Genomic DNA, 72,089 nt, shown 5'->3' on the forward strand with positions numbered 1-72,089 from the left:
CTAACTGCCATAACCCCAAATCATACCCATCTAAAATCCGCTGAACAGCCGGATGTAATGGGAAGCGCAGTCCAGCTTTGATGGCCGCCACATAGCAGCCAAAGCAGCCGTCATCATAGCTGGTACCAGCCGGCCAGACGACAGTGTCTTCTGGATCCGGCACGAACAGTAAAAATTCCGGGCCCATTCTGTGGTTAGCAATAAAGCTCTCCACTTTGTCTTGCATGGTTGCGATCCGGCCCCGGGGTACCATGCAGTAGTAGGGGGCGTTTTCCTCTCTGTAAGAGGCGGACGGCTCCGCCCAATTGTCCCCCTTCTCAACTGCATGAGAAAGTCTCGCCTCTTGTAGGCGGCTGTTTCTTTCTTCTGAGCCTGGAGAACTGTGGCCAGAAGAGCTGGACTCGGACTCGTCCTCTGACGAGTCCGAAGAGGACGACTCCTCCCCTCTCCCAGAGGGGCCCGCCTCCTCTCCCTTAGAAGGAGCAGGAGGAAAATTAGACATATCAACGGTAAGATGGGAAGGGACCACCTTGGCCCCTCTCTCAGAACTGTCGGCTTGGCAGCCGCCTCGTTTCAATTCTACATCTGGCGCCTGGTCAGATGTTTCACTAATGAGCACCCTTTGGGAGGAGCCGTCTGAGTTTGATATCATAGCAGTCTTTTTTGTTCTGGCCATCACGTTCTGCATAGACACAGATACAGTCGGACTTTGTATAAAGGGCAAAGATGGGTCCAGAAAAGGGCAGGCGGCACTCCTAGTCCTAGATTCAGCCGTCCCCGGTGACCGGCTGATCACTAACTTAGGTCGTGTCGTGTGCTTCCGTGGTGCCATTTCAAAAAATAAAAAGAAAATTAAGAGTAAGAGAACTGAGTTACCTGAACGAGTGACGGTTGATGAAGTTCTGGAAATCCGGTGCAGTCGGCTTGTCAGAACAGGCGGTAGGCAGAAAAGGTCCGAAATGTCAGAGCAAGTTCAGGGGTCCGAATGTTCTCGCAAAGTTCTCAAATGTGAAAATGACCGAAGTCAGCACTTCCTTATATAGGCAAAGTGAGAAGGCGAAGGGTCGCTTCCAAATTCAAAATTTGGGCGGGAAAATCTCTCGGCCGTTTGCAAGGTGACACCTGTAGCAGGCCGTCGCCTGTCACCGTGCGACACCTGTCACAGGCGACACGTGACCAGTCACGTGCCACCTGTGAGGGGCAAATGATTAGGGGATTTTTATCCACCAATCACCGTCTGACAAGTGGACCAACCAGGTTCCGCCACGTGTCCTTCACGTAGGCAATAGGAGCCTGCCACGTGTCAATCACAGATACGTCCTCTACGGACCAATCGAGGCACGCCACGTGTCCACCCATGCCAAATGGGAAAACCGGCCAACAAGGCCCAATCCTGTCTAGAGGCCCGGTCAGCCCTAGGTTTACCCTAAACCTAGAGAGTGGCACGCTTCTCAAGACTATAAATACTTAATTAATCCTCATTAATTCAAGAAATCAAGAGAACATCAAGCAATTGAGAGCAATTGATCAAGCAATTAATCTCACCTGAAGAACAGAACAGAAACATTACGGAACACTAATAACCGGCTAATCTCGCTAACAAAGCAGATTACCAACATTAAACACTCTCACCTAGAGAGATCTTATTACTTTAATTTCCGTATTAATTACTCCTTAATCAGGTACTAACTTGACCGTTGGAGGCGGAGCTCTCAGGAGTCTCCGTTATTTTGCAGGTACAGGCGTCCGGTTCCAGTCTCGGAATTGTAACTCTCCCGCAGGACATCAGAAAACCCCGAAACAATTATTATTATTATTATTTATTAATCGAACAAAAATACGTCAACTAATACATTTTCACATTAATATAAAAAATTAGTAAAATACAAATGAATTAAAAGACATAAATTAAAAATATGAAATACACGGATGAAAATAAGCAACGAAAATAACACACATAATTTAAAATTATTAAAATGCTAATTTTCAACCGAGCTCCTTGACCTTGCCTATAAATGCTCAACAAAGTCGTTCTTTAATGCCTCATGAACTTGTCTATCGCAAATCTCCCCTCTTGAAGCTATCAATCTACTAAAGTTATCAGGATCATACTGCCCAGGAGTTACGGTAAATGTTGTTGCATATTTGGTTGAGGATGGCATATTTTCAGGTTGTTCTTGGGTGAATTCAAGTGGATCTTTATAGTTGAAATATGTATCACGCTCGTCTTCAACTATCATGTTGTGGATGATGATGCAAGTCATCATGATTTTCCACATCAACTCTACACTCCATGCCAAAGCAGGCTTCCTAATTATTGCAAATCGAGCTCGTAACACACCAACTGCACGCTCAACATCCTTCCTAGCACTCTCTTAACGTGTAGTGAACAACTTATCCTTTAAGGTTTGTGGGGCTTCAATAGCGTCTATGAATGTCCACCATTTTGGATGAATCTCATCTATGAGATAATATCCTTTGTTGTAATTATTTTCGTTAACAGTGAACAGAACTTGTGGAGCATGATTATTTATAATATAAGCAAACACCGGATAACGTTGAAGTACATTAATGTCGTTAAAAGATCCAGGCGTCCCAAAGAAGGCGTGCCAAATCCATAAATCCTTGGAAGCAATCGCTTCTAAAATAACAGTCGTCGTTTTAGATCTTCTTTAATACATTCATTTCCATCCAGCTGGACAATTTATCCAGACCCAATGCATGCAATCAATGTGGCCCAACATGCCAGGGAAACCTTTATCCTCCCCTTCTCTAAGTAGGCGTTGGATATCTTCCAATGTTGGCTTGCAAAGGTACTCAGTTGCAAATTGAGCAATTACTCCGTCGACAAATTGTGCAAGACATTCTCTAGCAGTGCTTTCACCGAGCTTCAGATACTCATCTACTTGATCAGCAGAACAACCATAAGCTAACATACGTATGGCTATTGTGCATTTCTGAAGGGTGAAACACCAAGACGCATGGTAACATCGCATCTGGGTGTTGTTGGAAGTAACGGTTAGTTGCACTTAATGTGTTGACAATGCTAAGAAAAAGGGGTCTTCGCATACGAAACCTCCTTCGAAATGTGGTTTCATCGTATACTGATTAGTCACTAAAGTAATCTCAAACTAAATTGTCATGAGCTGCTTCACGATTTCTCGGCACAGTTATTCTTCACTTTCTTTGACGTTTTTTGTTCATTTTGCTGTATTGAATTGTTTACAGCTACAAGTACTGCATTTTGCATTACTAAATGCAGTACTTGAAAACGATGACTCTCGTTGATAAAATTCATGACCATTTGATCATAGATTTCATCAGTTGAACTTGAAGACGGAGAAGAAGAACTTGAAGAGTTTAAATCGAAATTCATATTATGTTTATTACCAAACAATATTTGAAATAGAAGGTTTTGGATTTTTTTTAATGCTAAAGGGAATATAAGGTTGATATTAATAGATGTAATGTTATTGGGAGCAATCTGATAAATTATCTAGACAAAAAAACGATAAGGTTAGTCAGAAGATAAGATTTCAGATAATGATATGTGGTCATAAAACAAATGATGTTAGAAGATAATATTTTGGTTAGATGAAATGTCATGGGAGCAATCTGATCCAGACCAAAAAACGATAAGGTTAGTCAAAAGATAAGATTTAAGATAATGATATGTGGTCATAAAACAAAGGATGTCAGAAGGTAAGATTTTGGTTAATTAGATGAAATGTCATAGGAGCAATCTGATAAATTATCTAGACAAAAAAACAATAAGGTTAGTCAGAAGATAAGATTTCAGATAATGATATATGGTCATAAAACAAAGGATGTCAGAAGATAATATTTTGGTTAGATGAAATGTCATGAGTAGCAAGCTTATACATTATCACAATAATATAAAGTAACATTAACAAATTGAACTCAATTTAGTAAACATAAAGTTCATATTAATACATAGAAATTACGTTCATATTAAAAAGGAACATTGACAATAATTCTTCAAAGTTACAATAATAATAAAACATACAACTCATAATTGTAATAACAAATCATGATTACTCGGTACAATCAGGTAAATTAAATCAAATCGAAAATCACTACTGAATTGATGAATTCATCTCTAAGTTTCTTATACATATCTAATTCAACTTCATCAAGAACGGCCTTCTGCATTAACCTTTCTAACATTCTAAACTTCACGGCCTCATCTTTTTGCCTTTTCTTTTCTTCAACTTGTGCTTTTTTAAGTTCATCTCTTTCCTTCAACTGATCCAGAAGTCGCCCACCCAAATCATTCAACTTATCACAAACTTCGTTAAAATTTGTGTTTAACGCTTCAAGATTTATACTTGAAGATGAAGTAGTATATGTTTTACCTTTCATCTTTACTTGTTTTATGCTAGTAGGTCTTTTACCTCTTCCTCTAACCTCGGATGGTGAATCAGGTTGTGATCTTTTACCGCTTCCCCCACTTTCGGTTGACGTTTGTTGGCCACCGGGTAACATATTCGATTGATCTTTGGCCAAATATGGATCCCATTTCGGATATTTTTTCAATTCCTCTAAACAGTGCAATAAACAAAACATCTTGTTGTTAGTTGTGTAATAATCTTTGTGAGCAAATTTCTCCAAATTTTGCTCGGACTCACCACTACCCTTGGTTCGATAATGATACCCATATGCATCTACCCATTTACTACAATGTAAATTGATATGATTCCATTGATTTTGCATAGATGTAATGTTTCTTACCTTTATCTCATCGGGGTTTTCTATTATAGAACGTTCGTAACGGTCATAGATGTCAACTCATAACCCACTTCTCTTTGTCTTGGTTCCTCTCACTACGTCACCCCCTACGTTATGTAGGCCGATACAAGTGCTTTGTCTTCCGCTATGCTCCATGATTGGTTTTTCCTTTGCCCGGTGGTGTTAACATTTTGTTCGGAAACAATTTCGACATCAACATCGTTAATGTCTTCTAGGTGTTGTGCCCCCACTAATTGTTCCACATGTTCATCACCACTCTCCTCTATTGGAGTTGCATTGCTACTACCAAAACCTCCCAGTGATTGATCAATGTTCCGAGTGAAATGTTCAGAAATGGGAAAACCCGGCATATTACCTAGAGATTATTGAGATGACGAGCTACTTTGTGGAAAAGGGAAAGAAGGTTGACATTGTGGAATGTTATTGAAATTTATTGGTCTTGATTGACTATTAAACCGTTGCAAAGCAGCTTGAAAATGAGGATTTCTTAATAAATTTGGGTCAAAAGGAGGATTATTTTGATTATATTGAAAGTTTGGATTATTTGGATTTGAATTATTGCGATCCATATTGAAGGGTATTTGAAATTGGAAGTGAAATTTGTGAAAAAAAAATTTTAGAGTGATATTAGATGTTTTCGACAATAGATGAGATTAAAGGGGAAAAATGCAAAAAATGAAAGTGTGTGAAAATATGGAAAAATTATACTCATTTTATACAGAAAAAAAATTTTGATGACCGTTGGTGTTTTTGGTTTTCTAAAATAAGTTATCGTTAACAAATTATAGTCATTTTAAATATTTAAGTCATAAAAATATGTGACCTCTAAAGTTGTGACAAGTGTCACAACTTAACTTGTGCTTGCTTTGACAATTTACCGTTCTTTTGGTCGTTGCTTTGGCATTTTGCTCCCAACGTTCGCTTTTCTTTTTTTTTTCTTTTGTTTTCTTCTTTATATTTTGGCACGTGGGTCGAGGCTTGGTTTCCTTTCCACATAAAGGAAATGTTGGTTTCCTAATGAAGATAGGAACCTTTTAGCAAACTCAATATTCATGAGGAAGCTAAAAAGTACATAAAATGAGAGCTAAAAGGATAGATATCCTCTTAAATGCTGGTGCTCTTAGTATAATTATCACTTACCCAGTACTAAATATATAAATAATAATAAAGAGTCAGCTTTTTTTATGAATATTTTATAAATAATAATAACTATAGCTAATGAGCTACTCCTTTCGTCCCGAAAATTTTTCCCCATTGCTAATAATACGGTCAAATTATTAAAATTTTGACCATGAATTATCATTAACCTATAAGTAGAAGTGAGAAAAATTTTCGGGTACCTGATCAAATTGAAATTGAAACCAGTTAGGAACCAATAGTTCTCTATCACCCATTATTGTTTAGTACTTTTTGTTACTTTCTTTTCTCATTTTGTTAGATGCAACACTACAAGTTAAAAACAAATATGTTAAATAAATGTGGACATCACCTAAGGTACCAACTTTTTTATTTTTTAAAGTATCAAGTTAGTTCTTAAATGTATGAACATGCATGTTTAATGCATACAAGAAATTATATATTAGAGTATCAGTGTATATCCACAATTAATTTTACTTGACATGGATTAAGTGATTATTAAAAGAAAAGATCCTTCTAATGCGCCTAATGTTAAGTAAAATAATTGTATTCAAGATGATAAGAATGCTTATAAAGTCTATTACTTCCTCCTCCTTTTTTATTTAAGTTGACACTGGTTAATTTTTACGCTATTCGCACACTATACATTTTGACTCTCTTTTGTGATTAATAGAAATGATTAAACATAGTCACGTGGGCTCTTATTTGAATTATCTCCATGTATATTTTATTAATATCTTCTTTAATTTTTTTACAATTTTGATAATTAGAGATAGAAAATTTTGTCAAATACTACCATTTAAATGACCAATTTTGATAACAACTATCATTTTATTTTTATTTTTTTTAAAAGAAAGTACCACAAAAACCCAAATACTTGAGTAGCACTACCACTCTAAGTTTTCCGACAAGAATCTCTGATTGATGATGTCCACTTTATAAATTTTCCTCCAAAAAACCTATACAAAATAACAAAATTTCTCCTACAAATATTAATCCTAAATTGAGTAATACAATTCAATTGCACAAAATCCCCCAATTTTGTTAAACCCTAAATTCAATCTTTGAATCATGAATCCAAATTTAAGATTAAATTGAGAAATTAAATAAACCATAATGCAAAATTAAAGACAATTTACCTATAATTGTGTTCGACAACTGAATTTCCTTGTTGTCCCTAACTCAATCGATCGAAATTTTATAAAGTGGGCCTCACCCGTCGGGGATTCTTGCCGGAAAAATAATGGTAGTTCTACTCAAAGTGTTTGTGTTTTTGTGGTATTTTGTAAAAAAAAAATGATGGTTGTTCTCAAAAGTGATCATTCAAATAATAGTTATTGGCAAAATTCCTTAGAGATATCAATCTTTATAAAATGCATTGGCAAGCATGATACTCCGTAATAAAAATGTGTCAACTAAAAAAACAGAAGAAGTATCATTTAATGTATTCATGGCTTCCACATCAAATATTAATAAATTAAACTTGTTTTCTTGTAAAAATCATTCAACTTCCCAACACTTGACAATAAGCTCATTACGTATAACTTAATCATTCAATTGATAACTTTTCTTAATAATAAATATATTTACATTCAATTTTTCCACACTTTCATGTGACAAGTGCTCTTAAATTGTCTATCACTCCTTCTAAAATGGAAAGAAATGAGAAATTCATGCCAATGATGTAGGATCCATGAACCATGAATGTTGTAATATTTTAACCCATAATGCTTATTTCATGCTTCTTTCCACCAACCTTCATACCTATAAGTTAGACCTTCTTTTAGCTATATTAACGTGATACATGTATATAACTAGACCATCCTTTACTATACATCATATAAAATTTCACTATGGAGTCCACTATAGTAGTAACTGACCAAGATTTAATAAAAGATAAAGTAATAACATTGATTTCTCCAAAACATCCATTCCCTCAAGAAACCATGTTCTTGTCAAATATTGATCAAGCTGTAAGCTTTCCTGTAGAAACCTTGTTCTTCTTTCAAGTTCCAAAAGACAAAAAATTGTCAACAAATGACATTCCTGAAAGAATTAAGAAGGCAACTTGTGAACTACTTGTCCCATATTATTATATGGCCGGTAGGCTTAGTTTTGATTGTGAGACCAAAAGATTAGAGCTTCTTTGTAATAATGCTGGAATTTCTTTTGTTAGTGCAAAATCAAGACTTACTTTAGCAGATCTTGGAAATCTTTCTCTTCCCAATCCTTCTTTCGGCCATTTTATTCTTCGTCAAGGATTGTATAAGAACTTATGTGAGTTATCACTCTTGACCATTCAGGTAATCTTTTACATCACCTTTGTTTGTTAATATGTAATTAAACACTTATTTTCTTTTTTTATTTAATCTTATATAGATATATAGGCATTGGTAATTATAAAAAATGCAACACCAAAGTAATAATTTGAATTTTTTATGTGCACGTAAAAGAAAATGTTTGTACATAGTAAGATTGAAAAGTAGTTACATACATTGATATAGATTGAGTATCATAACCTAAATAATGTCATGCAATCTAGTACAATACCAAAAACAAAAAAAACAAAAAAAAATCATTTTAAGTAAGTTTTTAACGATTTTACATAGATGTATATCTTGGGATGATTGTATAATTAATTTTCTCCTTTGTTTTAGGTTACAAGATTTCAATGTGGAGGATTTTCAGTTGGATTTTTAACAAATCATGCAATACTTGATGGAAAAGCTGCTAGTCATATGTTTCTAAATCTTGCTTCAATATGTAAAGATGGAAATTTGAAAGTTCCACTTATCCACCATGATAGAACACATATAAAAGCTAGAGATCCTCTTATAATCAACTTTCCTCATCAAGAGTATATAAAGTTACCAAAAATTTCTTCAATGGCAACAGCCTTTACTACCTCTTATGAATCATCACCATCTCCGTTGATCTTTGCAAAGAAGTATAGTCAAAAGCTTTTCAAATTTGATAATGAAATTATTAGTCGCCTTAAAGCAAAGACAATGGTGAATTGCTCAAGTTTCGAAGCCATTGTGGCACATATTTGGAAGGAAAGAACAAAAGTAGTATTCGAAGACCCTAATGAGCTCTCAACTGTATTTTTTGCAGTAGACATAAGGTCCAAAATCTCACCACCTCTGCCAGATGGTTTTGTTGGAAATGCCATCATCACCGCCTTTGCCACCTCAAGGGTTGCTGATATAGTTAAAAACTCCATTTCATTTGGTGTTAAATTAATAAAGGAAGGCAAAGAAAGGGTTAATGAAGAGTATGTTAGATCTGTGATTGACTGGTTAGAAATTTATAAAGGCATACCAGCAACAATTAATGGGAACTTTTATGTATCAGCTTGGTGGAAGCTTCCATTTGGTGACCTTGACTTTGGATTTGGGATGCCAACACATGTAAGCCCAATTGTTAGTGGAAATGATGAATTTGTGTTGTTACTTTCCGAAAGAAATGAAGGCCAACATGGAGAAGGGGGAGGAGTTAATGCGTGGATAAGTCTCGAGCCTCAAAAGATGAATCAATTTGAGGCTAATATCTACAACATATGATCTTGGTCAAAACATGATTGATTCATAGGTTATGTCTGCATTTTATTTAATTTGTATGTAATATGTACTTGTTTATCGCATTTTTAATGAATTTAAGTCATTGCTCATAGTACGGTATAAGTACAAATTATAGTAATCTAATGAAATAAACCAACATCTATGTGTCACTTGTTAATATCATTTTTGTTTCTATAAATTAATATAACTATTTAAAATATTCTAAATAATTTTTAATTTTTTAAATTTATACTTGTCTTCAAATGGAAGCTTTCTTTTTAAATTGCATGTAAAAAGTTATTTAGTTTATACTAATCTTTAAAACACAAGCTTTCTTTTTAAATCACTTAATAAAATTAATAGATAATTCTTAATTAGGAAATTTATCAAACAAGAAAGTTTCTAATTTTAGATTCATTTTAAAAAGAAAAACTTGCATAATTAAAGCTTACTAATTATGAAAGTGCTGTAACACACATGCATTTTAATGTATTTTATAAATTAGTTAAGAATTTACATAATTTATTTAAAAGGGTGTGATATTTTAATCGTTAAATATAAATAGAGAAAGTTTGGTTTTGGAAATAGTATAAATAGAAGAAGGATAGGAAAGCAATTTATTTCATTAATGACGTTTTTTTAAATAATCATGCCCTTGTTCATATAATAGTCTATATACTCATTGGTAATGACCTTACCATTCTTTGCTCTTAGTCAAGGCTTTAAATATAATATTGCTAGAAATTGGCCCTATGTACTAGTTTAACGTTTCAATTAATGAAAATTAATTACCCGTTAAAGAAAAGTATTAATAAGGGTTTCAAATTAATTTTTTTAACTATTTAATGAGGTTTTAAGATTGTAAAAGTTGCCAAAAATTATACAAGTGTAGTAATATGGTTTTGTTGTCTTTAATTGTAGGTGACTTTATCCTAAGTGAGTTCTATACATTGTGGCTTTTTTGCAATCATATTCGAGGTATACCTAGGGTAAGTATTAGAGAATTTTTCATATATAGGTTTTAAGATAGATTAAATTAGATTACTACAATGTTGCTTTCAAGAAATTAAGTTATTTCAGGAGTTATTGGTGAATGCATATACAATGATGATTGAGTTTGAAAGATTATCCTAGAGCTAACCAAAAGAATTTAGGTTTGAGATTTACATAAGTATTCATTAGGTGTGGCACCTAGTTTTTTTAGTGGACAAAGATTAGTCTATAAAAGGTTCCACTTAAGTGACTAATAAGACTTATAATTAAAGACTTAGAGTCGCCACCTTATTTTTATCCGAATAAGGACGGATTTTAAAACAGTAAAAAAAAATAATCAACTGTTAACTCCATAAAAAGAAATAAGGCATAGGGTTCGGGGTTTAAGTTAAGAGAATCGAACGTTTGGAACTCTTCTTCCCTTCCGTTCTAAGGAACGGGCTCTTACTATTGCGTTGTTAAGAATCAAGTTTTAAGGCATGTAAACCACAAAAAAAATATTAATATAAGGTAGGTTGGAGCACCAATGTTGCACTACGTACCGATCATAGTGAGATTTTGAATTCACTCACGGATCAAAACCTTCGTAGTTCGGACGGATGCCATGTTTTAAATAACCAATTCCATTGGGTTTTTAATTTGGGTTGTTGACATAAATATCATTTTTGTAAGTGAGATTTTAGTGATCTTTGACGGATTCAGGCATAAAAGTAAAATGAACCACCTTGGTTGAGGAAAATCACCCCGATTAGTGATCACCAAAAATGTCTTTTGAATAAGACAATTCAACAAATGCATCATGATTGGCGACTTTTAAGTGGATCAAGGTATTTTTTGGAGTGAAAATGTAAGGGTTCACTATATAATCTCACTTTGGGTTTAAAATCACTCAAGGGTAATTTTGTAAGGTTTTAAGGGTTATGTGTTTAGACTTAATGGAATTGACCAAGTAAAACACGACACCTGTCAAGGCCTTACTTCCAAATAAAAGGGAATAATAAACTATTTAATCATATATGATTGTCAATTAATCCATCGGGTAATTATGATGGGATACAAGCTTATTTTTATGGATGATGGATAATTGTTACAACCTTATACAACTAAATAATTAATCTTAACCTCATGTTTGAAAATGAGGCCATAACCTTATATTAACTATCATTAATTATTAGAAATAAACAAGCAAGGTTATGATTCATTCTTGTGTCACAAGAGGGTTTGAACTAAAAAGGTTCACGAAATTATAAAAGAAAATAATGTTTGTTAAAACTTTATTTCTGAAGTCATCTTAAAATGAAATAAAAGATTCTTAAAATAACACTTAGAATTAAGCCTGGTTAAAACTCTTATTTCCAAAGTCATTTTTAAGATAAGATTAAAGACATTTTAATTAAAACTCCATAAGTTAAGAATTATATATATAATATAGTGTAATATAGGTTTCATACCACCATTAATACAATTTTTAAAAAAGCAATTAAGAGAAAAACGTGCATATTTCATCTCTTTGATAGCTTGAACTAAAAAAACCATTAATAATCATAGAAAATTCAAAAATTTTATTGTGAGATATGGTTGGAAAGCTCTTGAAAAGTTCTAGCACTTGAGTTAAAGAAATGGAACGGATTCTGGTCATAAGGGTTGTTTCACAGGCCATCTTTGGGTCGTGGTAAGTAATTCTTTACTCTTGAACAACCTTTGTTTAAACTCTTAATTCCTTAGGTCTTTAAGCTCACTTTAAGAAATAAATCATTCTTTAAAATATATATTAGGAAGTCACATGAATGTATTAACCTTTCATATTTAAAATGTGTTATAAAGAGATGCAATGCAAAATGCAATTAACCCCCCTCTTTGTAACCTATCACCTCACCAATAGGCTTGGCTTTCTAATGTGGAGTAATGAAAGATTTAGGGCTAATTTAGCACCTAATATCGTCATTACCCCTATTGGTAACATCACATGAAAACAAACACATTAGTTAGCATAATAATAATAATTAAGGAAATTAAGAGAGGAATATAGATAATACCTCAAACTAGATGTAGCAAATTTTTGGACAAACTTTCTTACTTATCAAGTATGAAAAGATGATCACTCCTTAATAAAAGTGCAATAAAAGAGACTAAGTGATGTTTTTTTTTTTGGAGTTTTGAGACATTAAAGGAAATTAATGCAAAAATAAAGCTAAAGAACTTTTTTTGGTTTTTGATTAAAGGAAATAAACTTGAAAAATAAAGCTAAATCTTAAGAAACAAACCCTTTTTTTGTTTTTAATATAGACTAGGAATACTTAAGCAATTAAACTAATATTTTTTAACAAGGATAATAAAGAAAAGTAATGCTTGAACTTGAAATATATATGTTTTTTTTATAGGAATTAAAGATGATAACAATACTAAAATAAAAATAACAATATCAACTTAATTATAAGGGCTTTTAATAAGCTAATACTTTAATAATAAAGCTAAATTAGAGAGATTTTTGCCAAAGAAAAGATTAGAGGAGAAAATTTTTTTAGAGATCAGAGAATTTTAGAGAGAGAATTTGTAGGAATTTTTGGTGTGTTTAAAACTTGAGAATTAGGGGGGTATTTATAGGAAAATAAAGGGATTAATTTGTAATTTAAAAAAAAAAGTAAATAAATTAAAAATCAAGGATTATTTTGGTAAATATCAAGATTTTGGTAATAATGAGAATCTTGATATTAAATTCTTTCATTTTATATGTAACAAACTTACTTAATCTGTTTTGCAACACTTAAACTGATAAAAATCAAGAAAACCGTAATAAAATCAGCTCTAAAACTCATATAATAAAAAGGTTCTAAAATGCCATAGTATTACTAAAAAAAGAAAATATATGACCAAGTCATGTCACAAAAAAAAAAAAAAAAAAAAAAAAAAAAAAAAAAAAAAACCTCACATGGTATATAATAACAGAGTGCCTATATTTATTTAGTGACTATTATATTTACCAAGGTACTAAAACAACACTTATAAAATAAATATCAGCTCTGAGATGTCAGCTCCGAAAGTTACACAAAGACATTATATTATAATACTAATAGGGTTGGACAAAATATTTCAGAATTTATATAAAAAGTAAAAAAAAAAAAAAAAAAAAACCCTGCCCTTATTAGACAGTACATATAAATCTACCCAAGAACATCTAAACATACGACAAAACCTTATAAATACAAGCATTACAAATAATAACCCTTACTAAAAGTATAAAGTAAGGTAAATCATATAAAATCATACGATTGACATGGTCAAAGTGAAAATAAACATGTAAAATCATATAATATTAAGTCATACGACATAAATTTAAGGTGGTCAAAAGTAAAATATATTCCCTTGACCGAATGACCTTAAGAAAAAGGTGAACTCTTATCTTGCCTCACTCTACCAAAACACAAATTTATACTTATCATAGTGGTAAAAAAAAAAAGATAAATGATACAAAACTAGATCAAAACAACATGAAAACCAATAAAACAGAAGACCAAATTCACGTTGGCGAAGCAAATCAACATAACGGAAATTACTATTTGGAATAGTGTCAAATAGTATTTTGAATAGTGAAATGCAATATATGACACGTACGAAATCCAGCTGTCCTAATTAGTGTCAGATAAATATTGATGCAATTGGTCCAAATTGAAATTTATTGGATACAATATTAACCGCGGGGAAAAAAAAGGTGACGTTATTTCACTATTGACAATTGCTTATCAAAACTGACGAAAGAATACACACACTAGACTGAGTAAACAAAAAAAAAAGATAAAGAACAAAACAAAAAGAAAAAGAAAAGAAAAAAAAAACGAAAAGAAAACAAAACAAATGTGAATGTCAAAAGCTCAGAACTCATTTAGTTTCGGTGAAAGGAATGTCATAACTCATTAAGTTGTGGAGAACGAACATAAGTAAGATAACAAAAGTGAAGATAATCATGCAACATCATTCACAGGAACTCAATACACGATCCGAATTTTCAGCTGTCTTTACTATTCATACATACTTCATTTCTACGCGTTGTATTCACAAGTATTTCTCGTTTACTCTCGTCCATACAATACTCAATTATCCTTAGATAAATATCGATGAGTTTGGTTCAAACTTATATTTATCGGATCAACTATTAACTGCGGGACAAAAAGACAATGACATTATAACAAGCGTACATAAAAGGAGGTCCCTTTAGCACTACAACATATAGTACCCATTTAGGTGTGGGGATTTTTGTCATTTCCCTATACTGGCTGGGCATGAGTCTTTAGAGTAGTGGACTTTATAGCTTAGGTAAACTGGTCATATAATAGAGTAGTGCACAAATCGCAAAAATCACTAGATAAAATAAAAAAAAAAACTTACTCTAGCAGTCTAAGTGAACATACGAATATACTTATTATACTCTAAAGGAGTAAATAACTCTTGTTTATAAAGAAAATGGCATATTCCCCTAGCGAGACAAAAATATTGTACTTTATACTATATAATAATTATACATGTATGTATAAAAATACGGTCTAAAATACTCACTTTTTACTATAAAAAGAAATTACCCTTATCCAAAATCTCCACTCACCACTTAATTCTTATCTTCTTCCATCTTTCTCCTTACCCAAAAAAACCAAACAAAAAAAAAAAAACACACCATTAAACTCGACCACCATATTTCAAGAAAATCAGGAAGATCAGTCTGTCTTCACCTTTAAGGAAGACATTAAGATGATAAGGGTGTACTTCATGTACATTGTGGGGCTAGTGGTCCTCCTAATGGCTGTATTAATTTACTTGTCAATCCACAAGTAAAGCCCAAAAATTACTTCGGTAGAGCAGGGTAAAAATACATGTAGTGTTAGCTATACTTCAATATTTTGTAATTTAGTAGTCTAGAAGTACAAATTGTAACATGTATTTTGAAAATTATAAATAAAAATCATTATTATTACATGTTTTCTTCGTTTTAAATAATAAAAAAAACGTCATTAAGTTTATAAAAATATATAGCAAAATAATAATAATTATTCGCAAAAAACGATAACTATAATAATAAAAGATAATTAATAGTGACAATTACAAAAGTAGGATCAAAATTTGGTGTCTACATTAGGCTGCTTAAATGGGAAATAAAAATATGTCTTCATTAGAAAACAAGTCATTTTACCATCATCTTTTACTAATGAAGGTAGGTAAATAGGCTAAATTTACGTAGATGTAGTGACGAAGCCAGGAATTGCAAATTGGGGGGACGAATGGACATAGCTTAAATATTGGAAGTTTGGAACAAATAGATACTGATATATTTGAAGTTTTATGACTCAAAGATCCAAAACATGGATTACATAGTAAAAAACAAACTAACATCTATCTATAACTAATACTAAAGTAATTATCGTTGACATCATAACTATCAACGTGACACATTCTTAAAAAATATTTCCCTCCAAAACTATTGTTGACAACATTCTTTTTAATTTAATTTTTTCCTTTTTTTTTTTTTACTTTTTCAAGGTAAAGTTAACATTTTAAAATTTTTGTTATAGCTATGAAGTTAATTAGAATACTTATGTCCTTCGTTTTAGCTCAATAATTTAAACGAGAGGGATTTTGCTTAAAAAATTATATGTTACACACTTACAAGTGAATTTTTTTCATTATTAAAATTGTGCATCGCACGGGACTACATAGTTATATATCGGTTTTATGGAGTAATTATTAAGAAAAAAATAATAAAAAAGTAAAATGACTCGAAATAAATATATGGAGTACTCGTTAAGAAAAACTAGAGCAAAAAATAATTTTTGTTAGGAAAATTCTCAATGGTACACATCAATTTTTTTTTTCTCAATGGTAAACACTAAAATATCAAAGTATCTTTGGTAATCTATAATTTATAAAATTAATTCAATGATAACATCAGTTAAGCATTTTAAAGAATATTAACCATGGTTAGTGTTTTAGAAGGGAGGGAAAATGGAAATGCCTAAACTACCCATTTTTAACAAAAACCCACCACCCCACTTCTTCCCCCTACCACCACTGCCCACCCAGTCAATTCCCTTGCTCTCAGTTGGTGCCAATGCCAGCACTAGGCTGAACCCCCTCCCCCTTGTCACTGCGACCCCTAAACTCCCACTCCACTCATTTCATCTCTCTTCCGCGGCTCTGCTTTAACAACAACAACATCTCACCAAATCAAAGAAATGTGCAATAATTTCCATGGTTGTTGGGGATTTTCCGACACTGGAGTTGAAATTCATGAACTCTAGGTCGAGATCGACGAGGTTGACATTTCACGAACCCTAATTAATAGAACCCCATCAACAAAACTCTGATTTTACGAACTCTAGGTTGAGATCGTCGGGGATTTGTCGGCATTTAGAATGGTTTAGGGTTTTCAGATGCCATTGTTGGTGGACTCATTGTTGTTGTAATTGAAGAAATTTGGGGTGAATTGGGTGAAATGGAATCGATGGTCGGCGTCGGGGGTTCCAGTTGGGGATGGTTGGGGTTTTTCGAGGATTGGGATGGTTTATAAAGGGTTTAGAGTTTCTTAGGGGTAGGGAGGGGGTTGGTGGTTCATGCAGCACCAGAAGGTCTGGGCGTGGTCGGCGCCAGGAGAAGGGGGATAAGGCATGGGTGGTGGTTGGTGGTTGGTTGACTGTGATGGCTGGGGAAATTGTGGTTAGTGGTTTTTTTTTTTTTGTTAAATAGTTTAATTGTTAAAAAAAAAGGAAAATTTAATTTTCAAGGATAAATTAGTCATTTTGCCTTTAGTTAACTATGATTAGGCTTATGATGTTACCACTGAAATAATAACAAAAATAGTTGATTACCAAAGATAATTTGATTTTCTTATATTTACCATTGAGAAAAAATTAAAAACTGAAGAGCACCATCGAGAACTTCCCTTTTTTAAAAAAAAAAAATTTGAAATGGCTGGCTGCAGCAAGGATTGAACCCCATCTTTACAAATACTAACTCTTATCGCTAACGAAGAAGATAATATTATGATTAAATGATTTACCAGTATTGCATGTTTACAGCTTATATATAGTCATTTAGTAATTATTCAAAATAAGAGATTTAAATGAGCTCCGAAGGGCTTGATCCTGCAATCACAACTCACAAGCTCTATAAGAGCTCTTTATACTGCTGTCCCCCCTTCCCCATGCTGGCTCCACCACCTTGATGTAATGGTTCTATATGTGTAAGTGGTTTCGATATCCTAACTTTTTGTAACCTTCCCTTGCAATCCCAAATGGCTTGAAATTACAAGATTAGTGAAGAAGCAAGTTTAAAATAGGAGGATAAACCGGATATCTTTAGTTGAGTCTTCAAAATCATAATCGATCAATTATTGATCAAAGATTTGCAAGGTATTGACGATGCAATTGGTGCTGTGGGAAGAACAAATTATGGAAGACAATTATGAAATGAGAGTTTTAAAGATAAGATGTAGAAGGTGGGTATAAATCCCTTTGTTTTGATTCTAGAAGGCAACTATGAAATAAGAGTTTTGAAGAGAAAAATGGATCGTGAAAGACATAATTTTAAAATCTTTAATAAGTCTACATTTCATAACTTCAATTGGCCTAGGAAAGAACTAATATGAGGTGCAAAACCATTAGTGGAGTAACTTATTTATAATTACTACTTTTTTATGTACTATGTATAATTTCTAAAAGAAGTAATTTAAGGATATTTTGACTTTTACCACTACAAAAAAACACGAATTTGTTTTTTACCACCAAAACTTCTAAAGGTTTTATTATACCAACAAAAAAAATTTAAAAATTACTTTTCACTACTTTGCAGTCAAGGGAAACCTAAATCTAAGGGTTTAAAAAAATCTTCGATTTCCATGTCAAAAACATGATCTTTAGAGATTTTTGGGGTTTTGGCCATTTAGATCCGATTTGAGGTCAACATTGACAAAAAATTATCACAAATGTCTTGGTTTGCGCGTGTCACACAAATCGAGTTTGTTTTAGTATACCAGCCTACTCCCACCACTAGGGATGTTAGTGCAGCGGTTCAAGTAGGAGACCCGCCCCACTGGGGCGAGGATGGGTCTTAGTATTGCAAGTGGTAGGGCAGGGATGGGGATAAAAACCATACGCGCCATGGGTGATCGGGCGGGGTGGATTTTAGGTTGTACCCGCCCCATCCTCACCTCATACCCACATTTAAATATCTTTAAAAATAAAATTTTATACTTTTATACAATTTTATAAAATAGTTATGTAAAATAAAATATTAATTATAATACTTCGTAATACACTTATATTATAAACAAAAAAAAAGTGTAATATTAAGATTTTTTTTAATTTATTGTAATCTATATTAATTATGTAGGATTGTGTATTTGAGAGGAGGGGATTAAGTAAGTATTGGGTGGGGATTAGGCGGGTCTTTGGTGGGGATTAGATGGGGGTAGATATCCAAGTGGGGGCAGGGATGATTTTGGAATTGTACCCGCCGGGGCGGGGATCGGGATGAATTTTGGCCCCACCACGGGGATGGTGATGGAAATGAAGATGAAAAAGTTAGGTGGGGATGAGAATGGGAAGGCCAACATCCACGCCGCCTCGCCCCATTGACATCTCTACCCACCACCAGCCCATCACGAAAACCCACCCTCGCCCAGAAACACCCACTTGACCTCGAGTTCTTGAAATACTGTCCACTTCGACCTAGAAATGAGCTCATTGGTCATAGTAATTTGGAGCTTATTTAGGGTTTGGTGAATTTACCTCAAATTTACGTGCAAAAAATGTTGGATATTTGGTGAATTGCGGCGAAGTAGTCATCGTTTTAGCCAGAGGAAAAAGGTTTTCAGCCATTGGAGGTGAAGGTGGAGAGGGGAGAGAGAAAGGGTAAAGGGAATTAAGATGGAGGAGAGAGAAAGGGGAAGGGAAGGTAGCCGCTAGGGTGGGAGATCGAGGTGATTGCTCAGTTGGGGGAGGGGTGGATGCTGTTAGGGAAGGGGGTGGTTGACCGATGGTGTGGGTGACACATTTTGTTTTTTATATTTATAAATTCATTTAATTATTCAATAGTTAAGTAAGATCGAGTAAGGGGTAAATAGAAGAAATTAGAGATTAATTAAGTGAAGAGAAGGTATTGTGTCAGTCCGGACTGACAAAATGCGGATTTTTGATATCCTCAATTGGCGGGATGATATGCTCTATTGGTTGGATAATATCCTTTACTAATGGGATGATATTCTTTATTGGATGGATGATATTTCTATTGGTGAATTAGGGATGGCAGTGGATCTAGACCCGACTTGGATCCGTGGATCTAGATCCGTTTTGGGTCTTTAAATTTTGGACCCATACCCGGATTCGGGTCCTGCTGAAAAAAAGTATCTGAATCCGCATCTGGCCCCTAGACCCGGATCCAGATCCGTTTACCCGTTTTTTAATTTTCCTAACGTTTTGATCTAGATCCGTTTACCCGTTTTTAATTTTCCTATTAAAAAAAACTAAAACCTTTTGTTTCTTTATTAAAAATGTTGATGATGTTAGTAGTGATAAAAATTAGCCCTTTCAAAAGATGAATTTTGGATGCTCATATTGGATACATCATCGTTGTTTTTTCACTTGCTCATTTGTAACATCATACTTTTTTCGTTGTTTATAATTTTTATTTTAAAATATAAGTGTATAAGTTGGTTATTTACTTTGTGTTTATAGATTAGTTGTATAATTTTAATTCAGGTTGAACTTAATAATCCGACGAAAGTTTGAAATGCATTTTTTGACCCAAACATAACATTTATTGCAAAAGATTAGGCAAGATAAATTGGACCCGTTTTAGACCCGGATCCGTTGGACCCGTCGGATCTGGATCCAGGTCTCCATTTTCCAAACCCGACGGATCCGGGTCGGATCTGGATCCTTGTTATAAAAATGGATCTGGATCCGATCAGGGTCAATTTGGACCCGGTCCAGATCCAACCCGTTGCCATCCCTAGGCTAAATGATATCCTCTATTGGCTGGTTCGGCTGGATGATATCCTCTACTAACTGGATGATATCCTTTATTGGCTATATAATATCCTTTATTGGTTGGATGGTATCCTCTATTGGATGGATGATATCCTTTATTGGTTGGATGATATCCTCTACTAACTAGATGATATCCTTTATTGACTATATTATATCCTTTATTTGTTGAATGATATTTCTACTAGCTGGATGATATCCTCTATTGGCTATATGGTATCATGACTGGATGATATCATATAGCCAATAGACGATATCATCCAGCCAATAAAGAATATCATAGACACAATCATAAATGATATCATATAGGCAATAGAGGATGTCATCCAATCATGATATCATATAGCCTATAGAGGATATGTATATCTTGTTTGAGAATATGTATAATTTGTTTGATGATATGTATAACAATAACAGAACCTCCATTGACGATCTCGTACTTTAGGTCATTGGTATAACATAACTTGCTCATTTCTCAACCAAAATACATGCATATGTTATCAAAATGCTCACAATTCAACATACAATCATATGGTACAATCAATTCCAACAACTATACATCACACAAGAAAGCCCCAATTCGATTTTTTTGGGCATTTTTCAAAAAATCCGAGAATCTCAAGCAATGAAACTTTCTCTCTCTTCCGCCATGGATGACCTCGCTCCTCTCTTTTGCTGTAACCACCACCAACTTCTCATTGGGTGGAAACTTGTTCTTCATCGTCACAAAAAGTTGACGATGATACTTCTCGACTAACGAAACATTGGGTGCGGCTTGCCGCACCCAATACTTTGTGTTAAGTAAATTAGAGACATTTAGATGTCTTCAACAAAAGAAATTTCACAATCAAATTTTCTTTTGCCAAAATGCTAAATTAGGTTTTCTTTGCCAAAAAAAACTTTGGGAATTTTGAAATTTGCTACTAGGGAAAACACCTGTCTTTTCATTTGCTACCGGTTTAAAGTTTTTTTTTTTATTTTTTATTTTATTTTTTTAAAAACTTTGCTACCATCCAAATCGGAGTTTGTTAAAAATCACTACCCAATGCCTTATACCGTTAACATTTCCGTTAGTGGAGTCCAACCACCTTTCAGCCACCTCACTTCCACCTTCCTATCCCCCCTCAATGCTACCCCTCCCCCCCTCTTGCGGCTGGTGCCGGCAAACCCACCCCTTCCCTTTTCCCTATTCGCAACCACCAATTTGCAGAAGCCCCACCACCCCGTAACACCACCCCGCCACCGATTTTGCAGACCCCCCTATTCGCAACCACCAATTTGCAGAAGCCCGCAACACCACCATTACCACCAATTTCGCAGACCCCCAATTGCAGCCACCAATTTGCAGAAGCCCGAAACACCATGACAACCACCAATTTTGCAGACCCCCAATTCGCAAACCCCCAATCAACCACAAATTGCATCAAATGGGCGGCACAAAGGAGTTCACACCCACCAATTAGCCACAAATAGCATCCAACAGGCGGCGCGAAGGAGTTCCTCAACTACCCAAAACCACCATAAGCGAAACCCTAAAACCCGTTTGGGTGGTTTCGGGCGGGTGGTTTAGGGTTAGAGGTGTCAGTTTTTGGGTGGGGGAAGGGGAGGGGTTCGATTCCGGTGGGGTCGCTGGCGCAAGCTGCATCTTTGGCGCCGGCCGCCGGAAAGGGGAGAGCTGACGTGAGGGGCTTGGCCGACGAAAGGGTTTAAGGGTGGCTATTTTTTTTTTCTTTTTCAATTTTTGAATTTTTTTTTGAATAAATTTTAACAAACTCTAATTTAAGTGGTAGCAAAGTAAAAAAAAAAAAACTTTAAATCGATATCAAATGTGAAGACGGGTGTTATCCACTTTTCCCTGATAGCAAATGTCAAAATTTCCAAAAACTTTTAAAAGATTTTTTGTAACAAAATAATGCATTTTTTTTAACAAAATTTCCTAAATTATACTCCGTAATATAGGAGAAAATACAAGTTTAGCTTCATGATAAACAAATTTTGTTTATCTAATGACATTTTCGTAAATAAATCAACAAAAAATCCCAGTCATCATGACATTTTCGTAAATAAGTCAACATTTGTGGGACCCGCTTATCAATAAAAGTTCACTTATTTATGCCATGCTAACTGAGATGATTTGTTGATATATTTACGAAAATGCCATTAGATACGAATAAACAAATTTTGTTTATCAACCTAAATGGGGCTCCCTAGTACATGGGAGATTAGGAGATAGAGCATGGTTAAAAGTTTGAATCCGACTTAATTTTTAATCACTTTCCCAACAAAATCAATCTGAAAAAAAGGGCGACGTTCACTTTCATCTTGTACATGCCAGCTTCGTTCTCCTAAGAGGAGAGAGAATCCAACCAGATAACAGAGAACATCCATGGCTTCTTCTTCATAATCATCATCTTCTTCCTCTGCACTTCTCCATTAACCCTACTTCACCACTTCTTCATCGATCTCAATTTCATCCTTTTTCCTTCCACAATTCTCCAATTTCGTAATTCAATCAGCTGATTTCAATCTTCATCATCAATTTCAATCATACCTTCTCCAATTCCTCTCCAGATGGCCCCTTTTCCTTCGGAAAATGGCGTCGATGGCGACGATGAAAGAGAGGAAGAAGAAGAAGAAGAAGAAGAAGAATTATCAGAAGATGAAGAAGCAACAGGTTCTGAAGAAGAAGAACCGAAGCTCAAGTATCAGAGAATGGGGGGCAGTTTATCTTCTTTGTTATCGACCGATGCCGCTACTTGTATCGCTGTTTCTGAACGTATGATCGCGCTTGGTACTCATTGTGGTGCCGTCCATTTGCTTGATTTTCTCGGAAATCAGGTATTTCCTATGATCTCAGTCTTTCTTAATTTCCCCCAATTTTGTGCTTTAATCTGGTTTAAGGGATAGTGTGGAAGTTTTTGGATTTTAAACGGTTTTGAAATCGGATAATGAGTTGAATTTGGCATTTTTTTTTTTGTTTTTCGTGTCGAATTTAGCATGCTTCTAATTATTCTCAAATTAGGTTGTTTGCTCATTGAGTTAAATTGACTAACTTGTTCTATTATTGTCATAGCATAGTTACTTGTGAATTACTAGAATGACCTAGAAATTTAGGATGATTGGTGCAAGATTGATTTTTACAGAACGATGCACATTGAATTGTACTATGTTTTAATCAATAATTCGCAAAATTTTGGGTGGTTGGTCAGGTGTTTTCTTTCATCTGAACTGTGTTGCAGTTCATCTGCTTCAAGAAGAGAGGAAAAAAAAAAAAAAAAGAAGAAGAGAAATAGGTACCGAGAAGGTCATGTCGGTGTTGCTATTCAAATAATAATCCTCCTAGAAGTCTAGAGCAAGGGGGTAATACAATTAATTAATGAGTGTTTGTAGTTTTCCTTCTCGCGAAGTATTTGCTGCATTTGCTTGAATTTTCTTAATGGTGTGTTCTTTTTCTAATAATGGAGATTCATGTCTAACTTTACATATAGAAACTTGCTATATGTCCATGGCATTGAGTTTTCTTTTTAATGCATCTAACATAGATGCGTTATGCTGTAATCATCTTGGATTGACATGATGAGAATTTGGTGACCTAGGTACTCCTCTCCCCCTTCCTCTCATCCTCAAACAAAACAAACCCTTTTTTTTTTTTTTTTTTTTTTTTTTTGAAGATGCAAACTCTCTTGTATCGTGAAAGCCACTTGTATACATATCTAATTTATGGAGTTTCAGGTCAATAAACTTTTTTCCTAGGAATTTTTTGTACAAGGGTAATCTACACTCCTGTCATATTTAACACTAACACTTGGACCCACGTCACCATAGTAACCTTGTAAGGATATCGCCCGAAGCCGGGTATCCAATGTGCCATGATCATTAGTACCGTAAATGGATTGTTTGAACTTCACAATATAAGGATGGTGACAGTTTACCGTGTAATTTTGATCAAGTCAATAGTATTTGAGAACCAAAGATGGTGAATTAATCAGCTCCATCGTAAATGGACTTTATGAAGTTCATAATCGGACTAGAAGTAATCATAACTGTAGATCTCTCTCCCTTTTAATATTTTCTTGCCCCTTTTACACATGCTTCCATGCTGGGTGATGGTGAGAGATGTTTTCGTACTCAAGAGGCTTCTCTTTGTTACTTGCTACTTTGCTTTCTGTTTAAATAGTATCTATCTTGCTTGAGATAGAAAATCCAGATTAAATATTGAAGAATTTGCAATTCTAAAGGACTTGATTGGCTTTTACAGGTAAAGGAATTTCATGCACACAAGGCTGCTGTAAATGACCTTAATTTTGATATAGATGGCGAATATATTGGCAGTTGTTCTGATGATGGATCAATTGTTATAAGCAGTCTCTTTACTGACGAAAAACGCAAATTCGAGTATCATAGACCAATGAAGGCAATAGCTCTCGATCCTGATTATGCAAGAAAATCATTAAAAAGATTTGTCGCTGGAGGATTAGCTGGTCAATTAATATTCTACGCTAAGAAGTGGTTTGGTTATCAGGAGCAGGTTTGGAGTTGTTTTTTGGCTTATGATAGTTACAGCTAATGGATTGATGCATTTTTGATTTGTTTTATGCTTACTCTGATTTTAGGTATTGCACTCTGGTGAGGGTCCAATACACGCAGTGGCATGGAGGACGAGTTTCATTGCTTGGGCTAATGATGCAGGCGTGAAGGTTTATGACACTGCCAATGATCAGCGCGTGACTTTTATTGAGAGACCGCGAGGAAGTCCACATCCTGAGCTCTTGCTCCCGCACCTAGTTTGGCAGGTTGTCATCGAACTATTATTACTTTCAGTACTTAGCATGATAAAAATACTTGCTAGTTTCAATCTAGGCCTGTTTATTTGTGTCCCAACTTTTGACTTCATGCTTTTTCTTACTAAAATTAGCTGAATTCAGGATGATGCACTTCTGATTATTGGTTGGGGCACATCAGTGAAGATTGCTTCTTTAAGGGGAAATCAGAATGTAGGAGCCAATGGGTCCTACAAGCCTGTTTATGTATCAAGCTCAAACCAGGTGGATATTGTTGCATCTTTCCAGACAAACTATTATATATCCGGCATTGCTCCATTTGGTGAATTTTTGGCTATTCTAGCCTATATCCCTGGAGAGGAAGATGGAGAGAAGGACTTTAGTAGTACAGCTCCATCACGTCAGGTATTTCTTCTTGATGGATCTGGATCTTTGAGTACTTTTAAGTGTCTGATGTTGATATTGTTTTGGTTGCTTAATGCCTGTCATTTAAAACTGCTGGTACTTGTTTTAAAAATTTGGGCTTCTAGGGAGAGGTTGTATAGAGATATCTTTACTGTATTAGATCTTGATTGGGATTTGGTCGGTTGTGGAGTATTTTAGGTGTGAAGTCACGAGGTAGCACACACAATGACACAAGTACTGATAATGTTGATGGAGGGAGGACTTTTGTAACTTTCACTGTGAATAATTGTGATCAGATTGATAGTGCTTTGTGCATCAGATCTATTTAACAGTTGTATTTACATCATGGTTTCACACAACACAGAAATGTAAATCATATATTAAGCTAAACTTCCTGAATAAACACTGTCTTGGTATTTTTTTTAGCAATTGTCCTAGTGGTTTATGAAAGTAAGAACAGAAGATATAATTAACCTGTACATTAATATTGTCTGGAAAGACACACTCATTTTCATCAATGGAGTGTATGGTACGCTGAAAAGGGTGCTTAAAATTGTTGTAGTAGCTATTAACTTCTTGTTGTTATGCTATACAAAGTAGCTAATAAATGGAAATTCAGTTACTTTAATGAATAAAATTGTATTGTCTAGTTACTGCTGAACAGATATTTTTTTTTTTCAAAATAACATGGACATATTTCTCATCCATGGAGCTATTCTCTTTTTCTGTATGCTTATGAAGTTAACAGTTCCGTAAGTTTACCATTGGGTTTGTAGTGCTCTACTGTCTTTTTATATTTCTGCTAATCAGTCTTGGATCAAGGCCAGTGATATGCTTGATGTTTTTGGCTCTCTAATCAGGCTAATGCGCAGAGGCCAGAAGTACGCATTGTTACATGGACTAATGATGAGCTGGCAACTGACGCTTTACCAGTTCATGGTTTTGAACACTATAAAGCAAAAGACTACTGTCTCTCACACACTCCTCTATCAGGTTTAGTTTATTAAGTCTTTTATCATCCACAATTATTCTGCTTTTCTATTTTCTTGTCCTTTTTTTTTTGGGTAAGGGAAGAAGGGAGTTATTGGTGGAGGCTCCCTGTTAAGGACTTAAGTAGCTGGAAGGGGGACTGTTCATGCCTTTTATTTGACTTGAGTATGCATGCCTTTACATTTTTTTATTGGACTTCTAAGAATTGTTATTATTACAGGGAGCAACTATACTAATGGTCGATGGGCTGCAGGTGATGAGCCACTATACTATGTTGTATCCCCAAAAGACATAGTAATTGCAAAACCAAGGTTAGTTTATTATACCACCTCCTTCCCCGTGTTTTACATGCTTCACATCTTCTCTTTCATCTCTTGTTTATTTTATATCTGATGTTAGATTGATGTAAGTGTTTTTTTTCCTCCTTTCTCTTTTCTTTTTGCTTCTTCCCCTTTATGGCGATCAACTTATATTTAATTGAATGAAAATGGTACAAAATGAAGAAAGCTAGAAGATGCAGATAATTGGGTGTAATGGGTTTTCTAACTAGCTGCTAAGATGGTAGCATATGAAGACAATACTTCTTAATTAGTGTTTGGCAAAGCTATTGGAACTGTTGGAAGACTGTTTTTGGAGCTTTGAGGAAATTATTGTCTTTTCTTTCCTTTTGAGGAAATTCTATTTCCTTATATGCTACCAGAAACAGACTTCCAACAACGTTTCTGGTAGCATATGAAGAAACTGATTCTACCCAACGGTATAGTCTAGTTAAGGGATGACTTTGTATATTCTGATTTGTTCAATTCTTTTTGTGCTCTTTGTTTCTATAGACTAATATGACGTTGAAATCTGGGAAAAAGAAATCCTATTTCCTAAATCTTTTCTGCTTTACCCCAATTTTCTTAAAAGTTGTCTTATTTACTCATGGATGCATAAAAGAACATCCGTGAGAACAGGTGCGCTATATGAGCCTTTCAAGTGCACGGAATGATTGGTCACAAGCAATCTGGTGGAGAAGAGAATTGGTAAGGTTCAGCTTGGTTTGATTAGAAGTCTGGAGTTTGAGATTGGTTTAATCCACTATGTCCTTAACCTGGCTACATATGAATGAGTTTGAGCAGTAATTTTAGCTCAATTCCCTCTTTATCTGGGCCTAAGTAGTAATTTGGGCAAGATATTTTCTTTTTATGTCATACCTTGATGAAAAAGAGGAGAGACAGAGGGATCAAGGGATTGATGTAAAAGAAGAGAGAGAAAGTGGGAGCATGGATGCTCTCAGGGAAGAGTACATAGATAGAGAGGGCAGGTGGCTGTCTAAAGTGGACAGTTGGGGCTTGTTTGATGATGCTGAGTAGACAATGTTGTTAATGGGAAAGAGGGGCTGATTGGGCAGCAGTGAGGAGGGTGAATTGGTGAAGGGAGAGAAGGTCAAAGATGGGGCGGTGGTGGATCTATATACAATGAATTCTAGTGAGGTGCCTTTGTGCTGGAGATGGTGGTGGGCCATAGTGATGAAGGGAGGGGGTGAAAATGGAGTGTTGTAATGGCCAAAGCCCAAAGGGATTATAAAGGGGATTTAAGTGAAAATCAGCTGAAAGACTAATTTTTTCTGCCACTTTTTTATTTTTATTTTTTATTGGACAGATTCGGAAAGTCATCCCAAAAGTTGGGGCTGTTCCTAATTAATTGAAAGTTGGAATTGTTTGAAGAAGGCTGACAAATTGGCAATAGTTGGGATTATTATTTTCAAATTTTTAATTGTTTTTTCTTATTAAATGAGCCACTTCCAAGCTCAAGCTTGGTATGTTTATACTCCCTCCATCCCCGAAACTTCGACCCTTTTGTGTTGATTTCGCGGTTATTAAGTTACTTAAATAAAAAGAAATAAAAACATATTGGAAAGATACATTTACATGGGGTTTGTAAAAGAGTAGAGAGATAAAAGTATTAAAAATACATGAAAAAACAAAATTTTATATGGGAAAGCTAATTTTGCACAAATATTGTTGTAAATTGGTGGGTATTTTAATGCAAATGGGTCAATCATTTTGGGACTAAAATTAGGCCAAAAGGGTCGAAGTTTTAGGGACGGAGGGAGTACATGAGTTTGGCTTGGCCCACTGCATAACATGTAAGTCCGTATGTATGATCTGCAAGTGGGTTTTAAAATTTGAATAATTACTCTAAGCTAATCTAAACTATAAGTAAAAGTAGAAAATTTACTCAAGTTTGTACTCAGGGTTCATACTTTGCTAGTTTTTTGGATCAAATTTTAGTCTAAGGATGTTCTGTCCTCAAATGAAGTAGGAAGTTGATTTGCTGATTCTTTCCAAGGGAGGGAAAAACTCGGAATGGCATATTAAACTTTTGAATTGCTCTGGGCATTGACATTTACTAACTAGGAAAATGTGGAGGGCTCTTCAGTGAGGAATTTGCAGTAAATTTTCCCGGGGTTACAAATGTCATATATGCTATGGATGATCTAGTGGATGGCCTTTATTGAAAAATTATGTCTGCTTTGTTCAATATCTCCTTTGAAGAAGATTGTAAAATGGAGGGCCTTTATTGCTTGCAAGTAATACTGCTTTGAAGTTGACCTCTTTGATTCCCGTTGCAGTGCTTGGTGCATTTCAATAGTTATTATATGCATTGTATTTCAATTAGGAAAGATCAAGAAATAATTTGAACTAGTTTAGACTTTTATGTCAATGTATTTTAAGCTACTTGTTGAATCATGTCAGACAAAATTTTGGTATAGAATAGAACTTCGAGACATTATTGCTCTTTGGGCTATGTGGTCTCCTGATTGCTCTTTGGGCTATGTGCTCTCCTGATTGCGCTTTGGGCTATGTGCTCTCCTGATTGCTTGATACTTTATCTGACAGTAGTAGGTTGCCAGGATTCAGTAATAGCCAATCAAGATTTTATAGGCATCCTGTTTCTGCTTTGTGCTGTTGAAAAGTGAAGGGGAACCCAGTTAAGGAGGACCCTACAAAAACGTCTTCTACCTCTCTATGTTGCCTTATGTTGTTGGTTTTTTTTATTTTTTATTTTTTTACAAGTTATTGCTCTATCATCCCCATAACTGAATTAAATTAGTATTTAGCTGATATGATTTATGGCTATTTACAAGGGATGCTGAAGATCATATCAATTGGCTTCTTGAACATGGATGGTATGACAAAGCTCTCACCGAAGTTGAGGCAACACATGGACGAAAAGAACTTTTCGAAGAGGTTGGTCTTCCCTTTGCAGATTATATAGTATTATGTGATTTTCTAGAGTGGTATTTACCTATCTAGCATATCTAGGCCCATTGCAGTTTAAATGGCCTATTTGCAAGGAAAGTTTCCTAAAGCAAAGGAGTCTTGTATTTGATGGCTTCAGAGTTCAATGTGCCCCCCCACCTCTTCCCCCCTTGACCTCCGCCACATCTTTCCTCTAACACATTCCCACATCCATCATAAAAATATACCTAGGAGACCATGCTACCAGTTTTGTCTTTGAAATCTGAACTGCATTGTCTATGAATTTTTTTTCCCTCCTTTTTCTTTAGATAAATCTCGTGTTCCCTTTTTCTCCCTGTATCTCATGCTCTCCACAGAGTCTATAGTCTCCGCACTGCCTTTACACTTTTCTTCTTTCCTTAGCAAATGCTATTAACTTGGATGTGTTGTATTTTCTGTCTATAAGATTTTTTTACCTTGTAAGTCCTACAATTATACCATTGGTGGCTTGCTGCTGAACCTGTGCATGTCAAATAAAAGAAATCATGTTTGATGTTGAGGATAGAATTTACCTTGGAAGGAGGAATGCCACAATGCAAGGCTGTGTTGAGACAAGTAGGTGCATTATTGAAGCGTCTATCCTCCAATTGTCTGCAATAAAGACTATCTTACACTAGGAATGTTTACGTCTTTAAGCCAAGAGAAAGATGATTCCTTTTGCCATTATCCTCAATAGTAAGCCAGCATTTGTCTGTATTTTCTGTAAGTCTCAAGTGTTACCATGTCATGACAAAAGCTGAAGCTTTCCATAGGGCTGTTCAAGTTGTGCCCTATACTTGCCAATTCACTTACCTTGAATATTTTTGGGGCTTTTGTTGTTTCCTTCACAAGCTGTTCTCCTTGTCATTACGTTTCATGCGTCCTTGTTCTTGTGAAATCACTGAATTGCAGTAGTGTAATCTCAGAGTTGGTAATGAAATCTTATTGTGAAATTTTTTCTGTTGATTTCGACTTTCTGCTTCTGGTGTATGTTTTTATCTTAGTAGCTTTTGTAAGATTCTGAAACTAGAGCCCTGGAAGCTCTTTCTGTCTTTTTCTTGCAAGCATTGGACTGTCTGTTCAATACAAAAACAGTTCTGTCTTATATTTAGCATGTATACATTGATTATCAGAAATTCCCATGTGTTCAAGGTTGACTTTTTTTTAACATCTAGTTTCACTGTTAAGCTCTTGTGATTTCCTTATATTATATTAACAGGTGGGATCAAGGTATCTTGAGCATTTACTTGCTGAGAAAAGATATGGTGAAGCTGCAGCTTTATGTCCCAAATTGCTGCAAGGGTCTGCTTCAGCATGGGAAAGGTAACTATGGTTTCACTACATTACATTGTGCTACTTTTTTTTCCCTTGGTACTGAGGGTTGGTTTCTCTTCATAGATGGATTATTCGCTTTGCTCAGCTTCGTCAGCTACCAGCTTTAGCCCGTTACATGCCAACTGAGAACCCAAAGCTCAGTGATACTTTATATGAGGTTTGTTGTGCCACAAAATTTGCTGCAATGTTGATATGATTTCCATGTACTAGATAATTTACCTTTGTTATGATCCAGCTTGCCCTAGTGGCTCTTGCAATGAATCCTGCGTACCACAAGGATTTCTTATCAGCTGTGAAGTCATGGCCACGATCAATTTACTCTGCCCTGACTGTTTTGTCAGAGATAGAGCCTCAGCTTAGAGCTTCTTTAATGACTGACGATCTGAAAGAGGTCATTCTCTTTGTTCTTGCTCTCTGTTTTCGAATATTATGCTTTCCTTATATGGTGTGTTTCATTCTTATTGTTACTAATAAATAATGCCAAATATCCAGGCATTGGCAGAGCTATACGTGAGAACTGGGAAAAATGAGAAAGCATTTTCATTCTTTGCTGATGTAAGTGTGTAGATCTATATATTTTTTTCCCAAGCCTATTTGCAGATATGTTGAACATGCAACATTGTGCTGTAATGATGCTCAATGCGCCTCTTTTTGCAGCTTTTGAAACCAGAAGTTTTCGACTTCATTGAGAGGCATAACTTGCATGCTGCTGTTCGTGAAAAGGTACAGTAATGTAATCATGAGCTTCGGTATGGACTTTGAGTCCCACTGCGTATTTTGTTTGGTTATGATTGTCTTTTGACATAGGAAGGCATTACTATTTTTGTAATTCCGCCATACATGTGCTGTAGACATTTTCACTGATGCACAATTTTCATGACTTTGTTGTCAACTAGTCATAGATCCCTGGATATTTGCATATTGCTACTTAACGCTTTTTTTTTGTTTATCACAGGTTGTCCAACTGATGATGCTTGACACCAAACGTGCAACATCCTTGCTGATCCAGCAAAGGGATCTGATTACCCCACCTGATGTAGTGTCGCAGCTTTTAAAGGCTGGAGATAAGTGTGATTCCAGATACTTTTTGTATCTGTACTTGCATGCTTTATTTGAGGCCAGTCCTCATGCTGGAAGGGATTTTCATGATATGCAGGTATTGTAGAGATCATGGACATAATTTAAAATCTGATTTCCTTAGCTAGCTTAGTTCAAAATTTTTCTTAAGGATGCTTAAGCCTTAGAAGCTTTCTGATTGAATCCAACTCACCATTTTACGTTTTAATGCATTCTTAGACATTTTCTAAAGTTTTTTAGTCTTCAAATAGAATTATTATGTTACTGCCAATCCAGTGTTCATTAGGCAATTATTGTAATTTCTAAGCTCTTAGGGAGTAATTATTAGGGAATGAGAAGCAAAGCTTCCTATCCTGTGTTGCCTTCCTTTAGTGCTTGTGCTAGCATTAGAGCATATTTCTCTGTATTGTAGTTTGGACTTGTTGAGCTCCTGTCATTATTTATTTATTTATTTTGTAATTTTTTGCTAGTAGGTGGAGCTATATGCAGATTATGATACAACAATGCTACTTACTTTCCTTCGTAGCAGTCGACATTATACACTGGAGAAGGTATGCAGATTCAATTAGGCAGTTAATTCAAATTTTTAGAACGTCAGAGTTGGTATCAAAGTATTTAGTTCTTGTTGAATACAGGCCTATGATCTTTGTGTGAGAAAAGGTCTCCTGAAAGAGAAAGCATTCATTCTTGGAAGAATGGGAAATTCAAAACAAGCCCTTGCTGTTATCATCAATGAATTAGGTGATATGGAAGAGGTAATTATCTTTCATCAGATATTGCAGTTTGCTATTTATGTTTGACAATTAATATATGTATGTGTGCGGGTGTCAGGGTGTGTATCCGGGTTGTATTCATGTGGGTGTTTGCGTTCTTATTGTTTGCAGGCTTTAGAGTTTGCTAGCATGCAGAATGATGATGACATTTGGGAAGAATTGATCAAGCAATCTACCCAGAGGCCTGAAATGGTATAAAATTGTTGTATTCCTTCCCCTAAACCATTTATACGGGAAACAATCATCGTCTGTTTTTCACATGCTTGCCTTTTCCTGTTTGCAGGTTGGAATGTTGCTGGAACATACAGTTGGCAACCTTGATCCTCTTCATATTGTAAATGTTGTGCCTGATGGACTGGAAATACCTAGGTTAGTACTGTTATGTCCTTGTAGTACTTGTAAATGTAGATGTGCATTTGATATAAAGGCCCTTTCTGATCTTCCTTGTGCTGATGGTTTTCAGACTGCATTTCGTGTCAATCATTGTTTGTCTTTAGTAAGCTCTATCTGTCTTTTCCTCTCTGACTGTTGGAATATCATCCACTCATTTTAGTCTCTTCCACTTCAGCATCATATGCAACTTCCCATTTCCCATCTCCAAATATCTTAAAATTCAAAACTCGCCTTCTTGAATTTTCTCCCACTTCTTATCCTCAGGCCACCTTTCTGTGACTTCTAAATAACCCGAGTGTTGGATAGGCAAAACATTCAACATTTTCTCCACACTTCCATGGCAATCTTTGAAAATCTGCACTTAACTGATCTTGTAGTATCATCACAGACTTTGTACTTTAGGCATCTGTAACCACATTCGTCTTTCCTTCGTGATACTGAATTTCAGATCTTATTATAATATTGCCAAATCTTTAAGACACATTATACAAATGTTACTCGGACTCGTCTCTAAGTGTCGTGTCCAACAAGGTGTCGAAGTGTCCGACATCTCAATCCTTAAGTTTGGTTGACACTTCGACACGGTCAAGGGAGTTGTCTTGACTAATATTTAGGATACGGCTACTGTATAAAGTGTCCAAAAAACTTTAATCTGATACTGAAATACTCCCTCCGTTTTTTAAATACTTGCTCCACTTTCCATTTACGGCCGTTTTTAAATACTTGCTCCATTTCCTTATTTGGAAAGCTTTTACAATATTTAGGGGCCGTTTGGTTGGGGGTATTCAGGAAAGGGAATGGGAATCAACTGCCCCGATTCCCTTTGTTGTTGTTTGTTAAGCACTTTTAATCATTCCCTTTACCCTCTCCATTACCCCAAATCCTTCCAACTTCATTCCCCACCCCCCTAGACTTTTCCATTCCCTTTCCCTACCAAACTTCACACCACCACATCACCACCTTCACACCTACCAACACCACCGGAAAACCAGCCCTAACCACCGCCGCCCCTACCCTGACCACAGCCGCCCCTCCCCCGACCACCGCCGACCCTCGCCGCCCTCCCCTCCCCCGAAAAAACTCTCCAACCACACCAGAACCACACCAGAACCACCCTGAAAACCCCCACTTAGCCCTGAAAACACCACCTAACCTCAAAAAACTCAACCCCAAGCCACGAAAACACTAGCATCCCTGAAAACACCACCACCCCGAAAAAACCACCCAGCCCCGTAAAACACCACCCAATACTCTACCCCCAGCCTCGAATACCTCCACCCCAACTTGTAAAACCCCACCTAGCCCTGAACTTAGCCTCGAAAAACTCCACCCCAGCCCCGAAAAACTCCAACTAGTCGGCGTAATTCGCTGCGATTGTTGGCGATTAGGGTTGTTCGTTAGCAGATGTAGATGTAGTTGCGGCTGGTGATGGTGGCTGGCTGCGGTGAGTTGGTGGTTGGAGTGTGAGTTTTGCGGGTTGGTGTTTGAATTGGAGCATGGGAGCAGTGAAGGAGTGAGGTGGTGTTGGGCGGCGAATTTCTGGGTCAAGGGAGATCGGGGCTAGGGGTGGTTTTTTTTGGGGGAGGGGAGGACGGCGAGGCTCGGGGGAGAGTTTGCGGTGGTCGGGGGAGGGGCGGCGGTGGTCTGGGCTTTTCCAGTGGTGTTGGTTGGTGTGAAGGTGGTGATGTGGTGGTGTGAAGGTGGTTGGATTGGTGACCTTTTATTCAATCAATTCCTTTGTTATTAAAAACAAACACCCCAAAATTGGGGGATTATCATTCCATTCCTTGTCTTTCCCTTTGTTCATTCCATTCCGATTCCCCTGTGCGAACCAAACGACCCCTTAATTTATTTCTCTCACCTAGTGGATCCAATATATATTCTCTTTCTTCCAATTCTCTCCACTACTTTTGCTTTCTATAATTTTTTATTCTTCCACCAACCCCACTACCTCCATATTTTATTATTTTCTCCAATTTCTCCTAAAACTCCGCGCATAGAGAAATGGAGCAAGTATTTAAAAACGGAGGGAGTAAAAAAATAGATAAAAGTCATAAAACCGAATTTTTAATTAATTTTTATTTGGGTTTAAATTTAATTATTATAATTTATAGGATTTTTTGATATTTGCTACCACCTAAAACGCCTCGCTTCAGATTTGCTACCGTTTTAAATTTTTTTTTTTACTTTGCTACCACCCTAAACAAAGTTTGTTAGAAATCACTACCACTTAATGGAATCCGTTAGGATTTTCGTTAAGTTTATTTAAAAAAAAAAAAAAGAAAAATTTTTAAAAAAGAAAAAACCCAGCCACCCTTCCCCTTCCCCCGCCGGCGGCCGATGCCAAAAGATTCGGCCGGCGCCGACGACCTCACCCCCCTTCTCTTTTCCCCACCCATGAAACCAACCTCCCCCCCCATTCCCTTACCCACAAAGCCAACCCCCCCACTCACGAAGCCAACCCCACCACCCACGAAGCCCCCACCGAAATCAGCCCCCCTCCCTGTTATTCCCATCGGAAGCGACCCCCCTCCCCTTCCCCCACCCAAAAACCGACACTCCTAACCCTAAACCATTAGCCCGAAACCACTTTTAACGGGTTTTAGAGTTTTACTCATGGTGGTTTTTGGGTGGTGGTTTAGGGTTAGGGGTGGTCGAAAAGGGTAGGAGTAGGGGAGGGGGGTAGATTTCGGTGGAGGGAACAGGGAGGGGGGTTGGGTTCGTGGTGGGGGAAAGGGAGGTGGGGGTTGGGTTCGTGGTGGGGGATAGGGAGGGGGGTTAGCTTCGTGGGTGGGGAAAAGGAGGGAGTGGGGTCGCCGGCGCCGACCGTAGTAGGGAAGGGGGTGGTAGTGGGGTGGCTGGACGGTGGTTGGGACGATGTAAGGCATGGGGTAGTGATTTCTAACAAACTCTGTTTAGGGTGGTGGCAAAGTAAAAAAAAATTAAAAAACGGTAGCGAATCTAAAGCGAGGCGTTTTAGGTGGTAGCAAATGTCAAAAAATCCTAATTTATTATGACCTTTTATCCAAATACAATACCTTTTTTTTTTTTTTTTTTTTTTTTTGAAAAAAATCCAAATACAGTACCTAGTTACCTAGGAGTACTTCGTATTACTACAGAGCTTATTTGTGTACAACAATTTAAAAAGGCCATCTGTTGTAGCCAGTGACTAGTGGCCCACTACCGTCCCACCAACTTTATAAAATTATAAACTAAAATAAATAAACCTTCTAAACCCATTACATAAAATCTACACGTGCTACTCTTTACAGTTGTCAAAAAAGTACTTTCTCTCTCTTCTTTTATTTCAAATCTAAGAACTCATCGGTTTTAATTAGGGGTGGCAAAATCTGACCCGACCCGAACTCGACCTGAAAATAATGGGTTAAGATTGAGATTTTCAACCCGATTTCTTAAATGGGTTGACACGAATCCGACCTGAAATTAAATGGGTTAGGTTAAGGTTGAAATTTTCAACCCGAAAATGACCCATATAACTCGAAAAAATAATAAATCAGTAAGTAGACTAAATTTTTCTACAAAAACCTTGATGTAAAGCATGGCCCAAGCCTAAAATATGAATCATAAACCATTAAACCTGAATGCCTAACATTGTTAGGCGCCGCACTCAACTCACTTTCTTTCTCTCCTTTATTTTCCTTTATTTTCAATTTCTCAAGGAAGAGTCATGGTCTGCTACTCTGGTTCTGGTTGGGTCACTTGGTTGCTCCGCCAATCAACCTCCTTCAGCTTCAGCTTCAATGTTTCTGATCCTCAAGCTTCGGTCTTAATTTGTACTCTGAAAATTAGTATTAGACTATTAGTTGATCTACAATGTACATGCATAATCATCACTCGTTACTACTATTATGGGGTTGCTTTTAATATTTTTTATTTATCTTTCTCTTTATACATATTGATGAGAAATTATTATGGAGTTCATGCAAATTTACTATACAACTATCATTAATAGAACTATATGGTAAGTTCATCTTGACAGCCACTTGTTTGGCCTTTTTTTGTTACAAATGTGACCAAATTTTCACTTGTATTACAATTGTGTTTTTGATTAATTCTTTATTGTGAAAATGATATGGATTGAATTGTTGTTTTTTGAAAAATCATGTTTTTTTTTTTTGAAAAATCATGTTGTTTGGAATAATTAGGTTGTTTGGGTTGGCTAACCCCCCAACCCCATAATTATCAACCCGATTTAAAGTTTAAAACCCAAAATAGAAAAAAAAAGGAAAAATGGTAAAAAATAATACAAACTTTCAACTGTCCGTAAAAAACAAGTCAAACTTTTAATTATTTCTAAATAATACAAGCTTTGGTGGGTGTTCGCTAAAAACAAGTTTTAACCTGTTAGTAACTTGATTAACAGGTTATCCGGGACATGTGTCAAAATTTTATTGGTTTAGCAATTTGATTTAATTTTTATTTATTTATTTAATGTATTTTGTTTTTAAAAGATTATTAATGTATTTAATTTTATTTTTGTAAAATTAAAAACTCATTTCCACCCAAACCGGCCACTCAGCCACCACTTCCACCCTACCTTGCCTCTCGGCACCGGCCACGCCTAGATCCCCTCCTCCAGCGCCAGCGTCGACACCCTCCCTCGCGCATCACCCCCTTGCCCAACGCTGACTTGAACCACCGAACACCCTCCCCCAAAATCTTCTCTCCATCGCAAAACCACAAAAAAACAATCCATCTCACTTTAAAAACCCAAATCGGGCCTCCCAGCAACCGATAGAGGGTTCGGTAAGGTTTTTCGAAGGTGGAATATGGGTTTTTGGTGGTTTAGCGGGGGAGGGAGATTTTGGGGAGAGATTTCGGCGATTTTTTCCGAGGAGGGAGTTCGGTGGTTCAACTAGTGCCGAGGAAGAGTGAAGGGGATGATGTATGGGGGGAGGGGAGTCGGCGCCGGCACCGGGCATTGGAGTCTGGGGGCGGCTGGTGCCGGGGGGATGGCTGGTGGAGGACTTGTTTTTATTTTTTAAATTATATTTTTGAAGAAATTTATTTAAAATATTTTTATTGATAATTAACAATCATTAAAGTTGTTGTTATTAGTTAATTACATAGTTAAACAAATTTATAAAAAAAAAATGACCGGTCAATTTGTTTATGGCGGACACCCTCCAAAGTTTGTATTATTTAGAAATAATCAAAATTTTGACTTGTTTTTGGCGGACCGCTGAAAGTTTGTATTATTTTTGAAAATTTTTCCAAAAAAAGAACTGGTCAAAGTGGGTTAGTTTCAGGTTGACACGAACCAGAAAATATTAGGTTCAGGGTGTGTTTTTTCAACCCGAAAACTTGGGGGTAGCTGACCCAAAATAAACACGAACCTGACCCGATCTGATTTGTTTGCCGGCCCTAGTTTTAATGGCGTTTCTCATTCCTTTTCCTTTTTCCCTTTCCTTTTGTCTAAAAATTGGGTGATTCTTCTAAAAAGTAACCAATTTTTTGCAAATACTTCTTTGTACTTTCATCCGGCCACCACAAATAGCAACCACAACTCGTCGGCAGTGGCGGATCCAGGAATTAGAACATGGGAGGACAAATGGACAACGCATGAGTTAACAAAAATGTTTGAAAAAAAAATAGTTGAACGAATAGATAATTTAATAGTTGAAATTTTACAACTCAAAATCCAAACAAATCGAACCACTATTTGAATCAACAAAGTGCAAAACAAGAACAAGTTGCTCTTTTTGAGACACATCACTTGACTCATCGGCCAATATAGCAAAGTAATCATCACTAAGTGCTAAGCTCTTCTATTATGCACTTAGTTGTTTCTTTTGCACAACAATTAATAATGTCTTTTTGAATGGGGGGAGAAGTCATTTGACAATTTCCGAGTGCATTGTCAAGAGTATGTTCACCTACTTCCTTAACCTTTTCTCCTAACCATTTCAAAAGCTCAATGAAATTACCTCTATTATATGACTCATACTTTCATCATGCCCACGAAATGCCAAACCTTGCCCCAAAAGAAATCTCAAGCAAGTTAAAGATGCCTTCAAACGAAAACATTGTGTTTTAGCCACATCACTTGCCTTTTCTAACACATTCACAATTGATTTCTTTTTCCCATCTCCTAAATTCACATACTTCTCATAAGAAACATTATGAGCACTATTAATACCCCCAACATGCTTCTCAAATCTTTTCGGTTTATTCCATGCCCTAAACCCACCATCTACAAATGCATCACCCCCCGCAATTGATTCAATTTCACATTTGAAAAAATAGCATACAAAGCAAAAGGCGGCATCTTTCTCAATACTATATTCAAGCCAATCCCATGTTTTGAACCAATTAACACTAAAACGACGCATTCCGAACACTTGTCTTTTAGGAAAATCATGGGTTTTTGGTTGACAAGGTTGTTTGAGGATGTAACCTCTTCTAACCGCATTTCTTTGATTAAGGGGATAATCCATAATGTTCATTCTTTTCCTGGATCATGACGAAGAAGTTCCACATCATATACCAATTCTTCATCCTCCGGTTCTACATTACTAGCATTTGAACCACCAATTTCCATATCATCTTCTTGAGCTTGGGGAGTACTAAATGAATGGGGTATATCTTGGGATTTCATTCTTTTAGACATAAATTGTCGAATATTGAGTTGTGACATCCTATTAAATTAGAAAAAATAAACTAATTAATTACCTATATAAATTTATCAATTACCATAACTATTAAATGACAATTATTCAACCAAGTAGTCAATTTTCTAACGCACCAAATTTCCGACCCATTCAAACAATTAAACAACACAAAATTAGAGACAAAGCAAAAAAACACAACTTAAGATTTCTAAAAATCTCACATAAATACTCAAGTACAGAGTACTCATTCAACAAATTGTAGTCCACAATCAGCATTCAAGAAATCAACAATAGTTTAATGGAACAAGACAATTAAACAATTAAATAGACAATAACATAAACAATTAAACAGCAAAAAATACAAAAAAATCTGTTTTTTATTTTTTATTTTTATAAAATTAGGGATTTAGGGTTATAACTTACTTTGAAATTAAATTGGGGATATTGGGAAAGTGAATGAACAATCCACGTATAACTGAAGTTCCGATGGTATGGTCGCGGGTCGCCGTCGGTCCAGTCGCCGGTGGTTGCTGGTCACGAAGGTCGATTTGCATTTTTCCCTAATTTTGGTTTTAGAACTTTTGGTTTTAGACTTTAGTGAAGTATAGTGGGGGACAACTCTGACAATGTTTTGTGGGTTTTGTTTTGTTTACTCAAGCTCCCAAAGTCACAGGTTTGCGTTTTAACTTTTCAACGTTCAAATTTTTACTTTTTAATTTTTTTTTTTAAAAAAAAAGCTGATTTTTTTTTTTTTTTTTTGAAAATGAGGGGACAGTTGTCACCCCATGTGGAGCCACTGCTCGTTGGCGATCTTTTCAATGTGCTGGAAAATACATCTGTGAAATCGAAATTTTCAGGCGACCAAAAGCCCTGTACTAGTATACATTTATTGTCTGTATGTGTCCTGCATTTCATCAATTCACAAAATTTTGGTAGATTTTTGAATTAAACCCTAAAATTTTTAAATTACAAATCTTGATTATCTGAAATCGACACCTATTTCAGACACTTTTTCGATCCCCGAGTCGACACTTTCCCGTAGTCGTGTCAAGGGCCGTGTCGCGCATCGTGTTGTGTCGACACGCGACACCCATAGCCAAGGAAGGTGTCGGAGTAACACATTATACCAGTCAATTCTAAGTCTTGCATTGGGTAATCCGCCTCATAGGGCCTCACCTGATGCATATACAATTACCCTTCTATCTTGCATCAACTCACATCCCAATCCATACTTGGCGCATCACTATACATACATGTGCTCTCCCATATGGAAAAGCTAACAAAGTCATCCCATTTCCTTAGAAAGGCTTCCTCACTCCTCACATTATAGAGTCACAAATTTATTTTTTCTTCATTTGATTAGTCATAGGCCTGGAAGTTTTTGAAAAGTCCTTTACAATCCTTCTTACAGCTTGAATCTTAGTTGGATCTCCATAACATGCCTCCTTTAAAATTATACTTCCTTCGTTTCTTTATAGTTGCAACACACACTTTATCGCGGTATTTAAGAAAAGTGGACCTCACATGATATAATACACTTAAAATGGAATCAAGGGGTTGTTAGAAGTATACTTAAGTGGGCCATGAGTTTAATTAAAGGTAATTGTACAATTTTCACCATAAAAACCTTCCTTTTATTGTGTGCTGCAATTATGGTGTCATTACCATTTAAGGCAACCTTCTTTATTTTAAAGTCACACTTTGAGAGTATGAGATACCACTCATTTTCCACTAAAGTCATCGATACATCCCTCAAATGCCTCTCATGCTCGTTTTCACTACAGACTCATCCAAGTATGGTTGAAGAATCTTGTAAAGGTGGCGTTACTATGAACTCATAATGACCATAGCGCGTCTGGTTGAATATCGAATGTCTTTTTCCCACATTCTAAATTTATCACAATATTCCCCCTTTCCTACCTACTTAGCTAAACATTTATTCTTGGAGGTTGGTGTACTTGTTCTTGATGGTTACATTACTTGGTGCTCAACCTTAGACTCCTATTTTTTACTTCACCAACAATATTGGTGCTTGCCTTGTTGAGGACTTTGGTGTTATATAATATTTTGCTAAGAAGTCATCTAGTTTAGATATTCACTTCATTCATATCAGTGGGAGGCCGGGAGCCATACAATATATAGCTTTAGTAAAGGATCACGTTCTAGGCATTAACTATGAGCTCGCTTAAAGTTGGCTTACCTGAAATTTCTTCCCTTCCTTTTGGTAAGTTATTTTTAATCTTTTTGGGCCAACCAAGATCACCTTTGGGGTTTCACTATTGATTTACCCTTGGTATGATGGTATTCAACCAATTAATCCTTCTTTGAATCACATCTAGATCCTTCCTTTCAAATTCAACCATGTTGGAAGGAAATGTTGCCCTAGCTATTTAGGGAATCCACTACTATGCAACCTAGTATGGTTTAGTATGGTTTAAAACTTCCTACACAGCAACGCAATATCTAATGAAACTGATAATGAACTCCCTAATCTAATACTTTCCACTAAAGTTTTAGAAATGAAAGAATGAGACGTTCTTGAATCAAATAAAATTATAGTAGGTTAAATACAAATAAGTAGAAGCATTTTACGCAGCATCATAACTATTCATCTCAAATGCACGGCCCTTTAGCCCTTAGGCTGGCTCGTTCTAACTTGTTCCTAGTTTTGGAATGATCTCAGCCTACTGATTCAAGCCTTGCTCTCCATTCTGAGGAACCTTGCTTGATGACCAGGATCATTTTTATAGCACCCGTACTCACAGTGCCCTAATTTATGACTGAAACAAGTCCCCAAGTTTACCTTACAATCTCTTCCTGGATGTTTTTTTGTCATACCTCTTGCAGTGAAAGACTCTCTTAATATTTTCCCCATTTTTGTATCCATCTACTCTCTAATTGGGGTTATGATTGTCTCTCTCCACTTGAGTCACCATTCATTTTGGGTATCTTGTCATTCCCTTGGTGATTTTCATTTCTGTTCTTGTTGTTCTTGTTTTTATTTTTTCTTTTTTTTCTCCATAGATATTCCCTTCAAGCTCTCTTCCCTGAATCCCATTAAGGTGGGTTATTGTACCATACACCTAGTCCAGGGTCTAAGATTAGCACCTTCCTTGAAGAGTCAAGGTTGCTCCTCGCTCATACCTTTGGGATGTGATGGTCACAGGGGGTACCACCTTATGATTTACGATCATTGTTCTCATTCTCAAGTTAGTAAACTCCTAGAACTTTTAGGCTGGTTAAAACTTAGTCCCTAAAGCTTCTTTGCATAAGAGCCTCCCTCCTTTGAGTTCACCACAAGTTAGCTTCTCCTGTCTCTGGACAATATATTGTATCAAACAATTTGTCTTATCCATGAATCAGTTTTCTAGGCATCTGTGATGGATCCAAGTCAACCATTGTTGGTTTATTCGAGGCGGGAGAAAAGGCGGCAGCAGCAAGCATAGGGAAGAAGCATTTCTTTACATCAAGACAAATCAATTAAGAAGTATGAAGGGAGGAAGGGCAATCAACTTTAGTAATGCTTAGTTATGGTTTTTCTTATTTAGTAAAGTATTACATGTATTCTCTCTAAGGTCAACTTGTCCACTAGTATAAGAATTGTAGGAGGAATGTAGAGAAGATTATCCAGAAATTTGCAAGGTAAACACTAGAGAGTTGCAACCTCAAGTTGCTTGGAGAGTTGTAGCCTCAAGCTACTACCACTATCCTTTGTAGCCTTTCGATTAATTATATGAGCAATCAGTCCTATTAAATTGAGTATATATAGTTTGAGCAAAACCAGTCTATTACAGCATCATAGTCTTCTTTTCTAAGATAAAGGGGTGGTTTAATTGCATCCAATCTCTGAAGTACTTTATTAAGTGTTTAACTCAATTTAGTAATTACTCTAGCTGGCTATAACTAGGTTATTTCTTTTCACTATGTTGGTCGGTTGTTTGATATAACATTTGTACTTGTATCATTTCTTCTTTTATTTCCAGCTCTTTTTGAGCCATAATATCTGAATAATAATATTGTACAGTAACCAAGTAATTGACGCAATTAATCTAAGCTTAACCGATTAATTCAATTGATCGTTTAGTCACAATCAGGGAAAAAAAAAGCTAAACTTGCTAATCATTTAATACTCAATTTATCCTTTAGAAATAAATAAAATCATCATACCGTTTTCCCAGCTTTATTTGAAGACAAACTAAACCACTTACACAAAATCTAGCTATTCTTGCCAGCACTTTACATTATTAACAAATTAAAATAGAACAGTTCTAAGAGTGAGACATGCACTTAGTTCCTGTTATCATTTGAATCATATAAGGCCAAAGGGGCTGAATGAACCATGCCATTCAAAATCTGAGTAAGGAGCATTATTTTCTGGGCTTGCTGGCTCGAAATAGGTACTCTTGGGTTCATGTAATACTTTAGGATGGCTAGGATATTAAGGATGATAATCTGGGCTTTTAGGTTCACTTGAAGCTGCAGATGGAGGAGTTTATGGAGTTACAAGCTGAAAAATATCTTTGTGTTGATTTAAAGCTAAAACGCTCTATGTATTGGTTGTAACCATAACTCTGTGTCTCCGCTTTTCCCCCTTTGCTGCTTCAATAATCTGTTGATTGATCGCAGTTGGTGGAGTATGGCAGATACTTGTTCCCTTTATTCTAGCTATGGCTTGGTTTAGTTGTAATGAGATGAAGGACCTAGATGTAAATTCGGAATGAATTGGTTTGGAATATGCCAAGCCACATCTATTGTGAAGCCCAAAAGTTGATCTTAGTTGGCCCAAATTGAATAAAAGTGACCTATTGAAATGAAGGGAAGAAAAAAAGGCCTGAAGATCATGTCTGCACTACAATTGCAGTCTTGTTTTAAGGAAAGGATGTACACTATGGTTGTATAGTGTAAGATGGTAGAGATTAAAGAAGATGATGGCCGAGTATCCTTTCATGTGTAGTATTAACACACGTGCATGGTCAAAATGATGCAACTATAGTGAAACAAAGAAGTATATAAACTTATTTCAATTACCATCTTTTTTATTACTTATTAAATGGGTCATTAATGCTTAAGTTTGTGTTTTGCATGGTTCTGCACAATTACATACCTATTGAAGTTTTTTTAGGATTAGAGTAAAATCCATGTATAAACAAAAGTTGTACAATTGTTTTGGTAAATTTGTATATGTGAGCTTGAGCTACTAGCATATCTTAAAATTAATTTTATACAGTTGCTCTACAACAAAAAAGCCAATATTATATTATAGATACCTTAAAAGAACTTTGGTTTTTACTAATCTCTATTGCTGTTACTAATTCTTCATAATGTAATTACAGGCTCAGGGATCGATTGGTCAAAATCATAACTGACTATAGAACTGAAACCTCACTCAGACATGGTTGTAATGATATTTTAAAGGTAATTCTTCAATTTAGTAGCCTGCTGTTTGAATCATCTTCAATTTGCACTGAAATTGTTGGTTGTTTTGGTGGGAACAACAGGCTGATATTGTCAATCTTTTGGTTAAGTACTACAAAGAAGCAAGGCATGCGGTTTATATGAATAACACAGAGGATGAGGCTAGAACTAAGAGAGATGAAAAGAGGATGGAAGAGTCCTTTGCAAAACCACCAAGTTTCAAAAACATGGATTTGAAGTCTAAGACTAGGGTGGGAGGCAGATGTTGCATATGCTTTGATCCCTTTTCCATCCAAAATGTCTCGGTTGTCATTTTCTTTTGCTGTCATGCATATCACATGACTTGTTATATGGACTCAGTCAATACATATAGTGATGAGAATGAAGCTCAGGATGGTTCCCTTGATTCTGAGTATGATGAATTTGATGACGAAGAGAATGGTGAAAGTCAGTCAGACTCCTCTCGAATGCGGTGTATATTATGTACTAATGCAGCTAGATGACTAAAATGGTTTGATGAGGTGGTTTGTTGTATAAATTGTATCTTTTGCTATCTGTTTTATCTCATTTCTTTTTCTTATTCTTTTGTTTATATCAGCAAGTTTGGAGATTGAGACTTGAGAGTGTGGGAGGCTGCTTTGCTTGTACAATGAGAGCAAGGTTTTTTTTGGGGTCATTGGAATTCCCGAGTCTATTTGTTTGTCAATTGATATTTTATCGATGGTCATTCATTGTAATAAACTTATTTGATCATACTTAATCATATGGGCATATTTTGGATCTGCAATGGTGTTTTAAGATCTTTTGTACAGTCTTATTCTTATTAACATTATCCTTAATTATGTTTTGATAAAAAAAAAAAAACCCTACTAAATGAATTTACTACTAGTTGTTATACTTTGTATATTATTACAAGTTTTTAGTGTTTTTTTTTTGGATAGCAAATGTATTAAGTTTTCAAAGGTAACATATTGATGTAACACAAACAAACGTTTTACACAAATTCTTATGTTGGCCACACCGTGTGGTAAGCCATAATAGGGGTTATTTCATTAGTGTTACAGGGGTTGCTCAGTTAGTGTTTACTCTGTTACTGTTACACTGGTTACTTTCTCTGGTTACTTGGTCAAAGTTACTATAAGCGACATTTGAAACACCTACGTAAGCATATTGGGAATGTGTTTGACAATCATAGGAAGTGAGATTTGATGTTATACGATAAGAGACAATAAAAATCAGGAGCCGTCAATAAATTTTGTAAGGAACTTGTAAACCGTTCATGGATCATTTAAGACAACCACAGGGACACGAAAAACAACAACGATTGATCCGTGAAGGGTACACCCCATTCATAATCCATGAGATTACTAACTTTATATGGCCAGGAACCACGAATGGAGGATCCGAGATGATGATACGGAATGAGTCATGAAAGTCAACTTTCCCCATATTGGCCTTTTGACAGGGTAAAGTCGTATCCCCTAATCAAAAATAATTACCTAAATCACTAACTAAGGTAGATAGAGAAGTAGGGTCGATCTCCACAGGGAAACAAGTCTTTTTACTCCTAATTAATTATCATAATCTAAATTATTTAAGTAACCAATATTTATAATTAAGTAAAAGACTAAACTACTAAGGTTGAGAATGGGAAGAAAATAATATATGAAAAGATCTAGGGCATAGGTTCACCAATAAATAATACTCCAGGGTAAAACATAGTATTCAATTATTGACATTGCGTAAATAACATGATTAACAGGCTCTCGCAATTTATTAATCAACATAGATCTAACAGGCTCTCGCAATTTACTAGATCTAAGTTCTTATTGAAAATAGCCTTTAATATCAAATTAACATCTGCTCGATTCATCAATTTAATATTGCTATACTTTTACAAGCCGCAATTGTAAAACATTAAAACAATCCAATAAGAAATTATCATGCAATACCAATAATCAGTAATAGTCAATCATCAATGCATCAATTAACCAGATTGTAAAGGGCTCTCGCTACGTATTACAATCACACAATTAATTTACTGGTATTAAATCTCATATCTTGAATCTCGACTTAACCATTTATAAATTAATCTGCCTATTGAAACTATACCTAAACATTAATTCTCATCTCTCGAATCTTGAATCAATATTGTCAAACTCATGCATAAAAGATAGGCCTAATCTAGTCTCAGAGCATTAAATCAATCAATAGGAAATTAATCTAGCATTAATAATTAACAATAATAAATTACCCCTTCATATTATTTATTAGATCCCCATAAACCCTAGAAATACAACTACTCACACATAATAGAAACTAAACAAATCAAAGCAATAAAAGAAATCATGATGAAAGGAATAAAATAAACAACTAAGATTAAGGGAAGAGAAACCGTTACCAAAATAAATCTGGAATTAATGAAAAAGAATTAAGAACAAAGGTTTAGAGAGAGTTTAAGAGAGAGAGAATACTAAGTAGAGAGAGAAAATCTAAGAAAGAAGGTACTTGAAATTAATCATCCTAAAACGTACTTAAAACAAAACTAAAACAACTTCCTAATTAGAAACTAATTGCTCGACAAAAGAGTTCTTCCAGAAACACGCGCCCGATCAGGCGCGCCTTTTTTCTCGCACTGCTCTTCTCCACAGCCGCGCCCGATCGAGCTAGCAGCTCACCCGATCGGGCGCGCCTTTGGCCACGCACCAGCACATTCTTGTGCGCCTTGCCCGATCGAGCTAAGCTGCCCGATCGGGCCCTTGCTTCACCTCGAGGCTCGGAGCTTCGATTGGGCTTGTTTCTCTGGCCCAATCCGGATATCCACTTAGGGTCTTGATCACTCGGTCCATATACCTCGGTATCCCGATTACCGAGCCCTTAATCACCGGCTATCACCGGTCTTGGGCTCCAAAAGTGGTCGTGTCCTTCTAGCTTCCGTAGTCGATCCAATAAAGCCCGGGAAAATGCTGCAAGAGTGCAATTTCCTGTAAAATACAACTTAAACTACGAAAACACTAGCACACACAAATTAGTAATAAAAGTGGCCCGAAAGAGCCAAAAACACTACTAATAACGACCAAGGGACGGGGATAAAACACTATATAAAATAGACATATCACCTTTACTCGATACTTAGTATTTCCTGCGATCTCAAAGACATACAAATAATGATTCAATTTGCTCCAAACTAACTTAGGCCAAGTTGGTTGAATATTAATTTATACATAATCCTAAATATTAGTGATTCCTTCGATTAACAACAAGATTGAAAGGATCCTAAATCAGCATTAGGTGTGATTTGCAATTTCATATTCCTTTTAAATATGCAACGTGGTGATCAAAACAATATTGAATCAGCTATAATAATGGAAGTAATTTAACCATAATAATATCAAAATTACTATATGAACAACACAATAAAAATCGTTTGAAAAATAAAAAGAACATAGGAGCATGGTTCTTAATTTGATCGCGTTTGCTTGCTACTATAAAACAATAAACACGTCAATAACTTCAAGAAAAATAATAAATATAATGGAAATTAAATTAAATGAAAGTAGAGTTGATTTGGTCCAAACCCTAAAACAATTCTACTTTTCACGTCTTGGTCTGAGTACGGAACTTCGTGTAAAGTACAGACTACTTGGAGTACTTAAGGGATGGATGGTGAAATTACGAGGACAAGTTTAGTGCTTCAGTGCGTGAGAAAAATAGTACTTAAGGGATGTATGCACCATTTAAGTCATGGTTAGTAAATTTAATGATAATTAGACCACTTAAATGAATTTATTAAATATATATTGTCTCTTCAGAGAACTAAAAAAAGTTTGTCTTACATGTTGAATTTTAATTCCACGAGGCCACCAAGTAGAAACTTTAAATTTTATCTTACAAAAAAAATTATAATGTATTATATTAATCATATTAGTGTTTCTACTCTCTACGTTCCCATTTGTTTTTACGTTTCCATTTAAGGTGTTTCTTTTTGTTCTTTACATTTAGTATCTTTCTCTTTTAAGTTATAAATTTTGGACAAAATTATCCTTGTTTTACAATTTCAATACTCAAAAGTCCTTACTTTTCCATGTGCTATTGTACCTTTTATACTATTTTAATGGTTTTTCAATACTTATTTTTACTTTTTCTCTGCTTTCTCCTCTACTTTGTTCACCCCACATGCACAATATTATTATTTTTCAATAAAATTGTACTTTTAATCATTGAAACATTCCAATATACCTCTACTTTATATAATTTCTTAATAACCACACAAAATTCCAAACATAAAAAACATAAGGGAACGAAGTGAGTAATATGTAATCATGAATCTATAAAATAAATTACACATTAATTAAAATCCAATTCAAATCAACGACAATTTAAAAGTTACTCTTCAAGAAGTTAAAGTTAACATAAAAATAGTTAAATTACCCTAGAACTGACCGTCTTATAATAAAAGTAACGTAAACCTGCATTGTTCAAGACTTACAAATGGATGTGATGAATAAAAAGACAGAAAATATGAAACCTAAAATGGGAAAAAAAATTTTGTTACACATAGTATATTATGTTGCAACCATTTTTATAGTATGTTGCAACCATTTTGAATAATTGTTGAACATAAAAATGTTCTTTGTAATTAAAATACTTAACAAACTTAAAGTGCCAACATTAAGAGAAAAGTAGAGTAAACAAAAAGGAACGGAACTACGAGTAGGGGTGATGATGAGCCGAGCCTGTTCGTGAACAATTTGAGCTCGGTTCGGTCAAAGCTCGATTGGTGGTGCCTCGGATCAGGTTTGAGTTTGGCTTGATACCTTAACGAGTCGAGTTGAGCTATGCCAAGATTTGGACGAAAAATTCGTGAACAATCTCGATTATGTGTTTCCGTATAAACAAAAATCATGTATATAAACATAAATATTTACAATAGATAGTACACAATAATAAATCAGTATTTCATTATGATAAAACACAAATAAAATTGTCACAGAATAAAAACATAAACTAAGAAAAATAATAAACCAAGGTTGTTCATGAACAATCCGAGTTCGACTCGGTTAACTCTTGGTTAAATCTCGGCTCGAAAAAAGCTTGACTTGTTTCGGGGTTTTCTGATGTCCTGCGGGAGAGTTACAATTCCGAGACTGGAACCGGACGCCTGTACCTGCAAAACAACGGAGACTCCTGGTGGTGGGAGCTCCGCCTCCAACGGTCAAGTTAGTACTTGATTAAGGAGTAATTAATGCGGAAATTAAAGTGATTACGTCTTTCTAGGTGAGAGTGTTTAATATATGTAATCTGCTTTTTTAGCGTGATCAGCATGTAATTCATGTAATCTCCCTTAATGAGGATTAAGGGAGGTATTTATAACCTTGGGAAACGTGCCAATCCTAGGTTTAGGTTAACCTAGGGCTGATTGGGCTTCCCTCGGAAGTTGGGCCTGGGTGGTCGGTTTCTCCATTAGGCATGGAGTATGCCACGTGTCATGACATAATAGGTCCAAGGTGGACGAATAAGCGTGTGCCACGTGGCAAGCCCTGACAGTTCCAACTGGGGGACACTTGGCAGGACCTGATTGGCCCACGTGGCGCATTCCGATTGGTGGGAGCAAAATCCCCTAATCATTTGCCCCTCACAGGTGGCACGTGACTGATCACGTGTTACCTGTGACAGGTGTCGCACTGTAACAGGCGACGGCCTGCTACAGGTGTCACTCGGCGAAAGGCCGAGAGATTCTCCCGCCCAAATTATGAATTCTGGAAGTGACCCTTCGCCTTCTCACTTCGCCTATATATAAGGGAGTGTTGACTTCAATCATTTTCACACTTGAGAACTTTGTGAGAGAACATTCGGACCCCTGAACTTGCTCTGACATTTTGGACCTTTTCTGCCTACCGCCTGCTCTGACAAGCCGACTGCACAGGATTTTCAGAACTTCATCAATCGTCACTCGTTCAGGTAACCGTCGGTTCTCTTACTCTTAATTTTCTCTTTACTTTATTCTTTTTTGAAATGGCACCACGGAAGCACACGACAGGACCTAGGTTAGTGATCAGCCGGTCACCGGGGACGGCTGAATCTAGGACTAGGAGTGCCGCCTGCCCTTTTCTGGACCCATCTTTGCCCTTTATACAAAGTCCGACTGTATCTGTGTCTATGCAGAACATGATGGCCAGAACAAAAAAGACTGCCAGGATCTCAAATTCAGACGGCTCCTCCCACAGGGTGCCGATTAGTGAAACATCTGACCAGGCGCCAGATGTGGAGGTGAAACAAAGCGGCTTGAAAGCCGGCAGTTCTGAGGGAGGAGTCAAAGTGACCCCTTCCCATTTTACAGTTGACAATTCTTCATTCTCTCCTGCTCCTTTTAAAGGAGAGGAGGCGGGCCCCTCCGGGAGAGGGGAAGAGTCGTCCTCTTCGGACTCGTCAGAGGACGATTCCGAGTCTAGCTCTTCTGGCCATGCTTCTCTGGACACAGAAGAGAAAAACAGTCGCCTGCAGGAGGCGAGGCTTTCTCACGCAGTTGATAAGGGGGACGATTGGGCGGAGCCATCCGACTCTCACCGAGAGCAAAATACCCCCTACTACTGCACGGTACCTCGGGGCCGGATCACAGCCATGCAAGAGAAAGTGGAGAGATTTATCGCAAACCACACAATGGCCCCCGACTTTTTAGTGTTTGTGCCGGATCTAGAAGACACAGTCGTCTGGCCGGCTGGTACCAGTTATGATAGCGCCTGCTTTGGCTGCTACGAGGCGGCCATCAAGGCTGGGCTGCGCTTCCCACTACATCCGGCTGTTCAGCGGATCTTGGATGGGTATGAGTTGGGGTTATGGCAGTTAGCCCCGAACTCCTGGGTCAACGTACTCGGCTATGTGGCCAGGTGCGAACTGCACGGGGTGGAGCCGAGCTTCGAGGCTTTCGCCCACATGAACTACCTCAGCCGGACCCCTAAGGCCGGCGGTACCGGCTGGTATCAATTGACGAGCCACAGGGGCTACCTCATGACGAGAGGTAAAGCAAACAAATGGAAGGACTGGCGGAGCACCTTCCTCATCATTGAGAGTTCAGACACAGAGCTGAACAAGCGCTTCAACAGGTGGAACAGGAATCCGCCCCTTCTTGCAGGCGGCCGCAGCATGCCGCCTGTTCCCCCCAAGGCTAAGAAAGAGATCCTAGATAAAGGACTCTTTAAAGTAGAGTCGAAGGTGAACTCTACTTCAGGGGTACGAGAGCAAGTACCCCTGCACTGCGTCCCGAGCTTCAAATGGCTCTACGACGAGTACTTTTTGGCCGCCTGTGGCTTCAGCAGTCGGTGCTCAAGAGGTAGCCGGCCTGTCGAATACTCTGCTTTTCCGTGCATTTCTTGTTATGACTTTTATTAACTTTGCTATTTGTTTTTGTAGCGGACGCCATGAGCAAAATTACCGCCTCCAAGACTGCGGCGTCCATGTTGCAGGCCTCCATCATGCAACAAGCTTCAACCGACTCCCCCAACAAGGGGGCACCCTTGGTGGGCTTCGAACCTTTCACCCTCTTTTTGGAGTTGTGTTTATGCATATACTGACTTCTTCTTTTTTAGACGGGCGCTCCAAGAGCTTCTTCTTCCCAACAGCCGGACCCCAAGGCCCGGAGGACGACTGTTGCGAGCTCTCCTGGTTCTGCCAGGAAACATGTGGCGGCTAAGAAACAGCCGACCACTTCTTCTAAAACTCCAGCTGGGCCGCCTAGAAGTATGAAGTCCTTGTAAATTTTAGACTTGCTCCCTTTTTTACTAGGTCTAATCCGTTTGTTTATGCTTGATGCAGCCGGCCCTCAGGAGCCTGACTTGGTCGAGGTGGCCAAGTCTATGATCAAGGCCGTTCCTCCAGCTGAAAGGGAGGCGGTCAGGGGTGTCGGCACCCTTGACCTAGACGGGATTGCAGGGGTCCTTGCTGAGGTATACTTAGCATATTTTTGAGTATTTGAATTCCAGGACGCCTGTTTTCTTTTTTGTTTGGAAACTGACGCCTGTTCTTCTTTTTTGTGATAAGGCAATGTTTCAAATTGCCCAAAATGAAGTTCTGACCATTGATATTCTTTATTATCAGGCGCAGGCTACTGCCGCTATCCGGGCTCAGTTAGAGGCGGCCCAGAAGAGGAATAGCGAGCTGGAGGCGACCATCAATAGCCTCAAGGCCGAGCTGAGACCTCTTCGCCAAAAGATGTCCTCATACGGAACCTTGGAGAAATCCTTGGCGAGCGTAAAGGTACGCCTGGTGACCCAGGAGAAGAGTCTTACTCAGGAGCTCTCGGAAAAGGCCGAGCAAGAAAAGAAAGAGCTGGTCCGGGAGATGATGGAAGACTCTGCTCAAATCCAGCGCATGACTTGGGGCCTCCTCTTCCCTAATGCCGACTTTGCCTCATGGGAAAAAACGTACCGCCAGTGTTCTGATACATATAATCAAGAGATCTTGGCGGCTGCTGAGGAAGAGGCGTTGGAGGAAGCGTTGGAGGAGGAGGAGCAGCCGGTAGTGGCGCTTGTGCCGCTTGGGGGTAATGCATCAAAGAAGGATGCAACTGAAGCCGAGTCCAGCAAGAAGAGTGCTGACCAGGCGGCAGCTACTAATATTGAAGATCTGCCCCCTTCTTAAGCTTTATGTCTTCTTGTCACGGCCTGCGTGCTGTTTGTTTTGTATTTACCCGGCCAGGGGGCCGGGGCTCTGAATATTTTGCCGGTCTTTGATGACCGGCTTCTTTTTAATGAATTTTTTGTTTTGCTTCAAATTTGTTTAAGTATTGAATATTCTGATATCCAATTGTACACTATACCGACTGTTTTACATGGCCGATAGTTGCAGATAGGTACGGATAGTTAGTCACGCCGCCTATGCCCCTGGACGACTGGTTGTCTGTTTCCAGGCTAGACGATCAGTCGGCCATTTATCCAATTGGTATTCGAACCATTTTAGAGACTGGATCCCCTTTAGGCAGGCGGTCCTGTCATTTGTAAAATTAACCAAGTAGGAAAGTGGTTTGACCAAGTAAACATGGTTGTTACCTAGTCGCTAAGTAACTGAGTAGTAGAGGTATCAAGCGGTGGATACCGGTTGTTCCCCTTTATTCGCCAATGTTTGTTGGCTTTTAACTCAAGTTGTTAACCTAGCAGGAGTAGTGGTTGAGAGCCCCTGTTTGCTAAAAACAGGCGGACGACTCATACCTTTTAGGCTCCATACTAAGTTTGAGAGAGTGACTATGAGTTAACTTTGGTGTTACTCAGTCGCCGTCACTCCTGCTTGAGTAGTGAAGGTACCAGGCGGCGGAGGCCGACTGAACCTTTTGATTCGCCAATGTTTGTTGGCTATTAACTCAAGAGGTACCCCCTGCATTTATCCCAAGTAATACAGGCGGTCATCTGACTCAGATGTCAACTGCTACCACTGGTTTGGTTAGTGATAGAGTTATCCTTGTCTCAAAAACGGCTACGTGGTTGCCCTTGGGGACAGTCGTATAAGTGCCGTGTAATTAGTTTATAGAGCAATGTTCCACCCAAAAGGGAGCTGCTCTCTACGACGAATTTCATCCGGAGGGATGCCGCCGGACGCCTGCTATGATGTTGGGACAGGTCGTATTAGTATTGAAGATTGGATCAGTTGGCTTGGCGCCTGGTCTGATCATTCGGCCTGTGGCCTTGGTTAGTTCTTGGTGAACGTAGGTGCTAAGTAAGAGGAGGGTAGCCGCCTGTTTAGGCACAGGGTCGGCCGGGCCCTAATCGTTTTTAGCTAAGTATAAGGGGGGTGGCTGTGTGCTTTGGAACCAGTCGGCCATCTTCTATGGAGAGTAGCCGACTATATGTCCAGACGACATGCCCCTATGGTAGAGTAAAATACTCAATGGAGAGTAGCCGACTGTAAAGGTACAGGCGGCATGCCCCTCTGAAGATAGAGTAAAATACTCAATGGAGAGTAGCCGACTGTAAAGGTACAGACGGCATGCCCCTCTGAGAGTAAAATACTCAATGGAGAGTAGCCGACTGTAAAGGTACAGACGACATGCCCCTCTTAAGTAAGAATAAAAACTGAGTATGGAGAGTAGCCGACTGTTTGTTAGTAGGCGTGCCCCTCTTAGTACAAAATTGAATATTATGTATGCAAACTTTTATTAAGTAGCCCTTGACTATTTACATCATTCAAAAGAAATATTTCTTAAGATTATCTACATTCCAAGTTCGAGGCAACGGTTGTCCGTCTGGTGTTCCCAGACGGTAGGTACCGTCCCTGACCTCTTCACAGATTCGGTAGGGTCCTTCCCAGTTGGGAGTTAGTTTGCCAGACTCATTAGCCCTACCAACTGCTTCCATTTTTCTAAGTACAAAGTCCCCCACTTTGAGTGGACGCCTGTGTACTTTTTTGTTGTATGATCTAGTCATTCTCAAGCGTTAAATTTCATGGCGCAAGACAGCATTGCCCCTCCTTTCAGGAAGTGAGTCTAATGCCAGGCGCATGGCTTCCCAGTTTGTCTCTTCGTCATATAGCATTACTCGAAGAGTCGGCTCGTAGTGTTCTATTGGAAGAACAGCTTCCGCACCATAAGTTAGGAGGAATGGAGTTTCTCACGTCGCCCATTTTTCAGTCGTCCTAATGGCCCAGAGAACATGTGGTAATTCATCCGCCCATAGGCCGCCTGCACGTTCAATCTTTTTCTTGAGACCGTCTGAGATGATTTTATTAAAGGCTTCTACCTGGCCGTTTGCTTGTGGATGACCGACAGACGCAAAGTAGTGTGCAATTCCTTGGTCACCCAACCAGCTTTTGAGAATAGGCGTCTCAAATTGGGGACCATTATCAAAAACCATAGACATGGGAACCCCGAACCGAGTGATGACATTTTTCCAAATGAATGAAATTACATCCTTCGTCTTGATTCCCTTTACAGCCTCCGCCTCTACCCATTTAGTGAAGTAGTCGACGGCAACAAGTATGTACCTCCTTCCGCCTGTAGCAGGCGTATATGGACCCAGAATATCCATGCCCCACTTAGCAAACGGTAGTGGGCTATGAATGGTAGTGAGGTCAGTAGCCGGACGGTGAATTAGTTTGCCAAACCTTTGGCACTTGTCACATTTTTTCACCATCACCATCGCATCTGCTTCTAAAGTAGGCCAAAAGTAGCCCTGTCGCCTTGCCCGTTGAGCAAGCGTCCTATCGCCTATATGGGAACCACAGTAACCAGAGTGAAGATCGTCTAGTATCTCTCGTCCCTTTTCTGGAGTAACACACTTTAAGAAGGGTTGAAGGTATCCCCTTTTGTGAAGTTCTCCCTTTATTATTTCAAAACTGGTTGCTCGTTTTTTCAGTGCTGCCGCCTGTTGATGATCATCCGGCAGGGTACCGTTTGTCAGATATGCCTTGATTGGATCCATCCAGGTTGAGCTTCTGTCTAGGATTCCAATAGGGTCTTCCTCGATGCTTTTCTTCTCCATTACTTCCCAAAAAACAGTTCAAGGAGTATCACAGGAGGCGGATGATGCTAATTTTGAAAGTGCATCCGCCTTGTTGTTTTCTGATCTCGGCACTTGGGTCAGATGGAAATCCTCAAGGGAGCCGACTGCTTGTCGGACCGCCTGTAAGTACTTGATCATGGCCGGATGGGTTGCTTCGTATTCGCCATTGTACTGACTCACTATCAATTGTGAATCGGAACAGGCGTCTATTTTTCTTGCCCCTGCCGCCTTGCACATGCGGATTCCGGCTAGTAAAGCTTCATATTCTGCCTCATTGTTTGAGGCCTGAAAACTGAAGCGTAGAGCATACTCGTACCTGTCGCCCTCTGGCGACTGACATATGACGCCTGCTCCACAACCATTTGAAGTAGAGCTTCCATCCACATATACCTTCCAGACTTGGTCTGTAACTTGAGAGTCAGGAGGACGAGTCATCTCAACAATAAAGTCAGCAAAGGCTTGCCCCTTCACTGCTTTTCTAGGCTCGAAAGTAACTTCGAGGCTCTGAATTTCTATGGCCCATTTGATCATTCGGCCTGACGACTCCATGATGGTCAGTGGCCGCTTGATAGGTTGGTCTGTATACACGACGACTGCATGTGCCAAAAAGTAGGGCTTCAATTTTTTAACAGCCATGAAGAGTGCAAGACCAAATTTCTCCACTAAGGGATACCTCAACTCGGCATTTTTCAATACATGACTGACAAAGTAGACCGGGAGCTGACAGCCGTCTCTTTCAGCAAGGAGAACAGCGCTTAACGCATGATCAGAGACGACCAGGTACATGTAGAGTACTTCTTTGGGCAAAGGGCTGACCAGCCTCGGCAAGGAATGCAAGTGAACTTTCAATTTCTGGAAGGCGGCCTCAGCATCCGGCCCCCATTCAAACCTTGCCTTTTTCTTAATTGCCTGGAAAAAGTATAGGCATTTGTCGCCTGATCGGCTTAGAAATCTTCCCAAGGCCGCCAGACAACGTGTTAACTTCTGAACCTCTCGGATGGTACGAGGCGACTGCATGTCAATGACCGCCTGCACCTTCTCAGGGTTCGCCTCTATTCCTCTCTGATTGATAAGGAATCCGAGAAATTTCCCAGACTCAACTCCAAATACACATTTCTTGGGATTGAGCATGACAAGGTGCCGCCTGAGTGTGGCAAAAGTTTCTCGGAGGTCCGACAGATGATCTATCTGAAGCTTAGTCTTGACAATCATATCATCAATGTATGCCTCGACGTTTCTCCCAATCTGATCACAGAACACAGTGTTTATCATTCGCTGGAAGGTAGCCGGGGCATTCTTAAGACCAAACGGCATGACCGTGTAACAGTATAACCCCTGATCAGTGACGAAGGCCGTCTTCTCCTGATCTTTCTTCCATAAAGGAATTTGATGGAAACCAGAGTAGGCGTCCATAAAGCTCATCAAAGCATGGCCGGCTGTTGAGTCGACCAGGTTATCAATTTTAGGCAGAGGGTAACTGTCTTTGGGGCACGCCTTGTTTAAGTCTGTGTAGTCTACACACATTCGCCAGGTGCCATTCGGCTTTTTTAACAAGAACCACATTTGCAACCCAGTCTGGGAAGTAACATTGCCGAATGAACCCTGCATCAAGTAATTTTTTAACTTCGGCGGCTGCCGCCTGACTTCTTTCTTCGCCATGGTTCCGCTTCTTCTGCCTTACCGGCTTCTTTTTTGGATCCACGGCCAGTTTATGTACCGCCAGATCAGGACTAATGCCTGGCATTTCATGGACTTTGAATGCAAAGATGTCCTTGTATTCTTTCAAGAGTTTGTGAAAGTCGTCACCCAGGACTCTCAGAGCAGCCGTCCCAACTTTGACTATTCGGTCAGGACGCGAGTCGTCTAAGATCAGGTTTGTATGCTCACCAGCCGGCTGAGGGCGGAATTCATCCGACCGCTCCTCTGCCAATGATTGCTATTTTCTGTCTTTTCTTGCGGCCCCTGTCTGGGATGCCTTTCTCTTCTTGCCGCCTGCTTCTTGAACAGGCGCACTCTCCATGACATTGTCAAGGTCTATTTTTCCACCACTCGACCCAGTGGCCATAACAGTGGGTTTGACATCCGAGAGATAGCACTCTCGGGCCATCCTCTGATCTCCCCTTAGGGACCCGACTGTTCCATTATCCCTCTCAAACTTGAGCAACATAAGAGATGGGATTATAACAGCCTTGGAATTATTCAGGGTTGGTCGTCCCAGAATCATGTTGTAGGCCGAGAGTTCTTTTACTACCAGGAACCGGACTACCATGTGTCGTCCTTCCCCTTTTTCGCCCAGGCGGATGGGTAAATCCACTCGTCCCACTGGGTGGACGACTCCTCCTCCAAACCCTACTAAAGGGTTGGATGCCGGATGCATGCAATCAGTCTGATATTTTAGTTTCGACAGACATTTGCTACTGATGAGATCTGAGGAGCTTCCGGTATCTATGAGGATTCGGCCAACTCTCTTGTTGGCCACTTTACATTCAATAACGATAGGGTCGTCATGCGGCCCTCTTACCCCTCCTAGATCTTCTTCAGTGATGACAATCTCAGGAAATGAATATTTGGAGGGCCGTTCTTGGTGAACGGAATTTACATCTAACCGCATGATATTGTCTTTGTTGCCCCTAATAGTGGGGCCGCCTCCTGAGAAGCCGCCTGCAATGGTGTAGACGACTGCATCATCTGTATCGGAGCTGTCGGCCTTTTGATTCTTTTTGGCCGACTGCTTTTTTGAGGAAGTGTTCCCCGTAGATTTCTTGACATAAGTGTCAAGATCACCTTGCTCAGCCATGCGGTCCAGATACCGCATGAGACTGATGCATTCATTGGTGTGATGACCAACATCTTCATGATAAGCACATAATTTTTCTTGGTTCCGGTTGTTTGCAGAACCCTTCATGGGGACCGGCTTCTCAATTGAGATCCGTCCCTTGATTTCCTTTAGGATAAACTGGCTATCCTTGTTAAACGAATACTTTGGGGAGTATGGTTTGAATTCTTTTTTCTTTTTCTGGGCCGGCTGCTTAGACGAATCAGCCGCCCAGACCTCTTTTCTCTTCTCGTCTTTGTTTGACGACTGTTTCTGTCGTCCTTCTCTTTTGTCGGACCTTCTCCCGTCTGACTGTTTTACCGTACTACAAAGATCAGTCGCCTGTATATAGGCTTCCGCTTCAATCAAGGCCTCTTGAAGAGTCGCCACCCTGTTGCGGACCAAATCAAATTTGAAGGTCGACCCGTCTTTGAGACCTCTGAAAAAGTCAGTATAGGCTACTTCATCCGGTAACCCTTGAATCTGTATTCTCATCAGGTTAAACCGCCTGATGTAAGAACGAAGCCCCTCCTTCTCGCCCTGCTGAATTGTTCCTAAGTCAAGGGTCGTCTTCTTCGCAGGGATGTTCATGGCGAAGTTGGAGGTGAATAAGTAAGCAAGCGTCCTGAAGCTATTTACACAACCAGTCGGCAGGTTGCCGAACCATTGTTGTGCGATTCCTTTGAGAGTCGCTGGGAAACACTTGCACCAAGTGGGATCATCCAACCCTTGAAGGTACATCAGGTTGGTGAATGCCATCAAATGGTCTTCTGGGTTAGTAGTGCCGTCATAGGCGCCTACTAATACATTTTTCACTTTGGCCGGCTGAGCGGCTTCAGTAATTTCCTTGGAGAAGGCCGACGGCTGTTCACCAAGTCTAAGCAACCGTAGCTGCCAGTCCATAGGTTGGACATTTTTTGCTGCATGTCCACCAAACGGAGGTGGCTGTAAGAAATACTGTTGTTGCGGTACAAACGGTAAGTTTGGTACTGCCTGGTCGCTATGATAGCCGGACTGACGGGAGGTGCCGCCTGACTGACTCTCATGATACGACTGAGTATGCCTCATCGAGGTATTTCGCAGACTGTCTGGGAAGTTTGAAGTAGAGGCCGACTCTGACAATCGGTCACTCTTCTTCTGCTCTAGCAGTAGCCGAGCGTCTGTGTATGATTTCCTCGACCCGTCCGCCTGAATATGACGAACAGGTTTCCTATTTCCTGGAGTAGGAAAACGGTATTTTGTGAAATCAAGGGCAGGTGGCTCCCGCTTCCTAGATTTAGGATGAGGAGTCGCCTCTCGCCCTTGAACTGGCTTCCTCTTCTGTGAAGTGGAGGGTTTCTTAGCCGACTTCTCCTTGTCCAGAGCAGGCGGCTTCTTGTTGATCAACTCTTGAATTTCTCCCTTGAAGTCCCTCATGAAGGTCATGAGTTCGTTCCTTGTGATGGGAGCAGACCCATCAGTCGGCTGCTGCCGAACAGGCGGTGCGCCTGCTGGCTCACTTCCAGTTTGAAGATGTTCCCGTTCCCTCCTTTCGGTATGACGGGTACGTCGGGCCCTTAGGGTCCCGTCTGAAGCTGTGTGAGCTTCAACTTCAAATTCATTCTCAGTATCGTGGTCCGACTGAACTAGAGGGTCGTCCAGGGGACGCCTCTCTTCAGGAGTCGGTACAAACGTGGATGCCATCTCAGAAGTACTCTCCCCACAGACGGCGCCAAATGTTTCGGGGTTTTCTGATGTCCTGCGGGAGAGTTACAATTCCGAGACTGGAACCGGACGCCTGTACCTGCAAAACAACGGAGACTCCTGGTGGTGGGAGCTCCGCCTCCAACGGTCAAGTTAGTACTTGATTAAGGAGTAATTAATGCGGAAATTAAAGTGATTGCGTCTCTCTAGGTGAGAGTGTTTAATGTATGTAATCTGCTTTTTTAGCGTGATCAGCATGTAATTCATGTAATCTCCCTTAATGAGGATTAAGGGAGGTATTTATAACCTTGGGAAACGTGTCAATCCTAGGTTTAGGTTAACCTAGGGCTGATTGGGCTTCCCTCGGAAGTTGGGCCTGGGTGGCCGGTTTCTCCATTAGGCATGGAGTATGCCACGTGTCATGACATAATAGGTCCAAGGTGGACGAATAAGCGTGTGCCACGTGGCAAGCCCTGACAGTTCCAACTGGGGGACACTTGGCAGGACCTGATTGGCCCACGTGGCGCATTCCGATTGGTGGGAGCAAAATCCCCTAATCATGACTCATATAGTTTTGAGCTTGGTTAGAGTTCGAACAAACTTAAACAAATACGAACCAAGCTGGCCATAGTTCAGGCTTGCTTGCCTCGCCTGATTAGCACCCTAAGGCAAGGCGTAAGGTGTATATTACAAAGTATTAACGCGCAACAATTTAATTTGTTGCAATCGATTCAAGGCAAACAACCAACAAGAGTAAGCTCAAGTGGTAAGCAGCTTGATGTCTCTTAAGGGAGGTCTCGAGTTCGAGTCTCACCAAATGCCCAAAACTTTTGTTGGGAGAATTGCCATTATAAGTTAGGTGTGCAACTAACCCAGTTTGGATCCGGTTGTAGTTGAAACTAAGCTCCGATGAACCGGGTAGGAAAAACTAAAAAAAAAATCAAGGCAAACTCGCACTAATAATAACAGGAAAACTCAGAGCCGGTGTTAGCCCAGCAAATTGCTAAGGTAAAATTTCCCAGCACAAGGGCACATTGGTATTTTCGCATGGCCTTGAAATTAAGTAGTATGTATTGGTACTGTGGTATACTTATATATTATGATATCCCCGTTTTACTTTTAGATCATGTTGCTTCTTCATTTCTAGCTTTTCCTTTCTTCTCGTCTCTCTCTTGAGGCTGTTCATATTCTCATCTCTTTCTACAGCTTGTTGGATAATTGAAGTCCCTATAAGGTCAAACAATCAAGGAGACCAATTATTTATGCGCGTAGATTGTCGGGGAAGGAGATTCTTGATCAAAATTTGTTTGAGGAAAGATTAATTGAGAGAATTTCGTGCGTAATTGACCGATGAAAATGAAGTGTCGAGGTGAGTCTTTGATTGTTTAATATATGTAATTATTGTTAGAATTGCATGTGACTTGGTTATTTACTAGCAAATATGAAGTTAATTTGCAATTCTTACTTAATTTAGGGTATCAGGTTAAAGATGCATTTTCGAAATTTCGAAGTAATATAGGTTATTGCATGATTTTAGGTTTTTTCATTTTTTTTTGTTGATAATTTTGCAATTGGAACCTAAGTTTGTACTAAATTTTGGGTTTTTATAACAAATTTAGTTGCTTTTACTTGAAATTTTCGATAACTTAGCAGAGTTAGAGTTTCGTGATAATGTATGATTTAATTTTCAAATCATGAAGAACTAACCAATACCCCGTTCCCATTTCCCAAATCACCACCACAACCACCTACGTCGCCAGGTTTGCTACAACAGCCACCATCCAAACCTATGAAAAATAGCCACCACCGAGGGGCAGATCTAGGGGGGTTCAAGGGGGTTCATTGAACCCACAGTTTTTTTGAAAAAAATTATGAGTTTTTTTTTGGTTCATAAAGCATGAAAAACGGATATATACAGTTGATGTGCATACATGACAGTCGAAAATTAGTGGAGCTCAGTGGTTTTGGTCTGGATCATTAGATGCGCTTTGGGCCTTTGGTCAGAGGTTCGATTCTTATCCTTTGTTTTTTTAAGCCCTTTTCCCCCCTTTGCTTCTCTTTTTTTTTTTTTTAATTTTTATTTAAATTTACCTTTTTTTTTTTTTATAATTTTCCCCCTTTTTCTTCAAGGACAAAGGTTTGATTACCATGTAAACTACATTCAAATTAACTTTCTATTTTTTTTTATTTTTTTATTTATTTTTTTTAATTTGTGGTTCTCATCTTGGAAAAAAATAGGTACAGTCAAATGGTAACTTGTTAGATTCAATTCGTCTAGAAAAATGCTTTAATGATATCAACTTTCTTTAATTTTTACAAAAATATAATCTAAGATATTTAAATTATAAAATTTGCATTGAAAAGCGTAAAATCCTCAACGTTGCAATTTAAATGACTGGGGGGCTATATCTTATTTTGTAATTACGAACCCCCACTTCTGAATTGCTGGATACGCCACTGCCACCACCGTCCAAGTTATTGCCAAGTGCCAAAGTAGAGAGGAGAAAGACAAGACCACCACTTCAATAACCACCACAAAAATTGTGCATACCTTCAACAACTACCACCATTCATTCCATATCATCAGAAAAGTAAACAAACAAGAAAAAAGGGAAAATACCCACACCACCAACCACCATCAAATACTTGACCAAATTTATAAGAATTGAGAGTTAATAGGTCGATTTTGACTATGCATGGTTGTTTCAGATCTGGAATAACTTCCTAAATTCGACCACCATGGCCTCAATTTGGAGAAACTTGAGCACTTCTATTGTTGACGGTGACGCCACAAAGGTGGAGGTGATGTGTGTGGGGAGGAGGGTTAAGTCCTTTTCCAGTGAAGATGAGAGACAAGAGTGGTGATTGATGTTTGGCGGTGTTTCAAAAAGAAGGATGATGGTGCCATACGATGTTTCCATGGAAAATTAGAGGAAGAAAGGTGGTTTCAAAATTTATGGGTTTTGGTGAGTGACTAAGGTGAGGGAAGAAGGAAGGTAATAAGAATATGATGTTGAAAAAGGTGAAGGTAAATAAGTAAAAGTGTAGTGTTAAAGTTGTCAAATAAGAAAACAAGTCAAGTAAAAAGAAACTTTCCAAAAAGGAATACAGGCCAAGTAATAAAGAGCGGAGAAAGTATAGTTTTAACTTTCAAATTGCGGTTATTTGACCAAATGCCACTGAGCACTTTAAAAATTCACCAAATGCCATCGGAATTTTCAGAATTCACTAAATGCCACCCAGTTTTTTAAAAATTCACCGGGTGCCATTAACGACCAACGACCGTTAGTTCCGTTAGTCATTAGGGGTTAATCATGACACATGTCATGATATAATTGGTCCATTTTTCTTAATTCAAAAAAATTAAAAAATAAAAAAAAAATAAAAAAAAACAAAAAATTTAAAAAAACTCCAATATTTTCCCAGCCACCCCCACCACCGCAAAACCCTATCCCCTCCCCTTATCTCGTCGAAAAACGGCCGGCCACCACCTTAACCTCCAAAAATCGGCCGATCGACCCTTTAGTGCCCCACCTGACCCACCGCCGACCCCCAAAATCACCCACGCTGCTCGCCCCGACCCCAAAAACCACCCACATAGTTGCCCCGACCCCAAAAACAACCAGTAAAAACGCCCCTCCTCCCTTTCCCCACCTCGAAATCGATCGTTTTGACGGTGGGAGAAGGGAGGAGGGGAGTTTTATTGGTGGTTTTTGGGGTTGGGGCGGCTGTGTGGGTGGTTTTTGGGGTGGGTGATGCTCGTGTTTGTTGTTTTATAGGGTCGGGGCAGTTTGTGTGGGTGGTTTTGGGAATCGGCGGTGGGGGGGCACTAAGGGGCCAACCGACCGATTTTTGGTGGTTAAGGTAGTGGCCGACCGTTTTTCGGCGAGATAAGGGGAGGGGCTAGGGTTTTGCGGTGGTGGGGATGGCTGGGAAAATTTTGGGGATTTTTTTTAATATTTTTTTTTTGTTTTTTTTAATTTTTTATGAGTTAAGATAAATGGACCAATTATATCATGACATGTGTCATCATTAACCCCTAATGACTAATGGAGTTAACGGCTGTTGGTCATTAATGACACTCAGTGAATTTTTAAAAAACTGGGTGACATTTGGTGAATTCTGAAAAGTCCGATGGCATTTGGTGAATTTTAAAAGTGCTTAGTGGCATTTGGTGAAATAACCGTTCAAATTATGAAGTAATGTCGGATTATTTAGTCCAAAATTAGAAATAAGTAGTATAAGTATAATATGACAATATTAAAAATATAAATGACAAGAATTCAAATAATAAGTAATATAGGTTTTAATATGACATTGTTAAGGTTTGAAGAAATTAGTCATATAACACTTGGTCAACAACTACACGAGATAAAATCTTGTTTCATGCAATGCTTTCCTCATCATTGAGATTAAGACATTGATATTATTGTTTCTGATGTTTAAGCAAAACTTGAAGTAGTCATATCATCCCCTTATTCTATATGGATTGGGTTAGATGGTTGATGAACCTATTAAAACATCTTTAACATTAGTTTAGTTCATGTGTGGTCAGTTGTCTATCATTATTTTGGTATAACAAATAAGGAGCCTTTGTTTAATCTTGAACTTTTTTGTTGGAAGTTTCGTTTGGTATAAACCTTAGAGGCTCAGAGCAAAACATGTACCATTAATCTGTTTCCGTAAGTTGGTTTTTGGAAAAATATACTCTGGTTGTAGGACATATTTTGTAGTAGCATGAACTCATGAAGTAATGTAGGTTTTTTTAGTCCAAAATTAGTAATAAGTAAAATAGGTTGTCTTAGTCTTTGCTTCTTCATTGTTTAATTTATGCTTTCTTTTGAACTTTTTTCTTAGATTAAGATATAATGAGATATAATGTGATATAAGAATTACTTGTTATAATTAAAGAATGAGCATGTTGGTTGTTGTTGTCTTAGTTTGAGCATGAGCATGAGCATGAGCATGTTTAAAAGCGTACAAAAATGTTATTCACCTTTCCCTTTTTTGATTTTTAACTTTTAAACATATACAAGTATATGTATTTGAAACAAATATATTTGAAATTGGTTGTGAAATTTGAAATTGTTTGAGCATGTTGCTTCTTGTTGTTGGTTGTTGCATGTGGGATAGGTGGGAGAGTGGTAGTGTTGAGACTTGAGAGAGGTGGTAGTGTTGGGAGTAGGGATAGTAATGGATCTGGACCGGACCCGGATCCTTAGATCTAGATCCGTCACGGATATGGATCTTCAAATTTTGGACCCAACGGACCTGGGTCAGATCTGGATCCCGTTGAAAAAACCGGATATGGGTCCGGGTTATACCCTTGGACCCGGACCTAGATTTGTTTACCCATTTATAGTATCCTTAAAAAAAAACTAAAATTTTAAAGGAAATTTTGATTTTTAACACCTCAAAAAAGCACAAAAATGGATTTTAACACTAAAAAAAAAACTTTTATTTTAACACCACCAAAAATTCTCAAAATTGAAAATTACCACCACTTAACTTATTCATGGATGAAATCCGTTAGTGGGGCACACAATACCTACGTGTCAGCATATAATTGGTTCAAAATTAAAATAAATTAAAAAAAAGCCTAAAACTACCCAGCCACCTCACCCCCACCGTTAGCCTCACCTCCTGCAGCGTGCCACCATCACTCCTTCCCCTTAACAACCCCGTTTCCAGCCCCAGAAATCGGAAAATCCCCTCCCTTCCTTTTCCCTTCCCCAAAACCGGCAGCAAGTGGTCGAAATCGGCCGATTTAGGGCCGAAATGGTTGATTTTGACCATAAAACGGTCAATTTTGACCTTAAGTGGCCGTTTTAAGGCTGTTTTATGTTTTTTTGAAAACCAAACGACCTTAGATCGTGGCCGTTGGGATGTGATTCTCGGCTTCTAGGAGGGGGGAAAGGGAAGAAGGGGGTTTTCGGGTTGCTTTGACCTGGGAATGGGAGGGTAATGGTGGGACTTCGGTGGCGTCGCGGTGCCGGCTGTGGGGCTTGGGTGTCTAGGTTAGTTTTAGGGTTTTTGTTGTTGTTTTTTTTAAAAAAAAAATTCAACTAATAATATAGCGACACGTGGCACAACGGACCTCACTTAACGGATATATTAATGGAAACTGGTAACACTACAAAAATAAAAGCTTTTTAGCAACTAAGTTTGACAACAGATTTTTAGAACGTTGCTAAACAGCAACAAATCTAAATTTTTTCATTGCCTACTTTAAAGCGACATTTTATGCTTTAGTTTTTTAATAAATAATGGCTACATGTTTTTGTTTTGTTGCTTTTTAAAACAAATTGTCTCACTAGTTGTTACTAGATGGCATCATATTTTTCTCTTGTTGCCAAATAGTAACAAACTATGACAAAATATTTTATTTGTATTGATTTAGAAACAAACAAAGGCAATGGATTTTTGAATTGTTTCCATTAGAAACAAGTATTCTAAATTATTGTTGCTAATTGATAACGTATTATTTTATTTGTTGCCATTGGAAACGAGTTGTGATACATATTGTTGTTAATTTATATGTAGGCCACTTTTTGATATAATGTATAAAATTATTTGTTGCTATAATGACATCAAATAGAGACGGATTTCAATTTCTTCTCTAATTTTGAGACAAATTTTTGATTTTGTCCCTAATTTAGAGACAAATTTTTCAATTTCGTCTCTAATATTTCGTTTACTTATTATAAATTATATGCATAGAAGTAAACAAATAGTACTTGGTATAGTTGGTAAGAGATTCACCATGTGACTTTGAGGTCACAAGTTCGTCTCCTACCAAATGCGATTCTTGATACTGAGGATTCAAAGAGCCTTACATGCAAAGTCGAGCCGAGTTGTCCTAACCTAAGTGAGATTTCAGATTGGTAAAGGCTGAGATCCAGTTGAACCGAATTGCTAATAGGGATTGGGTTTTTGTCTCGTAGTGTTGATAGCAACCAATATTTATGATTTGTTGCTATTTTTATGAACCAATTTTAATAATTTTTTGCTATTTTTAGGAACCAATATTAATAATTTGTTGCTATTTTAGGAACTAACATTAATAACTTGTTGCTAATTTTAGCAACGACCAATGGTAATCTGTTGCCAAAGTTGGCAACGAATGCACCAAAAACAGAAACAATCATGGAAACTATATTTAAATTGATGCAACATTGCAACAAAATTTCTTTGCAACTTGTATCCAAAATCCCATGGCAACAAGCCTTTTAGCAACAACAAATTTTTGTTTCCAACCCGTTGCTAAATAGAGTTGGCAACGGATTTTTGGTGAATAGCAACAAATTTTGGTTGATTCTATATTGATTTTTTTTGTAGTGTAAGTGGTGGTAATATAAAATTTTATGAACTTTTTGTGGTGTTAAAATAAAAGTTTTTTTTTTTTTTTTGGTAGTGTTAAAATCCATTTTTGTGCTTTTTTGAGGTGTTAAATATCAAAATTTCCAATTTTAAAAAATACAATTCGGCCAGCCAATACAAGAAACACAATGTACATCTCTCATAATCTAATATTTTCTCTGCCCCTCTTATACAAACCCTAACTTTTTCTCTCTACCCTAAACTCTTAGTCAACTCGGTGGCCAAACCTCCATCAAATCGCTATCAAAATAGCAGGACGAGCTTCTTCAATCGCGAGCCATCATCCGTTCAATAAGCCCCTTCTCTGTCTTTGTTGTTTACCTCGTACAAGTCTAGTAATTCACTTTTGTTTTTGATGCATCTGTACAAGTTTTTGTTTGAACTTGTTTTTGTATAAGTTTTTGTTTGATTTAGATTATATACAAATTTATGTTGTTTGCGTTAAACCTTTTAGTCATTTGTGATGTAATAAGGTTGTTTTCAACTTGATTAAAATCTTTAGTCATTTATTTGTTTTAGACCTTTAAAATCTTTGTTTTACATGATTGCAATTTGTAAGTCATTCATATTTCATAGCTATTACCTCTACGAGATCCATTTTGAACTCGAATCCATTGGACCTGTAGGATCTGGATTTGGGTCTACATTTTATAAAAATGACGAATTCAGGTCGGATATGGATCGAAGGTCAAAAAAGGATCTGGATCCAGGTCCATCGACCGGACGCATTGCCATCCCTTGTTGAGAGAGGTGGTACAGGTGAGAGTGGTGAGAGAGGTGGGAGTGGTAGGAGAGGTGGGAGAGGGGGAAGAGGTGGTGATGATGTAGAAACCAATACACTTTTTAATTCTAATTTAGAAATGGAAGCTTCATCTGAATCATATACTGCGGATGATAGTGAAGAAGAAGAAGGTTCAACCTGTACAAATTAGGAAGTGGGTAAAGTTGCTTTTACTATTTGGGTAGTACAATAATTGTCGTTTTTCCAATGATTTTATATATTTATTTTCAAATTGTATCTAAGTGAAGGCGAAGTTGGTGAAGGCGAAGTTGGTGAAGTCGAAGATCGTGATAAAAGACATTAAGCCGATTGTTTATACGGTATTGTTATGAGTTGTTTATATGTGATTTTATTTATTTAGTTTAATTGATATGAGTTGTATAACGATTATGATGATCGTTTCAAAAGGACAATTCAAAAAGTGTAGGCGATAGGTGTAAGGAGGGTGTGCCCATTGTAGGAGATCCTTCTCTTTTATGCCCATGACCCTTTAAAAGCCTAGGACTTTACACTTTTTAGGGTGTTTTTAGGATTTGAATTCCTGACTGTTTGGGATACCTTTGAATTAGAGTTGATCCTACAGTCATGCTTTTTTTTTGTAAGAAACTAGTAAGGAGTCACCAATGAGTTTTAGGAAAACTCATAAACCTCGTTCATGTCTTTCTCCCAAGTAAGGTTCAAGGGATATTTAGCATGAATCATAAGTTTACTCCATGCTCAAATTGGTTTACTCATACCAGAAATGAGTTTGGGAGCGAGGGTACTAAAATAACGTTCTTTTAGGGAGGAATCATTATTCTAGCCCTAGTGCGGCCACTACTAGCTCTTCCTTTTTCACAATTTCATCACAAAATAATATGTGCAACGTGATACCTAAAACTAAGTTTGTTGATTTTATTTACAAGCATTAATCATACAGGAATTACATTGCGGAAAGTCGTTATTCTTTTGTTATTCAAATTCGTGAAAAGAACAATAAATAAACAATATTCGCCTTGACTTAGGTGATAAAACAACAAGTAATTATACAATTATAATATTTGATTAACGAAAGAATACTATGTGAAATAAATTAATAAAAATTTTGTTTAAAGTGATCAAAAAACACTAATTAATCAATTCAATTTATTTAAACAATAACAGAATAGTGATTTATCCAAGTGCTCAGGAAACTAACCGTTCTTTTATGCTAAATCTCCGTTAGTGGTGGAGCCAAGTCTTAGAAAATGGGGGACAAATGGACAACGCATGAGTTAACAAAAATGTTGAAAAAAAAATACTTGAACAAATAGATAATTTAATGGTCGAATTTTTACAACTCAAAATCCAAACAAATCGAACCACTATCTCTATCAAATTAAAAAAGCGCAAAACAAGAGTAAGTTGCTATTTTTGAGACACATCACTTGACTCATCGACCAATATAGCAAAGTAATCATCACCAAGTACTTCTAGTATGCACTTAGTTTTTTCTTTTGCACAACAATTAATAATGTCTTTTTGAATGGGGGGAGAAGTCAATTGACAATTTCCGTGTGCATTGTCAAGAGTATGTTCACCTACTTCCTAAAAATTTTCTCCTAACCATTTCAAAAGCTCAATAAAATTACCTCTATTATATGACTCATACTTTCATCATGCCCATTGTAGGGAATATTTCAAGCATCCCACACTTGAGCCTTAATGTGATCATACACTTAAGCATGGTGGCGTCCAAAGGGAAGGAAGCTAGAGTAAAATAGTCGCCAACAAGTTTTAGGAACTTGTAAACCGTTCACAGGGTGAAGGTTACATCCCGGAGATCGTTAAACTCCAATAGGTCTGGAACCATGATGAAAAGTTCAGGGATGAAGGTAAAAATCCTACTTAAAAGAGATTAAACTTGCCCTAAAAATAGGCCTCTACTTTATTCTTCTCGTATTCATGTGCGCTTTCTGACTAACATGCAATCAATATATTGACCCTAAAATTGTTTAATCTATGTTGGTTGAATATTATTAATGCATAAACAATACTATTATTGGCGATCACTTGAATTATAATCATATTAACCTAAACAAGATTATTAATTATATTATTAAGCGTGATTACAAGTACAAATTTCCTGTACACATGCATAAAAGGCGTGATCAAACAATAATAATAATAATAAATATAATATCAAGAAACATAATAAAAATCATCATCATAGTAATAATATTCTCAATCTCGACGCATAATAATATTAGCAAGATCCTAGGCATGATACTGACAAGATTAATAACATACTCTACCATGTCACTAAATATTAAAGATTAATTATCCCTAACATGTCACTAACATGATATTAGGAAAGAAATAGGAAGCATCATAATAATATACATGATATTAGAAATTTTAGTTAATACCC

General features: G+C 37.7%; 2 protein-coding genes across 3 annotated transcripts; both read left to right on the plus strand.

The window, feature by feature from the left end:
* The first annotated feature begins 7,754 nt into the window (after positions 1-7,754).
* Positions 7,755-9,626, plus strand: LOC110719086 (omega-hydroxypalmitate O-feruloyl transferase-like). Its single transcript, XM_021897991.1, has 2 exons — positions 7,755-8,210; positions 8,565-9,626. The coding sequence occupies exons 1-2, from the start codon at positions 7,761-7,763 to the stop codon at positions 9,468-9,470; spliced, it is 1,356 nt and encodes a 451-aa protein (XP_021753683.1). The 5' UTR covers positions 7,755-7,760; the 3' UTR covers positions 9,471-9,626.
* A 13,091-nt stretch (positions 9,627-22,717) lies between these two features.
* On the plus strand, positions 22,718-46,337 carry LOC110719114 (vacuolar protein sorting-associated protein 41 homolog). Of its 2 annotated transcripts, none has more exons than XM_021898017.1 (19): positions 22,718-23,326; positions 24,747-25,016; positions 25,102-25,281; positions 25,414-25,674; positions 26,535-26,667; positions 26,918-26,975; positions 29,798-29,900; positions 31,150-31,253; positions 31,329-31,422; positions 31,501-31,656; positions 31,758-31,820; positions 31,923-31,988; positions 32,221-32,421; positions 32,816-32,893; positions 32,978-33,097; positions 33,227-33,307; positions 33,399-33,484; positions 45,474-45,555; positions 45,639-46,337. In XM_021898017.1, exons 1-19 carry the CDS (start codon positions 23,060-23,062, stop codon positions 46,056-46,058), a joined length of 2,823 nt encoding a protein of 940 aa, XP_021753709.1. In that variant the 5' UTR covers positions 22,718-23,059; the 3' UTR covers positions 46,059-46,337. The 2 variants fall into 2 exon arrangements, with proteins under 2 accessions (XP_021753709.1, XP_021753708.1); XM_021898016.1 differs by having other exon boundaries at positions 22,719-23,326; positions 26,885-26,975.
* The last annotated feature ends 25,752 nt before the right edge of the window (positions 46,338-72,089 follow it).

The sequence above is a fragment of the Chenopodium quinoa genome, unplaced genomic scaffold (genome assembly GCF_001683475.1).
Source record: "Chenopodium quinoa cultivar QQ74 unplaced genomic scaffold, ASM168347v1, whole genome shotgun sequence".
NCBI lineage: Eukaryota > Viridiplantae > Streptophyta > Magnoliopsida > Caryophyllales > Amaranthaceae > Chenopodium > Chenopodium quinoa.

Excerpts from the sequence above, each read along its gene's own strand:
- LOC110719086 (XM_021897991.1), top strand. The coding sequence starts at position 7,761 with ATGGAGTCCACTATAGTAGTAACTGACCAAGATTTAATAAAAGATAAA. Across the intron at positions 8,211-8,564 it reads TATCACTCTTGACCATTCAG|GTTACAAGATTTCAATGTGG; the intron begins GTAATCTTTTAC and ends CCTTTGTTTTAG.
- LOC110719114 (XM_021898016.1), top strand. The coding sequence starts at position 23,060 with ATGGCCCCTTTTCCTTCGGAAAATGGCGTCGATGGCGACGATGAAAGA. Across the intron at positions 25,282-25,413 it reads TCCCGCACCTAGTTTGGCAG|GATGATGCACTTCTGATTAT; the intron begins GTTGTCATCGAA and ends AGCTGAATTCAG. Across the intron at positions 29,901-31,149 it reads GAAAAGAACTTTTCGAAGAG|GTGGGATCAAGGTATCTTGA; the intron begins GTTGGTCTTCCC and ends TTATATTAACAG.